General features: G+C 40.6%; 5 protein-coding genes across 9 annotated transcripts; 3 read left to right on the top strand and 2 right to left on the bottom strand.

Moving 5' to 3' along the window:
- The first annotated feature begins 5,866 nt into the window (after positions 1–5,866).
- LOC120741111 (beta-1,4-galactosyltransferase 1-like) lies at positions 5,867–9,387 on the top strand. Its single transcript, XM_040043779.1, has 2 exons — positions 5,867–6,463; positions 7,227–9,387. The coding sequence occupies exons 1-2, from the start codon at positions 6,050–6,052 to the stop codon at positions 7,890–7,892; spliced, it is 1,080 nt and encodes a 359-aa protein (XP_039899713.1). The 5' UTR covers positions 5,867–6,049; the 3' UTR covers positions 7,893–9,387.
- A 3,844-nt stretch (positions 9,388–13,231) lies between these two features.
- On the bottom strand, positions 13,232–18,169 carry amer2 (APC membrane recruitment protein 2). Its single transcript, XM_040043772.1, has one exon. It carries the CDS (start codon positions 17,990–17,992, stop codon positions 15,917–15,919), a length of 2,076 nt encoding a protein of 691 aa, XP_039899706.1. The 5' UTR covers positions 17,993–18,169; the 3' UTR covers positions 13,232–15,916.
- An 8,030-nt stretch (positions 18,170–26,199) lies between these two features.
- mtmr6 (myotubularin related protein 6) lies at positions 26,200–44,453 on the bottom strand. Its single transcript, XM_040043773.1, has 15 exons — positions 44,255–44,453; positions 41,947–42,078; positions 32,346–32,508; positions 32,049–32,206; positions 30,050–30,178; positions 28,978–29,112; positions 28,671–28,803; positions 28,434–28,543; positions 28,192–28,317; positions 28,056–28,105; positions 27,868–27,961; positions 27,676–27,782; positions 27,227–27,361; positions 27,007–27,133; positions 26,200–26,814 (listed from the first exon to the last, which is right to left on the bottom strand). Exons 1-15 carry the CDS (start codon positions 44,276–44,278, stop codon positions 26,458–26,460), a joined length of 1,980 nt encoding a protein of 659 aa, XP_039899707.1. The 5' UTR covers positions 44,279–44,453; the 3' UTR covers positions 26,200–26,457.
- Positions 44,454–46,902: 2,449 nt separating this feature from the next.
- nup58 (nucleoporin 58) lies at positions 46,903–59,409 on the top strand. 4 transcript variants are annotated; one of them, XM_040043775.1, is made up of 14 exons: positions 46,903–47,352; positions 47,904–48,064; positions 48,153–48,185; positions 48,298–48,576; positions 48,721–48,889; positions 49,021–49,086; positions 49,356–49,530; positions 49,899–49,978; positions 50,232–50,350; positions 50,569–50,651; positions 50,826–51,027; positions 56,435–56,518; positions 57,255–57,353; positions 57,804–59,409. In XM_040043775.1, exons 1-14 carry the CDS (start codon positions 47,273–47,275, stop codon positions 57,971–57,973), a joined length of 1,800 nt encoding a protein of 599 aa, XP_039899709.1. In that variant the 5' UTR covers positions 46,903–47,272; the 3' UTR covers positions 57,974–59,409. The 4 variants fall into 4 exon arrangements, with proteins under 4 accessions (XP_039899709.1, XP_039899710.1, XP_039899711.1 ...); XM_040043776.1 differs by lacking the exon at positions 56,435–56,518; XM_040043777.1 differs by lacking the exon at positions 57,255–57,353 and having other exon boundaries at positions 46,904–47,352.
- Positions 59,410–60,543: 1,134 nt separating this feature from the next.
- On the top strand, positions 60,544–69,776 carry ropn1l (rhophilin associated tail protein 1-like). 2 transcript variants are annotated; one of them, XM_040043781.1, is made up of 6 exons: positions 60,544–60,677; positions 61,092–61,224; positions 61,941–62,064; positions 62,870–63,031; positions 63,630–63,805; positions 67,278–69,776. In XM_040043781.1, exons 2-6 carry the CDS (start codon positions 61,094–61,096, stop codon positions 67,345–67,347), a joined length of 663 nt encoding a protein of 220 aa, XP_039899715.1. In that variant the 5' UTR covers positions 60,544–60,677; positions 61,092–61,093; the 3' UTR covers positions 67,348–69,776. The 2 variants fall into 2 exon arrangements, with proteins under 2 accessions (XP_039899715.1, XP_039899714.1); XM_040043780.1 differs by lacking the exon at positions 67,278–69,776 and adding an exon at positions 64,238–64,337 and having other exon boundaries at positions 60,546–60,677.
- Positions 69,777–70,474: the final 698 nt, after the last annotated feature.

Here is a 70,474-nt window from a genome sequence, read left to right as displayed (position 1 = left end):
GCACAACACATCAAACCTTGAAATCAGATGGACAACAGCAGAAGAAGACCGCATCTGGTGCCACTTCTGTTGGGCAAAATTAGGAAGATGAGGCCACAATTCACAAAGGCTCACCAATTTTTACTTATTTATTTTTTGTGATTTCTTTGACTACTCTGTTAGGTTCAGGATAACTTTTCACACCTCATATAGTAGGAAATGAAATACATAAATTACGTGTAGAAATGACTGAAAGATTAATAGGCTCTGTTTTGAGTTTTGTTCAAAAAAGAATGACTTCATATAGGGAAAAATATATATCACATGTGCAGGACACCTTAAACTAGTTTTTTTAATTAAGCAGCAAGGCAGAACAAAATCGGGGCTGTATCAAGACATGAGGACTAAACCCCAATTCAACCAGACCCAAAACTGATCCGGAATTAAAACAGGACTACAACAGTTCAAAATCAGGACTACTGAGGACTTAACCAAGACAGAACCAGAATCAGAACTATGATAGTAGCACTAAAAATCATCATAGACCTGCACTACACTTATTTTTTTAATTCTACCAAAGTACACTATTTAGATTGAGAAAAGTTTATATAATTATTTAGCCTTGTTGTGCAAACAAGCCTGCATAACTTAATAAATGTAGAATTTGAAAAATAGCAAACCTAAAAAGAAACACTAGGTACGAGATACATGAGGACCTATGATACGGTGATACTTTTGGTAAACAACCATTTGACTAACATGTGTGTCTCACCTGCTCTTGTTCATCTCTGTTCTGTCCTCATTCTCCTCTCTCTCCCTCTCTGTTCCTCTCTCTCCCTCTTTGTGCTGACAATCATCAAATATACAGTTGAAACCACATATTTATGTACTCTTCAGATCAAAACACAAACACTTTTTTTAATTGTAACATCAAATCAGACTAAATATTAATTTTTTTAGATTGATAAATATAAAAAACATATTTGTTAATTTTAAGAGTAAAGAGAGAAACTATCTGTATTTCTTAATTGCAAATGGCACCAAATTGTATTCAAAATTGAGCCACACTTATGGAGCTCCACAATTCTTTTCCTGGTGTTTTGGTTGACATCTCTTGATTTTCCCATTTCAAAGAAACAGGCTCTGTGTTTTGCCTTATATGCATCCACAGCTGTGCCACCAATTTACTCACATGGGCTCTACTAACCTATCAGAAGCTTCTTCAGCTCAGAATGGAATCGCCTGCAGTTTTCTTATTAATTAACAAACTTAGTGTATGTGTGCTCCTAAATTTGATGAAAGTGATAAAAAAAACAGAAAGCTCTGTCTCTCTTTATTCTGACATTTAACTAATTCAAAAGATATTTCAATATTTATCTAAAACAAAAGTTTACTCTAAATTGATGTTGTACAGTAAAAATGTTTTATGTTTTCTCCCTAAAGTGTAAATATCTGGTTACAAATGTGAATATCCTGCTGTGTACTCAAATCCCTCTTGTTTTGCATAGAAATCTACTGAACAACATACAAAGCATAATATATAAAATAACATTTACCTGAGTTTTTTCTTTGAAAGAACCCTCTAATGTCCATTCTTATATTTTAGTACATAACTGAAACCGATTTAGTCGGGGAGGGTAAGAACTGAAAATATGAAATATACACATGTAAGATAAGACTCTCTAAAAAAAATAGCATTTGTTCGGCTTTTCATTTCGCCATTTGTTGATTCACTTGAAGAGCAAGTAACGTAATATTGGTCAAGTGATCAGTTTGACATCAATCTTTTGTGATTCACCGTCATATTTACATTATTTGTACAGTATGAATGATTTGCTTTGGTACCTGGTCAAACTTAAGCTCTCCTAGTATGGCTGGCTCCGTTTCTCCAACAGCGCACTCACAGACAGCAGCTGCCCCGCCCCCTCGCTCAGTGGCTTAGTGCCTGAGCTCGGATCATACCAATATCAGGGGGATTCAGGCACAGTCGTAAATTCCCACAGTGTGCACTATGTGCTTCGAATATTGTGTGTACTTTTTGTTTTATACAGTTGTCAGCCAGGCATCTAGCTATGAAAAAATTACACTCCAAAAGACCCCGGGCTTCTGACAAAACAACCCGGGCTTAAGCCCAGTAAGCCACCCCCACGCTCTGCCCCTGCTGTTTACATTTATTGCATAAAGGTTTGTCAAAAATCACAAACAACAAAACTGGGCGAAAATATTGGAGGTTTTTGCCCATATCTGTCCACATCTGAAAATGTTGTTTAGTTGTATTAAAACAATCAACTGATTAAAAAAGAACCCTGCAAATACATTGTTTGCAATTGACCAATTGAATCGACCAGTAGGTGTTGGTGTTAAAGTATTAATTTGTTCATGGTGTTGACAAACTGATATTTTCTTCTTCGTCTTTTGGATCATTTTTGTGGAGCCCTCTGGTCGCCTTGCAGCTCCTATTTGTTTTTGCCACTGGCCTTTCGGTATTTGAATGCCTTTGTCATGCAAACAATCGCTTTTGTCAAACAAAATCAGCCCATCTACGTTGTCTTCTCACTGTTCACGGTTAAAATTGAAACAAAATGCTATAGACAAGCGATCATCAAGAATCGGAGTTCAAAAACATTTTTTCAAGAAGCACAAGGTATGAAAAACAACGACTTTTATTTAAAGAAAATCTTTTTATATTGAAGCTGCAACAGGAACAAAAACGAAGTTTAAAAAGTCAAAATAAGGAGGTTAGCAGTCTATGCCCCGCCCTCCTGCAGCTCTCTCCTCTCTGTTTTAAGCTCCTCCCACCAGATGAGCGGGAAGATCAGCACACATTTACGGTTTAATGGTCACTGCGGTGTTTTAGTTTCACAGGCAGTGTTGGTCAAGTTACTTGAAAAAAGTACTCAGTAACTAAATACTGATTACTTCCCCAAAAAAGTAATCCCGTTACCTTACTGATTACTTATTTTCAAAAGTAATTAATTACTTAGTTACTTAGTTACTTTTAAAAAACACGATTTACAACCTGAATAGGTGATAAAGCGATAGATCTTTCAGCCCAATTCTACTTTTTCTGCATAATCCATCATACAAAATGTAATCAAATGGAAAAGTCTATTTTTTTAACTTGTTTTATCAGTTTTAATCTTTTAACTTTATGCATCAAGTAAAAATGTAATTATATGCACCATTCTCTGACTTGAATAAATTAGTTTAACATTTAAACCTATTTTCTACACATTCCAGCACATAAAATAAAATATTTTTTGTGTTTAAACTCAGTCTTTCAAATAGATGCAAGTAAAACACAGCAGAAAATAAATAACATCAAAGACTAGCGGTCCTGTTGCTCTATTTTCACCCGTAAAGCAGGAGTAGGGTAGGCGGAGGTTTACCCTGGTGCAGGTGTGCTGCAGCGGTCAGTTGAAGAATCCGCGAGTTTCTCTGTGAATTTCCTATTACATTGTTGCGCACTTGGTGCATGTTTAGGGGGTTTTTTTCGCTGTAAAAAGAAGTTTTCTTCCCACGCACAACGGACACTAATGTTTTTGTCACTTTTTATGGAATCAAACTCAAAGTAAGGTCAGTACTTCCACGCTTTAAACGCTGCACGCTCATACTCTCTCCCGTACTGGATATATTATCCATTGTTGATCTGCACACAGCTGTTGTCACAAACGTCGCACTCGCTTACATCACTGTCATGAGACATTCTTGCAAAAAAAATCACGGTTTTAGTAACGCAGCGTTCCTACAGTAAAGTAACGGTAATCTAATTACCGTTTTTGCGATAGTAATCCCTTACTTTACGCGATACTTAAAAAAAGTAATCAGATTACAGTAACGCGTTACAAGTAACACGTTACTGCCCATCTCTGTTCACAGGATTGAAAAAGTCACTTTAGCAGGTTAAAGATGTGCCACCACATCTGCATTGATAGTTTTTATACTACTTTACACTGTTTATCAGTTTTGTTTTTGTTTTTTTAAAGATGTGGCTGCTCAGCGTTTCCACTCATAGGCTAGATCTTCTAAGCCCTAAAAACTCACTCCAGATGAGGCGCAAGAGTCCACTTCCCTCTCAGACCACTTCAATAACAATATGCTGAAAGGTTATAACCGATTCTTTGATGATGCCAGCTCCAGCTTCAACTGCTGAACTAGAACTGATTGCTAATTGTGCTGTTATTGTGAATCAAGTATCTGATTTCACTATGTGAAGCAAAAATTTTTCCCAAAGGTCTGTGGGCTTGTTTAAGACATGGCAGTTTCAAATCAGCTGACCAGAGAATGCCTACTGCAATGGAGGTCTGCTCACGTTTCAAAACAGTGCCTGTCTTTCCACTCAGCTGATTTTGAACTGGATTGAAACGTATTCTTCCAGTCTTTCAATGTTACTCTTCAATATACTGTCAGTGAGTGGGGTCACGGGGAGAGCATTCAGTTCATTTAACAAGTCAGGGCTCTGTTTTTATTCCATAACCTAGGAGAAACATGTAACATATGTCCTGTGTGTAACAGTAATGCATTAAACTTAAAATGTAGAAGGAATACTTCCAAAAGCTTACATTAAGGATGCGAAAGTTTGGCCATTTCTGTTCTGCATTTGGTAAAAGGAATGTAGAAAAAGAAAGCAACCAAATATCAAGATATTAGGGGGGTGGTGGGTTGGTTTGTTTTATTTATTTATTTACTTGTTTTTTTGGTGGTACAACTTGAGATTGAGCAACAATCACAGATCCTGATTCATTCTGATAGTAAGAAAGGGCAGTAAAACTCTCAGGCTTTTATCTTTAATAGTTTTTGACATGTTCATGTTCGATTATGGCGGTAGATTTCACAGTGCCAAAAAGCTGCCTGGAAGTGGGTGGATGGACCATTTCACACACACACAAAAAAAACATCTTTGAAATTATTTGATATATGAAAATGGTCATGTAGAAGTCGAGTAGAATGCTTGTGGTGATTTGAGATGGAAGGACGGAGCTGTGTTCTTGAGACAATCATCGGATCAGTTCAACACCGTGGCATTTCACCCGTTTGTGTTTTATTATTAGTCAGTTGGAATATTTTTATGCTTTCAGATGAGCATGGCCTCTGTTCACTATTTAAGTTGGTCCCATGACTTAAACACTGACTTCTTCTTTTTTGGGCAAGCTTTATTTTCCTATGTCAGTAAGTCTAAGTGTAAATATACAGTAGCTGGACTTTGTTCATGTTATCATTCAGAAAACAGGGAGCTGTGTGTACTAACAACGTCATTAAAAGCTGGTTTATTCTTTGCTGATAAAATCACAATCGTAAACATACATAACCTGCCAACAGTTCCAATATTACTTTGCTAAAGAGGACCCATCATTCATCTGCAAAGAGTTCCTGCTGCAAACAATATGAGACAGTGTTCCATGACTATTGTCACCAATTACATGGAAACAGTTTCTTAATTTCTGATGACAGTCATCTAGAGCATTGGATACTTATCAGCGACAATCCAGAGGATTACAGAAATTACCACATGTAGACAGATCTCAAATTTAAACACTATTATTCAAACCAGGAGAGGGCACACTTTAACAACTTTTCAGAGATTTCTTTTCCCCCAATATCACTATATCCGTATTTTCAAACAGAACTTACTTTTTTAATTAAACCTTTCCCACAATAATCACTAATTCTTGTCACTACATTACTTTGTTGGTCATCTGAAATTGCTTGGAGGTAAGATATACATTAAAGAAAGTGATGTTAGGAAAATGTACTAGTGCTCTCTTACTGAATTACTCAGAAAGCCAGGAAGTAATCTACTTTCACATTACAAACAAATTAGGTATGAAACAGTCAACAGAGTCTTGTACACTGGAGAAATTAGTCAAAAGATGTCATGTTTAATTAATAACCACAGGTGCGAGGCCTATCCTGATAAGGTGACGTGAACAAGGAAGTCGTACAGCAAAAATAAAAACCGGTTGGGTTGCTCTTTTGTTTGAAATACCTTTGACTTGCAAACATACAGATATGCTGGCAACTGAGCTGTAACAAGGGAGATTAGAGCCGCTGAGTATACTCAAAATAAAAGATGGCAGGAAACTTCAAAAGATTATTTAATTTTCTAGCACTTTTTTCTTTTGTTAGTGTCGTATGTTTTGTGCTGGTTTTATTCTACTCCAGAAGAAGCTTTGTGGTTATTGTTCCTGAGAAACATATTTTGACACTGGGAAACAAAACATTTTCAGGGATGGTAAAGGAGCAAGTCGCGACGCTGTTGGCGAAGAGGATAAAAGCCTCAAACAAAAGCAGTGAGATGGCACCGACACCATCTGCTGTCAGCTTAACTTTGGGCCCCTGCCCTGAAAACCCCCCAGATCTCATAGGTCCACTCCTCGTTGAGTTTGATTTCGGAAGGACTTGGGAACATGTGAGAAAGGAAGTCAGTCCTTTGCTTCAAAAAGGAGGAAGGTTCAAGCCAAAAGACTGTGTTGCAAAGCAGAAGGTAGGTGAATGACTTGAGAAGAAGAGAGGAAAGAAAGAAACCAGCAACTGATAGCGACTTGCATTTAAGGGGAAAAGTTTCCTTAAATTTACTATTTAAGTAAGGATTTATTTATTTGTTTGTGTATTTATTTTTACATGTTTTTGGCACTCTTTTTTCATAGTTTATTTTCAATACTTAAACAGGTGTAAATGATCAAATAAAACCTGATTTTACCCAACCAAAAGAGAAATTAGAGGTAATATATAGCGATAAAATGGTATCATATATATCATATAATGATTAACTCACTCACAGATTTCTTTATTTGGCTTCATTCGATTCAGTATCATTTGAAATAAACTCGGAAAAAACGTCATGCTTTTTTAAGCTTTTAAAGATAACACGTGACATACATGCTAATATTAAACATCGTCACATTTAAATAATGAGGTCTGTCATTGTATGAGCACAATTATCATGAGCTAAAAGCACACGCTTCAGAAAGCTACAAACATTCCATTTCAGACAATTCTTTCTACAGTTGGATCCCAGAGACACTAATATGGTCATTTCAAGCAAACACACCTGTGGTTTGCTCCCAGCCAAAAGAAAGCAGTCTTGAAGGGAAGGCAAACAGAGCTAGAGAGAGGATGAACTGTCACCTAGTATGAGATAATACTGAATCATGCGAAGCTACCCTAGAATCAATCAAATCAAATTATTGGTGAATCACGGGCTAATTTTTCAAATGTTAAAGTAAAAGTTATTGTCATGTCTTTAGGTGGCAATCATCATCCCATTCCGGAATCGGCACGAGCATTTGAAGCACTGGCTTTATTACTTGCATCCTATACTGAAGCGACAGCTTGTGGACTACGGAGTCTATGTCATCAACCAAGATGGAGAGGGAGTCTTCAATCGGGCTAAACTGATGAATGCAGGATATGTCGAAGCGCTCAAGGAATATGATTATGACTGCTTCCTCTTCTCTGACGTAGATCTGGTTCCCCTAAATGACCGTAACCTCTACAGATGTTTTGACAATCCACGACACTTGGCTATAGGCATGGACAAATTTAATTTCGGCTTACCCTATAAGACCTTCTTTGGCGGGGTCGCTTCATTGTACAAACATCAGTACTTGAAAATTAATGGGTTCCCAAACACCTACTGGGGTTGGGGTGGTGAGGACGATGATATCTACAAACGAATAGTCTTACGTGGAATGCAGGTTTCTCGACCTGACTTACTGACGGGCAGGTACAGGATGATCAAACATCAAAGAGACGCGCACAATGACCCAAATCCAAAGAATCCTGATAAACTGTTTCAAACACATTGGACCATGAATGCGGATGGCATCAATTCCCTCAAATACACAGTAAAGAACATTGAGAAGGATATCTTGTACACTTTTATCACTGTAGATATCGGCTCTCCTGAATGATCTGCCTGAATGCAATTTAACTCTCTTGGGTGGCCAGTGATTCATTGGTGTTTTGATCTCAGAACTGAACGAGTGACTTATGCTCTTAAAATCTCTGTGAATCCAATTTGCCCTAAAATAAATAATTAATTTAGGTATCCACTCCAACAAAAGGAAAATGTTGAAATTCTGAATATTCAAGCAACTCATTTTTTACATTTTTTTATTTGCTGCACTGGAACAAACAGGGAAATTCCAGTGCTTGTTTCTACTTTATTTTTTTTGAACTCTGCAAAGTATAAGCAATTATAAGTGATGATTTCATCTGTTTTGCAAACAGCAAATAACAAGAAGTATGATGTCTTCTGGCTGGATTTGATCAGCTGTTAAGTAACCTACCAGTTTAGATTAGATTGGATGAAACTTTATTAATCCCTCGGGTGGGTTCCTCCGGGAAATTTAGTTTCCAGTAGCACAGCACCAACAGAAGTTGCATGTTACAGATACAATAAGGGGAATGAGAGTAAGGATATAAGCATAAATATACCATATATATACATATACATATATTTTAAAAAGTGTGTTATAACTGTGCGCTATATCTAAGAGGTAGAAAGTAAAGTAACTAAAGGAAGGTGAAAAAAAGGTTTAAATTTAATGCTTAAGAACCTACCAACGAGCATGATAAATGGGACACTATGGACTGTATATTAGATATTCTTAGAGAAGATAAGAACATTAAAACTGCTGTCTCAGATGAATGAATGAATGAATGAGTGAGTTAATTCAGTTCAGTTCAAATCAATGTTATAGAGCACCCATTATATCATTTATATATATTTTTAATATGGGAGTATAAGTAGATTAATTCCAACACTGGCTTCGTTTTTAAGCCTCAGGAGTTGCCATTTGGCACCAACAGAGGAAGCCACGGCCGCTGTGTCTGCTCAATGTTTGTGCTAATAGTGTCTATTTAGAGCATTTGGATTTCAATTACTTCACAAGTGAGACTGTATACTATGGAGTTTATTTTCATCATAAAATGAAATGACAGATGGTAAAGTCAGAATTTCAATTCATAAACAACATAAAAGCATGGATCCATTTGACCTTGTGTCAACTTTTCAGGCAGCTAGTGGTGGTGTAATGGTGTGGGATATTTTCTTAGCACACTTAGGGACAAGAAAAACTTCGGCAATATTTTTTACATATTTTTTCTCTAATATTTTTATCGGGGAAAACAATTATCATTTAATCACAATAGCCTACCTGAGTGTTATAGCTGAGCACGTTCCTCCCATTTCCTAGAAAGATAGCACACCATGTCACACAGTTCAGATTCTGTCTAACCAGTTTTTTGAGCATGATAATGCATTTTCTGTACTCACATTCCTCGACAAGCACTAATTCAACAGAGCACCTTTGGCATGTGGTTGAACAGAAGATCTCCATCATTACTGTACAGCTGACAAATTTACTGCAACAATGTGTTGGTAAAGGTCATTATGGATGAAAACCATTCTTCCAGAAGCACATTTGTGAGGTCAGACACTGATGTTGGATGAGAAGGTCGGGCTAAGGGTCACTGATTCATCCCAAAGGTGTTCTACGTTGCTGAAGTCAGGACTTTGTGCAGGCCAGTCAAGTTCTTCCACAAAAAACTCATCCATGTCTTTATGCACCTTGCTTTATGCACCTTGCTTTGTGCACTGGTGCAGTGATGCTGGAACAGGAAGGGGCCATCCCCAAACTGTTCTTACAAATTTGGGAGCATGAAATTGTCCAAAATGTCTTGGTATACTGAAGCATCAAGTGTTCCTTTCACTGGAATAAAGGAGCCGAAACCCACACTATTACCATCCCTCCACCAAACTTGACTCTTGGCCAACAAGTACCGGTGTCCTGGCAACTGCCACACCCAGACTCGTCCTTAAGATTGCCAGGTGGAGAAGCGCGATTCGTCACTCCAGAGAACACGTCTTCACTGCTCTAGAGTCCAGTGACGACATGCTTTACATCACTGCTAAGGCTCAGATGCGGCTGCTTTCTATGCACTGTTGTTGAGCTAATCTGAAGGCCACATGAAATTTGGTCAGTAGTGACTGACTCTGCAGAAAGTTGGCGACCTCTGCACACTTTGTGCCTCAGCATCTGCTAACCCCACTATTTTACATGGCCTACTACTTCATGGCTGAGTTGCTGTTGTTCCCAATCACTTCAGTTTTGTTATATTATCACTAACTGTTGACTGTCGAATATTTATTAGTGAGGAAATTTCACGACTAGACTTGTTGTACAGTCTAGTCGTGAAGCCTGTCACAGAACTACACTGGAATTCACTGAACTTTTGAGAGCGACCCATCCTCTTAGAGATGTTTGTAGAAGCAGTCTATGTGTCTAGGTGATTTTATACACCTGCTCTTCACAAAATACCAATAATGCTTAAGTACAGCTATACATGTCTAGATATATCTATGGATTCACTATGTTAGACTGATTATTTTAATGTGGCCATCATATTGTATATTATATTATATATTATATTAATGCTTTTAGGGAAATTTATTTTGAGAATTGAGTTAGTATAAGATGGTAATCTCAGGAAAGTTTTAGCACAAACTCAGTTTAGTATAATTTTTAATTCAATATTGAGTAAAAATTTCAAATCTGTGTACTTTGTATTGCTGTGTCTGACCTTACATTTTAATATTCTCAATATTTATCTTGTGATTGATAATTAAATTTTGAATCATTTTGCTTCATGCCTGACACGGTCATATTCAGTTTGCAAGTTAATCACATTTTCCGTTTTATTATTTCAAAGCAGAATTTATCACTCTAGACAAGCACATGCTGTTTTTAGAAAGAACTTACTGGTGTCATAACCATGTGATGCTTAACATTGTTTGGTATCCAGGACTGTCTGGCGTCCTGAGGAATAAACTAGACTTACACATTCTGAAGGTTACAGCTGTACTAGCGTCATACTGTACTGGATCTTCTCGTCTTTACGGTGTACCAAACAGATGTGCCCATTTCAAGAGTCAAAATCTTTGCGCTTCATGAATTCTTAATAAAAGGAAGATTGCACAATTTTGCCCTGAGATGAACTGTAGTGTCAATCAAAAGGCAGACTGAAAAGTGAAGAGGGACAGAGGACAAAATGACACTAACACCTGTGAAGAGGCGAAAAATAGTAGTGAGAGGAGGCTTCACATGGGATGCAAAGTTGAAATCCAGTGATGCAAAGATGTGTTGTGTGCTGAAGGTCACACACAAATGTATTGCATTTCCATTTTTCTAAAGGCTTCACTTGGTGTTTTATTGTCTTTGTATGCATTTTTTACTGCAGCACTTCAACTCCAATCACATCTTTCACACACTGTGTCAGCACCCACCCCCCAAACAGACTCCCATCCTCCTTCCTGCCCAGCCCCCTCTTTTTATTGGTTGACCTAGTGGAGTTACTATGGGAACAACTGTGGAGAGGCTGCCATGCAGAATGTGGGGTACAGCTTTTGAATGGTGCTCTGTCGTACACACATGCACTCACACACATTTATCAAGGCCAGGAAAGCCTACCTACCATCAAGATGTTGTGTTTTTGTAAATACTAGTGGCCTTCATTTTTCTCTGTCTGTGCTAGAATTTTTTTTCTTTACCACCCAATAGGTAGTGTAGTCTTTCTTTTTCATTTTTTTTGTTATATTCAACTGGTAGTACTTTTACTTACAGTACTCTGACAGCAGTAAATGCTTATTTGTTATTTACTACAGCCCGTGCTAGAATATTTTGCCTACAAGCAAACTGTAGGTCTAAATCTATTAGAGCAAAACTACTGGTCATCCACTACCAGACCTTAAAGCAGATGGGCTACAGCAGACCAAAGCCACACCGGGTGCCACTCATATATGGAAAGAATTTTAGAGCTCATCAAAACTGGACAGTAGAAAATTAGGGGAAAAATTGCTGAATCATGATTTCTGCTGCAACATTTGGATGGTAGGGTCAGAATCTAGTGTAAACAAACTGAAAGCATGGATCCATCCTACCTTGTATCAACAGTTCAGGCTGCTGCTGGTGTTGTCTGAGATATTTGTATTGCACATTTTTATTGCATATTGGCTCCTAAGAACCAGCTGATTGTCATTTGAATGGCACAGCTTGTTGCTGACCATGTCTACTTTTTGTGATCACAGTGTACCCGTCATGTGATGGCTTCTTCCAGTTGGATAAGACACCATATCACGAAGCTCAAATCATCTCAAACTGGCTTCTTGAACAAGACAATGAGTTCATTGTACTCAAATGTCCGCCACAGTCACCAGAGCTCAATCCAATAGAGCACCTTTGGGATGTGGTGGAACAGGAGACTGGCATGGACTACTAGCAAGCTGTACCTAATGAAGTGGCCAGTGACAAGTGGATACTTGTGGCTGGTGATCATCAGAAGTTATACCAGCTAAATAAAAGCTTCATTTAAGAGCACTGAAGCTCTTCAAACCCATTCACATACTCACAATAAATCTTATTCTGCCACTTATTCTTTGCTTTTCACCATGAGTCCTTCCCTTGTTCTCTTCCTCACTGGTTTGAATAAGAACCCCATTGTTCATCAGAAACTCAGTGCTCTCTGTTGCACTCTTTTACCAGATTTATGGCCGAAAACAAATAAGCACAAACATGGCTCACACTGAGAACAACTGTCCACATCGAGCAGCCAAACAGCAGATTACTGATGAGATCAGCTGACACAGATATATACAAACACACACACACACACATGCAACATTAGGCACCATTCTTACTGTCAGCATCCCTGGCTTTGATGTGGTGGGCTGGTACAAGTGAGTGTTATGGTCTTACGTAAGGCTTTTACATAAACCTCGGAGTGTAGAGAGCTGGATAAAGAGGGAGGGGGAATTGCTGCACCATTACAAAGGGGATTCGCACTGCACCAAATCCTCCTCCTACTTCACATGGATAAACCACAACATATAAGCTTTTTCTAGCAACATGAGCCGTTCTTGAAAAAATGCAACTATACTTTTCATCTATTCAGGACACACACGGGTCTCATATCCACATGCATCAGTTGTCTCTCTTTGTCATCACCGTGCCTGTCTGTCTCCTTTCTTTCCCCAACAGAGACCAACAGTAGCTAGGGACACATCTGTCGGGCTTTCATGTCAGCAATCAATAGGACTTATTGATAACCTGTAATCCCCGACCCAGAATGACCTCTCCCTAAGTGCCGGACCACAACAATATCCAAAAACTAAAGCTACATTCTACTCAATGCATCACCTTTTCTCACTCAGGCTGATCCTTGGGGATTTAAGACAGCAGGACATGAGGGGTGGGATGAGAGAAGTGGAATTCAACCTCCATTTTATTTTTTCTCCAAACACAAAAAGGACATAACTCCTATGATGGTGTAAACGTGCTTACAAAGAGTCAGGGGCTCATCTATCAGCGCAAATACAGTTTTCTTTATTAAAAATGTAATGAGGTTTTCACAATATAAACAGATAGAAACATAAAGGAGGGGGCGGGGGGGAAATCTGCTTTTCATCAGAGCAAATGATCACATAAAGGCCCAGAAAAGAAAAGAGAAGTGTGTGCCTGCAAAAAATACATTGAGCTGAGTCTGGTGTTGGTGAGCCCATGATGGAAACACGGTGACCTCAGGAGTAAGAGTGTGTCCCAGTGCAACAGTTGTATCATGCCATGTCATACCTGGATGAAGCTAAGAAACAGTGACATGTTGGGTAGAGTGATGTCCTATATTTAAACAAAACCTGGTGGACATTGATTGCATAATGACCTGTCACCTTTCAGTTCTACAGAATCTGACTGTTAAAGGAATCCAAGTAAAATCTTGCCAACCAATAACATCAACCAAAAAAATACTTTACTTAAAAAACAAATCTTTTTCTCAATCAGCAATGAATAAAGGAAGCTAAAGGTCTAAAGCTAAAGAAAGGGAAAATGTGAACCGACATGATCACTTGCTGCTTCCCAGGTGACCTCTAGGGCGCCCTTTTATTTGGCTAGGAGAGTTCCTACTGCAGTCTCGGAATCAGGTTACTCCATGGTTGCCTACACTACACCATAGGGAGGCTGAAAAGATATCTGAACCCGGAGCAGTGTCATGGATCAATCATTAGACTCTAAATGAGATGAGATGGCTTAAAGAACGAGAATGACACTCAAGTGTCACTGATAGCTTCTGTGGGAATGATTACATTAAACTTGGCATATCCTATGAAAATTCTATGGAAATCCCTATAAGGGACCAACCTGCTCCCTTTTAACTGATTGCACTGAATCACTAACAAAGGCCTTCTAGGACTGCAACACACCCTCTTATTTCTAAAACAAGCGGCGTTTTGCAATGCAAGCCACAGGGGACTTAGAAAAGAGTCAAATCCAGTTTGTCTTGCCCCCACAAAAGAGGGACAAAGAGGATAGTAGAACACAGAAAACTATGTTCTCACAAATATCCATTACAATGTCAAGCTACATTCACATTCACTCGCAGCTGTGGTGGCTCGTGAAATTAGGCTATACATCGTTTTTTGTTTTGTTTTGTTTTGTTTTATTCATAGCCAGGAGAAGAAGGGGCGAGGTCGATCATTTAGCATTAGTTCCCAAATTTTGCTATGTATAATATCCTAGTTCTCTAAACTGGCACTTGTCATCCATCCACATTAGCCTATACAGTATGCTAACAGAGAGTAACAGAAAGAAGACAAGGCAGAGTGTTAGAAAGCTGGTGCTGTCACAGTTAAGGATCCGTGCAGTATGATTGCGGAAAGGGAAAGTCTATAAAAACAGTACGAAATCCAGTGAAGAAGAAAGTACTAGCTAGAAAAAATGTGTTTGTGCATGTGTTCGTAGAGAAGAAAGTTATCCAGTGTAGCTACAAATACAGTGCCAAAGGTTGAGCAGTGCGCATGTGTCAGATCCTTCAGCATTAGATGACGTTCCCTGACCTTTGTGCCTTGATATGTGGCACTACATGCAGAGAGCGAGAAGAAATGTGTATGTGTGTGTGTGTATGATTCTGCATGTGCGTGTGTGTGTGTGTGTGTTTGCAGACAACGAAGCCTTAGTGCAAGGGATCCCTCCAGGTTGATGTATTGCGATAGTTTTGCAGGTTTCCATTGGTATTTAAACATTTGTAAATCCCAGAGATTAAAATTCTGTGAATGTACCTCCAGTGAAGCAGCCGGGTGTGAGTGAGATCCAAGTACAAAGGCTGAAGCCAAAGTTAGTCCAAATGGATTTTAAAAAAAGAAATCCGCTAATCGATCTTAAAAAGTATGAGATGCAGTGTGACCTTCTGCAGGATAGCTTTGTAGCTGCAAAGTAGGTAATAAAAGCAGTTCAGAGTTCATGTATAGTTTTAAAACCAGTGTGCGGTCAGCAAAAGACCATGTTAAAAAAAAACATTTACAGCAACCAAAGGAAAAATGGAGGAAAACTGTTGGGACTTTTCCAAACTATGACAAAATCAAAAACTTTGGCTCTAAAATCAGAGAATTAGGAGGTACGTGTTACAGATTAGATAATAATAATAATAATAATAATAATAATAATAATAATAATAATAATAATAATGTTGATTAGATTAGGTCCTTACTATCAGATTGAGTTAAACAAATTGTGGAAATCTAAAAGAAAAACATAAAAGAAAAAAAGGTGCTCTGCTTTTGTTTTCTGTCAAAGTGGTGGTCGTATAGTTAACAGATTGTCAACAGTCAACCCCCAAAGGTTTAAGGAGGGTTGCAAAATGTTAACCTAGCTTTTTCAAGTTTCCTAGTGACTTTCTCAGGTGAACAAAGCACTTACTCTAATGTAGCTGTTCGTGAGCCAACACGCCTAAGGAATGAGAGATTTAAAGATTTGAGAGGAATTCCTAGGCCATTGACTGTACAGCTCAACATTTTTCTTTGTCTGGGGAAACATTTGGCTCTACGTAAGCTGCAGTGTAGCAATGTGCACTCCAGTCCAGCGGAAAATCACCCATGTGACAGAAGCTACTTCTTGTGGGCAGTCCCTCTGGCTGTGCCGCCAGATTTGTTTCCAGAACGACGAACTGGCACCTTGGATACTGGGATTCTGGTGCGAGCCGGAGGAGGCGGTTGCGTCTTTGGTGGAGTTGATTCAGCCTCTAGGACGGACGACAGGGCTGACTGGCTTGCAGAGTGAGGGGGTGTGGTTGGTTTGGTGCTTACCGGGATCTTGGATTCTCGAGGAAGGCTGGCGCTGCCTTTCATTGATCGGAAGGAGCAAGAGGAGGAGGAGGACGGCAGAGTTGCTTGGGAGATGGGGCTCGTTTTGTGTTCAGTGGACGGAGAGGGCGAGCTGTTTGGATCTTCATCTCCCTCCTGATCCTCTGCTTCTTCTTCAGGATCATTGTAGAGGTCATACAGGTGGTCTCCAGAGCAACTGTCACGTGATAGGGCCATATTCTGGTTATGCTGCAGCCCACTTTCGTCAGGTGTTGCTGTAGGTGTTGCTGACGGTGTGTCCCAGTATCCCTCGTCACTAAGCGGCTCTTTTTCACCTGGCGATGTAGGGTGACGACCATGTGCGTGAGGGAGAGGGGGTTTAGCTGCCCGGCTTCCCGCTCCACCAACTACTGGAATCTTACTGAGTCCCAGCGCCTTCACCTGTGGTACCTTTCTATCTGAACTCCTGGAAGCTGAGGGAAGGTAGCTGCTAGCAGGGTTGGTGCGAGGGGGATAAGTGGAAGTAGGGGTAGAGGAGGAAGGTTGATGCGATCGGGGCAATGCAGGGGAGTTGTCTCCTGTGGAAGGCAACATGTGCCAGAGTCCCTGCATGTCTGCATCGTCCACTCCTTCTGGACTTGCCATTTCTTCCCCTCCACCCATGTAGGCCACCACACCACTCCCGGGTGGGTGCTGTTGTGGTTGAGGTTGTGCCCTGGTCCGGGCAGGGAGGGAGGCAGGTGCAGAGTTTGGGGAGACAGAGAACATGGGCTGGGACATCTGAGAAGATAAAGGGGGTTTAGATGGGGAGATGCTACTGGTGATACCAACAACTCTCCCAATACCCACTCCCACGCTACCTCCTCCTCCCCCACTGCTACTGCTGCTGGTACCACTGCCCCCATTACCCACTGGGCCCTCTTCATCGGCATCAGCAATAATGTCACCACAGCCTGTGAGAGAATCAAAGCTCTTGAGGGACGTGACGTCAGTGAAGAGGAGGGAGCAGAGTCGGTCCACAGAGGGCTCTGATGGTGGGTCACCAGTACTGCAGCGATCCAAAGGGGGTGTAGCAAGGGAGGGGGTGAGACTGGAAATTGAGGCTTTGGCTTTTTGGATGGGTGGTCGCAGTGGTGAGTCAGTGGGCGTGTAGGGAAAGGGAGAGTCTGGCTCACCAGATGGCCCTGGCATGGCAACACAGTGTGGAGGTGTCATGGTAACACTCGTGGTGGGAGTCTCTAGTGCTTGGAGGTTAGGTCCTGCTTCTGCATCCTCACAGTCTGCTTGGTGGTTATGGGGAGGTGGTTCAAGGGTTAGAGTAATGTCCTTTACCTTTTCAGCATCAGCAGCTTCTCCATCCTTGTCCTTCTTCGCCTCCGCCTCTTCTCCATCACCCTCATTTGTTTTGTCTTTACGTCTCCATCGCATGCTGCTGAAAAACCCTTTCAGGCCCCTTCCTCTTCTGACAAGTCCTGCTCCTCCGTTTTCACTCGACCTAAAACTCCCGCGTCGGAGAAGAGAGAAGAAACTTAGTGATTTGCTCAGAGACCTCACCGGCCCCACCTCCAGGCCTGCAAGTCCCTCCCCTCTCTGTCCATCAGCGTCGTTATTAGAGCTTGTTAGTCCATCGTGGGTTTTGCTCCTCACAAGTTCCGCCGATGCCCCTGAGCTGTTTCCATTCAAAGAATTTCCATTGTCAGAATTCCCGTTGTTTCCGCTGTTTGTAGCCCCTTTGTTCCTGAAGGAAAAGAAGCTGGCCATTCCAGATCCAGTGCGCCGCTTCCCAAAGAGTTTGAAGGCAGCTTTGTTGATCTTCCCTGTAGGCTGAGGGTCACACTGAGGGGCCACAGGAGGCTCCACACACTCTGAGTGCACCTCCATTATCTAGTACTCTATTGCTCCCACTCTATCGTCTCCCTCGAGCTCTTTAGCTACCTTTTTATCCTCTCTCTTTCTGGCGCACATACATTCACCCTCTCTCTCTCTCTCTCTCTCTCCCTCCACCCTGCTGTCTGGTGCTCTTTCACTCCCACTCTGACTTGCTTTAACGCCTGCCTGCTGGTTTTCTCTGTCTGCCTCCCTCCCTCCCTCTTTCTCTTTCTCTCTCTCTCTAGCTCTCTCTCACACAGCCGCACACACAAACACACATGCTGCTCCTCACTGTATCCATGGCAACTGGGTGGGCTAAGCAGCTTTCGTCAACGTTGGCGGGGCGCCAGCGTCTCTCCTCCACTCCCTCCCCCAACCCCTTTTCCTCTTCTCTGCTTCCACCTTGCCTGTCACCGATGCACTGGTTGGTCTTTCATTTTAACTATTGAGTATTTCCGAAGCCCAAAATTCACCGCATCCATCAGTGTGTGTGTGCACCGTGTGTGCGTGTGTCCACATCTCTGTGTTTGTACAAACCCATTCCAGGGTAGCAATGAAGCAATACGCACCCACTGATCTGCTGATGCATTATAAAGGATTAGACATGAGTTCAATATGTTTATGAGGGCTTCCTTAATGGCAGCTCGGTTGAATAGCCAATTATTAGGACAGATCACTGGCTAATCTTTATACAGACTGTTTGTAGGACATGGACCACAGATGTGGGAAAACTGACAATGATGCTGCCCACTAAAAACAGAACTTTTGCATGTGTGGACATTAATTTCTGGGTATATCTTTCCTGTTAGTTAAGTCAGAGCTTTGGGTAAACAGTAGCTTTACATTGTAAATTGATCAGAATTAGCCTTCTCCCTTCACCCAGGCTTATTAGACTGGCTAAATTGGAGTGTGAGGGTGGAAAAAGTTCAAAGTAAATGAAACTAAGCATATCACAAGTGCGATTTGGTGGACTCAAAAACAAGACCTGCTGATCAACAGTATGAGCGGGCTTAGACCAGGATATGGATTTAGAAATGTCAGTGCAGTCATGCTTTTGTTATTTCAAGGGACACGGAGGTCTTAACCTCCCAGTCACAACCAATTTCTCATCCACAACTTAAATGACTTACAAGTGACTCTGCAAAAAGATTTAGGCCCCTCACAACTTACAAGTAGACAAACATACAAACACAAATAGCACAGCCTTCAATAGAGTTTGAGACACACACATATAAGCCATATGGCCTTGAGGCCTCTTCCATATGGACACACAGGGCCAGGTGTCTGAGCCCTGTGATGCCACATATAACTGTCATCACGTCATCCTCAGTTTCCTTGTGTTTGTGGTTTTGTGTCACCAATTATGCAGCCCACAGTACACTCTTTCTTTTCACATTAGTTATAGTTTTAGAGCATACCTTGGCAACCAGCAGAGTTTCTGCAGGCATGTAGAACAATTAACTGTTCACAAACTAGAAGGAAACCTTGTGGCAGCGGATCAACTTGCTGACTTTTGTTCATTGTTGTCGTGTCTTTACAAAGTGCATAAGTGTTCCAGTTTTATTATCAAAATGCATTTGTGCTAATAAGTAAAATTGTGAATGAATTAGGGTATTATACATTAAAATAAAAAAAATTATAATAATAAAGAGTGAAATCATTTTTATTCCACATCTCAGTTTGTTTGTTTGATTTTGGAGAATGGCAATCAGTTTGTATATCTGAACAAATTACATAATCACCATTTACCGTAGATCCACCCAGTTCTCCTTTTTTCTGAGTGCAATCCACTGGGGGTGCTCCCAACCCCCCATGAATCTCCCTGTTATCCCGACCCACTTACAAATCTTCCTTCCCTTCCCTCCCCTTCTCCTTTTCTCTCCTCCTCCTCCACAGTGACTGTGAGCACAGGCTCTCCTCTTCCATCCCACTGCTATCAAACAATGTCTGCATTCATGAGCCCAATACACACAACCACAAATCTAGAGACATGCTCCCACCCACACAAACACTTTTTGAGGGCTTCCCCAGAGTGAAGCGTCGAAGCATATCATCCCTATGCTCCCCCCCACCAATAAGAAAGATAATATGTCCCCAAGAGTCAGCCAGCCAGCCTGTCTACTTGCCAGTCAGTCACCCACTATGCATGCTTTCAGGTACATCAGATGTTCAAGCAGAATGCCCTACAGCAGTGCTAGCAGGTCAGCTGGCTGCTGCGTGGACTTGAAGCTGAGTCTAAGCAGCAGATGGCAGGTGGATTGATGAGTGGAGACTGATGAGGGAGCTCAGTTATCGCATGATGAGACAAAGGATTTTGCTTAGCTCTTAGAGTGGCAGTGTACATTATTACAGTGCTTTAAACATCAGTAAATTATTGAAGCAAATGCACACATTACGACAATGTTACTATATTCCACAATGGAGACCATTAGACCATATCGGGCTTATCGAGCAGTTTGTATAACTGCATTTAAATGGAGGACATAGGAAAGCAATACACACCCACACACTCACATATATATGAGGCCATTTGTAAAAGCATGGGGCTTGTATGTAAGTGTAAAAGAACTTTTGTCCAGAGGCTTTTGTGGATATTGAACTGGTTTGGTTAGTTTGGTGCTTGGATAATGCAACATGTGCTCTCCTTGCAACCTAATTATTCTTTTCAGTTCACTTGTACTGGCTAAGGCAGATTCACACATGCAATACAAGAAGCCCACACCCTATTATCCCTCCTACTCCGTGCCCCCACCCTCTCTATAAAGGGTTCCCATTTCAGCCCCCTGAGCGAAGCTCAGCATTAAGTGGGACAGTTGGAGGACATTTTCTCTCTCTCATGTCTCTCACTGTTTTGTCTGTTAATATGGTTCCTCTTTTACGTCAGTGTGCTTCCACTGCACAGTGCCCACAAGTAGCAGCTGAATGTCTTTTTTTTTCATTCCTCTGTGAGGAAAGAGCCTCAGGATGCAAATACTTTTTTTTTCAAATGCCTAATTTGTCTTGCTAAGAAAAGAAAAACAGACTGTGTGTTGTTATGTGAAACTTGCATTGTGTGTACACCCTTTACCAGGCAGAAGTTGTGAAAAAGATGTAAATCATTTCAAGGAAATGCATATCTGTCAACAAAGCTAAAGAGTGCTTTAAATTTTGTAAAGAGTTTCAGTGTCTTCACATCAGGGTGTAAATAACCTAATTAATTAGAGCGTGTATCCTTATTATCCATCTTGAACTGTCTGATAGTGTCACAGTCATGTGTCACAGTCATGACATCATCTTCGTTCAGTCCACGTCAGTCTTTTTAAATCGGTCACATATTAAGACTTTTAATCTTGGTATGTGACCAATATAAAAAGAATGCAAAAGGTCATTACATTAAAACACATTATGCTATTTTAGGCTCCTGCTTTAACACCTTTTATTATTTTAGAAAGTCATCTATGGGATTCCTGCTTCAGTTTCACATATAGGAGAAAAAGAAACCAGAATATCCCCACAGAGTGTCTGAACTTTGCCTCACTTGAATAATAATAAGTCACGTATCTTATCAGTAATCTCACAAGAGTTTTATTATCTGCGGATCATAGAGGACACCAACAAAGAAGTAGCTCTGATGTGGTCATGACTGTAGGTTCACATAACAAACCACAATAGTTTTAGCTGTCAGTCAGACGTAGTACATATCAGTAACTACGGGAATCTTTTCAAATGTGAGAACAATACAATCAGCAATCTACCCATTTTCCTTTCAAGTACCACATCTGTGAAAACAGCACAACAGGATCCAAGCAAGAGGTTTAACAAAGACTAGTAACACACACAAGACACAGGTGTGGCTGATCGGGCTGATCATACATCAGTGGTTAGCTGCCTGGCACAGGAACACATACACACCACATAGTCTTTATCATCATTATTAGGGGTTCTATCGGTTAGATTGTGTCAGCACAGGGGGTCTTCCAGCTCTGGATTAAACTAAGCTACAGTGTGTGTCTGTGTGTGTGCATACACACATGTTCCTGTTTATGTGTTAATGAAAATTAAACCCCCAAGGATTACTGCTTGTGCTCTTTTGTTACTTTGGTAATCAACAGGGAGCAGTACTAAATGTTATTAAGCTGCCTAAACCCAGAGTGCTCAGACACTTTTACACTCAAAACACTGCAAAACCAAAGTGTTTCTGAAAACTTGTCTTTATCACACAGAGAAAGCAACCCAAAGTATATAAAAGTTATACATGTTCCCTGCAATGCAATCATGCAGTAATTATCAATTTTTCTGAATATGTCAGGGTCAAAATGTTTGTACATTAATTACTTTTTTGAGGCAAGTTATTCGACTGTTTGGAGTAAAAATGTTCCTTTTTTTCATTTAGACTCATTTATTCTGGGCCTCTAGTTGCCGTGGCTTGCTGAGATGACAGATCTGGAGGGGATTTTCATTACCGTTATAATTTATGCTGTCCTACTGTCAGAGGCTGAGGCTAAAGCCTGGTTATACCTCTGGCCACCACATACAACCAGTAGCAACTTTGCACAAACTCATAGAAATGGAGGTGCATCATATAAATGCTAAATGAATTGATTCTTATGCTCCTAGGACCTGGTGTCCACATCACATTTTGGGTTGTCTGGACCAAAATACTAATTTTTGCTCTACAAGGGCCTGATTACCACTTATGAGGACATTATACTGCCTGTTCTATCGAAATTAAAAACGAATGCCCTCTTATGAGGACCTCATTTTTCTCATAAACAAAAATCAGATAAAAGAAAAAAATCTGTTAATTCTTTGTTTTTACATTCATCAGGTCCCAATCAGCCCAATTAGCAAAGAGAAATTAAAAATGCATGCCATGAAGGAGTTTGGGTCTTAGGAGGTTAAATACTACATACCACTATCCAACTTTATCTTAACACTCAAATACCACATTCCCTTATTTCATTCAGTTTGACCCGAAATAAAACTTACCAGAAACGACTATCTAGAGCAGGGATGTCAAACTCTTTTTACATCGCAGGCTACATACAGCTTATTTTGATCTTTTGTTGGCTGCACCAGTGAAACTGCCCTTCCTGCCAGTGTGCAAATGTAATCCCAGAGATATCTTATATATATAAAAAATAACCTCTATTTCACCAGAAAGCAATCTATCAGTGCAAAAGAAAACTACAGAAATCTATAACTTAATTACTTCAGTGTAGCCATATGGGAGGTCTTTATCAATCAGAAAAGCTTTAAAAATTGTGAAAATACAATTAAAAGTCCAAAATTTCTGTTCCCTTTCACATTTTCCAAAGTCATCTAGTAGGCCAGACTGAAGTCTTTGCTGGGCCGATTCTGTCCCCCGGGGCCTTATGTTTGACACCCCTGGTCTGGAGTGTACTTCTACACTCTACAAATTATGACAAAAACATGATAAACATGATAAAAATGATTAAAAATGAAATGTAAAAACTTTCTGGGAGACATCAGTATCTGTCCAACCCCCATGTAAATAACACTGTCCGGCTAAGAGCTGTGTGGCACCACCACAGCCCACTGTAAAACATGCCTATTTCAAATGCATTCATCAAAATAATTACACAGAAATGTACAGTGGCTATATTGGAAAACTGAAAAAGGCCATAGAAGCTGTGTCATATGACAGAGAATGGCTGTAACAAATTACACAAGGGCATAAATAGCCAAGTGCTGTAGTCAATTTACAAATGCCGTTGCTATATTCTGGGCTGCCACTGCCTTGTTCGAAACACTGCACTTGTGTGTCAGCCTGATACATAAAAATAGATTCATGTCCTAACAGTAATACAATCATCAGAGATTTTAGTCACATGTTATATACAGGGCAATGGCACAAACCAATTTTCCACACAGACCAAAAAACAAAAAATGCACATACAACATGCATACATGTGCGCTCATGTATATAGCATATGCTCTGCCGATATGTAGACTATTTGGCCCTGATTGTAAGTACAGCATTTCCTCCTTGTCCAGTAAAGTGTTCTACCAGAATGGCGTGCAATAAGCTACTCATCTGAATGATTCAGAGCCCTGGGAGAGCCCTCGGCAGCTTGTCTCTGGAAGAGACTTCTCAATGTTTAATGTAAGGTAATATGCATAAGTAGGCTACAGGAAGACCATTATAACACGGGAGATAGAAAACTTAGAGCTAATTGTGGATTAACATGATTTACTGTTTATCCACATTCCAAAAAGGGACTGAGTCATATAAAAGCTCTGACGCTCTAATGCAGTGGGGTGGTTTTTGTTGTTGTTGCACTTTTTACTTGTTTAAACCATAAACAAGGTCCTTCTTTTACACATTCAAGTCATCAGTGGCGATTCATGGAAATAACTGGTCACCTTTAAGGTCTTTTTGAATAATCAGTTAGAAAATGTGAGCAAAAATTAAGAACACAAGAAAAGAGAGAATTAAAGTAGAAGATTAAGTCCCCTTTGTGTTTAGTTATCTTCATATAGAGGCACTTTACACATCAGTTATTGTGCCCTTTCTTCTTTCAGTTCATATATTATGGAGCTTTAGAGTAAAGTGGCACAGTGGGTTTACACATCACATCACGTTGCACTGCCAGCCTCTCTCTAGTCCAAGTTGTTACAGCTGAATAATGACTTTATTTGCTCATAGACACTGATTTGTCTAAGGGCCAGTGCTCACTTTGTCTAATTGGCTTCTGAAAGTAAACACAGACCTCAATTTATTGCTACATTTAGTCCCACGGCATCGGAGGGCTGTGGACTGAGTGGCGTTTAAGAAGGAACAAGTTCACTGCAAAAGCTACTAGTCTGAATTCCATAAAGAATTTAGAAGCAAGCTGGCTGGATGTAACACAGCAGGATGAAAAGAGCTTGCAGGGCAGACAAATACACACATGAACTCTGTGTAACTTCATTTAAACCAAGTTTTACATCTTGCTCTTGTGCAGCAAACTGATTGGGTTGGGCATTTGCTTGTATGCTAAATCTAATCCAAGATCAAATCCTTTCTGAGCTCCAATAATGATTATTCAGGAACTAATATAGAATATGTTCTTGAAAAAAAAAAAAAAAAAAAAAATCGTAATGACTCATGGCAAAACAAGCTGAGCCTAAAAAAATTGTGCTGAATTGCCACAACTCCAGTGAATCTAACCCAAAACAAATCAAAGTCGAACAACATCCAGCCCCAAGGACATTTTTTCTGATGAATAAATAAATAATTCCACATCATTTTATTTAGATTCATCACAGAAACTAAACTTGCCAGATGCAGGAAGTTCTTTTTACTTATGCTATGTCATGGTTTTTGTTGAGCTTCAAAACCTCTCAAGCAGAAAGATCACAGTTAGGGAATTTAACAGTATTTAGCTATCCAAACCCACAGAACTTAACCTTGCATGCACGCGGTGTTTTTTATGTGCCGGTGACCTTTAATCAAGGTCAGCTGTCATAAATAATAAGTCACTGACATGGCAGATACAACCAGTAGGATTTGGGAATCAGCATCAGCAAGCATTAGTAAGAAAGATCACCCGATTGATGCGAGAAGAGAAATAGGATTAAAGAGGCTTCATTGTCCTAGAGTTCTTCCTGTATTTATGTAAACATACTCAAATTCAAGGTTGGTATTTGCCCCACACATGATTCATCATCTGTTTCCCAACCAAAGTGCAGAAGCACCAAGAAGAGCAACAAATTATAGCAGTCTAGTTAAGGCGGAAATGCACAGGTGACATATACGTCCGTGTTAAATTTACTCTGTAGGTAGGTCATAATGAAAAATCCCTCTGAAACCTTCTGGTGTTGCCAACGACATAACCTGATGTGCATTTCCTTGGAAATGACGTCAACAAACTGTCTATTCTGTCAGCAAACACTTTCAAACAAATGTTTTTTTCTCTACACTGATTTTATTTATTTTTTAAATCGCTCAGACCAGAGGAATGTCAGCTCACCAACATGATCAGATTAGGCTGGATTTCAGCCTTTGGATGAAATGAAACATTTCATGAGCCAAAACTGGGATTTTCTGCATTTTCGTGTGAAGAATATCAAGGCCATGTATTTCAAAAATGCACAACGTGACTGTACAAATTACAAGACACGACATTTTTTTCTTTGTTTTTTGATTCATTTATTTTTCTTACCCGATTCATTAATTTTTTATAGTGCTTTTTCAACATTCATTAATAAAAAAAAAGAAAACAAGCTTTTTTTTCCCCACTGTAAGTGCAGTATATGACATAATAATGAGGCTTTCCATAGAGATTTTAGACTATACAGACACACAACTTCATCCATTCAGCCCATTCAGGACCAATGCGTAAATCGGCACATAATCCACACAGAGCAACAGCTTCCCACTCTCTCTCACACACCCACACAGACACACACACACACACACACACAGTTTCAGTATGCTCTCTTACTTAGTTGCTCATGTCCCTCAGTCTCTCACAATCCCTGTTTTTTTGGTTTTAGCAGGTCATACGTGCTACACCAAACTCCAGGCTGACAACAGCTGGCTCTTCTTTGACCAGATCACTGTTATACGTCCCTTCCAGTTCTCCATAACTCTGCTTCCTGCTCTCGGTGCCACTGCTGCCCTCTACTGTCCGCTCTGTATCTGTGCTCTCAGTGGCCTCCTCACCCACCTCCTCCTGCTCATCCTCTTCCTCGTGACGCTGCACTTCTTTGTGGTTGATGGGCGCTCCCAGAATGAGGGAGTCGGGACGTGGCGGGAGGCTGTGGGAGTTGGAGAGCTGATCTCTTGTGGGAGGAGGTGCGGGGGGGTCGGATGTTGCAACCGGGACTACACCAAGCTGCTGCAGCCTCTGAATGATACGACAGTTAAGTATATAAAACAACATATCCCAAATATAAAGTGCATCTAAATACTCAAATACAAATACTATACTGTAAATACTAAATACTATATTAAAAATACTCATGCAGTCATTTAAATACTCAAAATTAAGATCAAGCTTAAAACTTAGGAATATGACAATATGCAATAATGTGCTCACAGATTCCAGTGCTTGCAGCGTGCTCTCTGCCTTACGACTGTTCTCCTTCAGAGTCAAAATGGTTTTCAGGATAGACTGACGAGGGTGCATGGATCGGTCAAACTGATGGTACATACTCCTCCAGAACCTGGTGATCACAATGTTACACATGTAGATAAGATCCTTTAGGGTTTACTTCTAGATATAAGCAGCAACCAAAAGGGGAGCAAGCTGTACTGACTTGAAATGATAAGGCAGGGTGGAGGGCTCGAGCACAGGATGTGCTTCGGAGTACGCAGGGCTGTAGAACGGATTCAGGTGGTTTCGTTTTTCACTCATTAGAAATGCCCACAGGGAGTGAGTCCGCTCTCTTAGTCTGCAACCCAGAACAGCAGTTAGACACATGGGAGCATATCGACATAGTCCAATGGTTGGTTCACACACACACATACAGAAGCTCACAATATAGTAATTAATCTATTTGTCTTCTACTAAAAAGAAGGATTACACATTATATGTCTTTTATCACTTCTGGTTATCTGCAAACTCAGTGACAACAAATCCAGGTGTGGCTTTCTTGACGCACAGATCTTTTAAAGAGATTGTCTTGACAGACTGATAGATTTCACAGTTGACATTAGAAAGTATTTCAACTGTCAACAGTTACATAAATCTTTGTTTTTGACTTACTGCAACTCTTCTCTCTGCCTCTGATTGTTACCAAGGAAGTTTCCATATTGACAGGAGTGAACATGTTCGTGGATCTGCAGCAGGAACCACTCGCTGAACTCAAACGCCTAAACGGAGAGGTGTGGATAAATAAAAGCAAAAAAGCCATAGAAATAAATATAAATCTCACGTAGCTCGCACTCTCCCACTCACCTGTGGGAACTGCTCAGTCAGCTGCCAGACGCACTCGAGGAATTGAGTGAAAATAGGAGACACTTCTTTTGGATCCCCGTCCAGTTGGTCACACCTGAGAGCATACAATCCACGTATAGAATAATATGAACTTGCGACTGTGAACTGGAGCAAATGCAGTGCTTCACATTTTCCAGTTGAAACCTCACCTGTCTGCAAACTTGTGACCGAAAGAGATCCAGTCTTTCTCTATCAGTACCTAGAAGAAAAACAAAGAGTGAAGAGTAGAGAACATGGAGCATCTGAGTATCTGCATGTTCAACATCACGCGTCTGTGGCTGGTACCATAAAGCCTTTAATAGTACGATAGTAAGGGTCCATGAGCAGCGCCCCTAGGGCGCAGACCTGGGCGGTTCTGTCCCATCCATCTGAGCAGTGAACCAAAACACTGGCTCCTTCAACTGTCACCGCCTGGGATTAAGAGAACAGACAGATGGCACAGAAATATGGTTTTTAAAACAACAATGACTTTTTTTATCAGCTTCCACCAGAATACAGTTAAAGAAGTATAACCAGAAAACATTTACCCTGGTGAGAAAGACAGCAGCATCTACTATCGCCTTGATATGCCGAAGCCAGCCACTACTCTCTAGTCCCACCAGGTAGTCACTCATGGAAAGTGACCGAGTCCCAGTCACTAAGAGATCAAAGGAATTTAAGATTAACTGTGCACTGACCGACATTCATTAAAAAAAAAAAAAAAGCCTTTTTGTAAACATCTTTTCTTTCTTTTTTTAAAATCCTGTCTGTAGCAGATGTTTAACCTTCTAGCAACTTCTGCAGGCTGCTCCGCATCACGTGGATGTTTTCAATGCCAACAAACTGGAAGCGGATGTTGGAGTAGTTGTCCTCATTCTCGTAGCCTTTACCTGCTGCTCTGTTAGCGAGCGCGTTCAGCTGCAGGACAGGAAAAAAAAAAAAAAAACAAAACACAACACATTTGAGCTCTGAACTCTGTTTTCAAAAGTACATTCATTTAGTGCTGAACCCATTTACACATACAAGAAATTTTTAAAAGTTAATGAACAACGCTTGCTATTCTGAGAAACTGCCTGGCCGTCACCACCTTACCTTCGGCCTGGTATCCATGACATAAAGAAATCGGCTGTTGTGATTGGCTTTGCTGATGGCCTGCAGCATGCTCTCATCCTCGAGGCATCGTGCACTGAACCCAGAGAGAGGCTGACTACAACGACACACTGCTGCCTGTCAGGGTAAAGAGAGTACATTGGTAAAAACGAGAAGTTATTAAAAAAAAATCTAAATATAACCTTAAAACCAGGACACCTGAGCCTGTGCTACTTCCTTCTAATGGTTGGCTATAATGGAACAACTACATGAGTCTCATAAACTTTTTTGGTTAACCTAACACCATAAATGTAACTACTTAGATGTTAATGCCATTGAGTAGTTACATTGTTTCCCTAAAAGTCAGGTGTTTCTAGTTGACACAAGAAGATTCCCAAGAATGTTAGGTCATTAACTTCTCATCCCATCTAAATGTTGTTTAACCTGAAAATCACAATTCAAAATATGCTGCACATTTGGGTGTGGGAGTTCTTTCCCTCGCTTGCTTTGGAAGCAAGGTTTGTTCATCAGCGATGCTGACGTTTTGTTTGAGAAAATTAAAGAAAGAAAAAAAAAGTGCAGCTATTCCATCAAATTTCACAGACCCTTGGTTACTAATCGTTTCTGTAATGTGGTGATGTTTCTTCTAATGCCAGCGAAAGGTCAAAATTTCCATCCATACACAAACAAACCAAAAAAAAAAAAAAAAATCTAATGAGCAGATGTCATGCAAATTTGTTAAGCGGAGTACAAATCCTTTCCGTGTTAGACATTTTATGAGCTTTGCTGTAAATCCACCTTTGGCCAAGCAACTCAACTTTGCACGTGTTAATATATAATCCCACTGGTTCATTCCCATGATATTTGCACTTCGATATAACCGAGAGAGTTGACCCTATTTTCAATTTAAGCAATCCCATTTCCATTTTGCTTGTACTGCCTTAGGAATATTAAGATTTGGACTTTGATTTTGCTCAATAACTACTCAATAACTTGCTAACCAAGGAGAGCTAAATAAAGAAACTGGACCAAAGACAAATATTGGCGTATGTAAATGATCACAGTTTTAATGTACCTTCTTCTCTTGGTAGAAATAAGTGAGGACAGGAAAGCGTCCTTTGCTTCTGAACTTGGAGCTCCCCACAATGATAGGCTTACTGGCGGTGACAGGAACATAGAGGTCCCGTGGATATGTCTCACACACCTGAAAAAAGTCACAAACAAAATCCATTAACTAAAATAAGAATTAAAAATGTACTAATGTCCATGTTCAGACAGCAGTACCTTGTGAATGCCTCGTGCTACTATGTTACAATCTATAAAGGCACATGATATACAGTCTGCCTGTGAGCAGGGATCTGCTCTTCTTCTTTACAGACAAATTCTTACTTTTGACTCAAAGACTCTGTAGTCCATCACACTAAGGCTGGAGCTAACTAACAGTGAAGCTCCAGCACCCTCTTCTGGACCACAGCGCACAGTGTTTAAGATGTGGTAACGTCGAACTGGTTTCTGTGATATAATCAGGGGTGCACATAAGTGGTCCGCAGGTGCGCATTCGCTGTCAAAATAAAAGACGAGCACCAGATAAGAAGTTGCAACGAGAGTTCGCGTCCATATAAAAAGCACTGTTTTTGTCCGCTAGAGTGGGATTTTCACGGCATATTCTGCACCACATCTCTGTGCGTTCATCATTTGTTTGAAGCCAGCTCACCTCCTGCAACCACTTTTCCGAGAACACGCGCTTCTTTTGCGGTTCGGACTCCTTCTGACATTTCTTTGGAGGTGGAGGAACACCAAAGTAATTGCTTAAAGGAGCTTGCTTCTTCGACAGCTTTTAGAGTTCTAAACTTATGTCTGTCCTCCTCAAGAAAATCTTATGGACGCAAACGCGCGTTGCAACTTCTTATCTGGTGCGCGTCTTTTATTTTGACAGCTAATGCGCACCTGCGGACCCCTTATGTGCACCCCTGGATATAATGTTAACAGGCTGTCATTAAACCCAAATAATGACAGCCTGTGTGATATCACTTGAATGCCAGCTGAATCCAGACTGTACCACTGTGACGGTGCTGTCCACAACCACACAACTGAAATACTCTGGTAATATTCATCTGTTTAAATCAGATACAGAGTAAGCTTTCATACGCCCACCTCATTTTCACATTAACTTCGTTTGCAATTAAGTTATTTGACAATCAATTAGTTTAATTATTCGTATTAAAACATAATTTGTTTTAATACATTATGACACTAAGCTAAAGACTAAACAATGTTGCACATTTTAGGTTTACATGATTTTGTCAGTGACTTGTACAAGCTGCAGTAATTCTTTTTTTCTGTTTTCATCTGCTGCTCCAGCCTATCCCTGTTTAAGCAACAGAGGAAGCTGAAGGTGGAGCTGGTTTAAGTGCAGAGGCCAGCCTAATGGACTTTGCCATCTGCTGTGACCACATGGCGGGAATGTTTTTTATCCATTTAAATAAATTCAGTTATTGTCCCAGTGGTTTCCTCTTTTGTGTTTACTCAGTCGCTACAGAGGTCGAGCTGTCTCTGATTTGGGCCAGTGAGTTTGTTGAATTATGATATTAATTTTTAAATGATTTCTGAGTAGAGATCTGTTCAGTTTACCTCTTTTAGGGGCCCACTTATTTCTTAAAATAACTTATTTTCACAATTACGTATTTTTGATATTATATCTGTGCCTGTGAGCCGTTGGCTGCTTGGCTCCTGATCTTACGGTAATTGGATTATTCCTAAAGGAAACATTTGGGTATTTGCTATTATAACAGTTCAGATGAAATACATTCAGCCTCCACATTAACTCTTGCAGCTGTGTGGTTTGAGTTTGGAGTTACATCCCTTTCTGAGTATGTTCTTCTGGCACTTTTAAAGCCATAATGCAGACATGCAATGACCAATACACAGAAATACTATAAGTCAACTTATAGTAAATAATATATCAATACTATCACAAATACTACTACTATCACAGTGATGGTACCAATGTTTAGAATCTTTAAATAAATACAGTTTATAGTGGGCAGAGGACTTTGTTGGATTTTACTACCTACCTTGTAGTCCCTGTTCACATCAGTGAGCTGCCATTGGTCACAGGGGACGCCCATCCTCTCAAACTCCGCCCCCAAGTCGATGAGCTGCCATCCTTCCTCTCGCTGCTGGTCATTTTGTTTGGGGTTGTAGGAGAAAGCATAAAGCTCTTCATAGCATACTGCGCAGAGAAGAAAAACAGAGAGAAACCCATTAAACACAGACAGATGAGAAAGCACTATTTAATATGTCAATGTATCTCTGTTTAGGCATTAAGTGGATAGGAGAAATGCCCAAAGCGAATAGAACGCGAAGCTGACCTGGCCGTAGAAGACGAAGCAGTGAGCTGTAGACGTCGTGGCAGTCTCTTTCTCTCTGTATAACAAAATGAACCACCCTGAAGTTGCGACACTGAATTACCAGTGGACAGCCGGAGGTGGTCAGGGACAGCTTCTCCACAGAGGCTATATGATGGTGCAAAATCTGCAGACAAGGAAAGAGGAGGCAAAAAGAAGACGTGAAAAGAGAGGCTGGTGATTTACAGTGGCTGGGTCGATATACACTAATTTAAACAAAGTACACTATCCAACAATGACATTAGCGTATTGTTAATAAAGCCTGGTGCTGTTTTTATATTTTACAAAACATACACATATACTAGGGGTGCAACGATACACAAAATTCACGGTTCGGTTCGATACTTTGGTGTCACGGTTCGATATTTTTTCGATACAAAAAAAATGTTCATGCCTTTTTAATTTGTCATTTATTAAAATTATAAATATATATTTTAACTCAAAAGTACAGTTTTTAAATTTAATGTTGCTGAAACAAAAGTAATTAAAAAAATAAATATATCTCAGGGCTCTCAAAATTTCAAAATCCCTGGTAGCCCTTCGGGCAGGGACTCTTCAGTTTTTGGTAGCCCAAAATAAATGTAAGTAACCCGAATAAAAAAAGAGAGCAATTTTTTGATTGATGTTTTGTTTCCTGTTTTGTTTCCTTTACAATATTATACATTAAAGTATAATATTGTAAAGGAAACAAAACATTAATCAAAAAATTGTTGAAAAACAAATTACAACACTGTATAAAAATTACAATCATCAACTCAAATACTTGGTTCTAATTGAACAGAAAGTTCTATGAACTTGTAAGAACTGTGTAGGACATGAATCAGTCTGTGTCAGATCCTGAATTTGAAATTTCCGCTGAAGTCACGGGTAAGAGACAAGTGGAACCAAGATCTAGGACATTTGCTTTTTGAAGTTTGCAAAGACTGCTCAATTTTGCCAGTGGTAGTTCACTCTTTGCAACATAGTACACTGTTCTAAACAGATTTTTCAGGTTTATTTTTAGTATGTTATTTGCAATTGGTGTTTGTTCTGGGAAAGATATTGCAGACTGAGCAATAATGCATTTCTTGCATTTCTCATGGGTTCTAATGGGGGCATTTCTTAAAATGACTGGTCCCAGTAACAAAGGCGCTTGTCGACTCAGAAATCGAGAGAAAACCAACAACACACCCGGCAGAACATTATGTTATTTGCACACGGGTGCACATAAGTGGTCCGCATGTGCGCATTCGCTGTCAAAATAAAAGAAGCGCACCAGATAAGAAGTTGCAGCGCGCATTTGCGTCCATATAAAAAGCACTGTTTTTGTCCGCTAGAGTGGGATTTTCATGGCACATTCTGCACCACATCTCTGTGCGTTCATCATTTGTTTGAAGCCAGCTCACCTCCTGCAACCACTTTTCCGAGAATACGCGCTTCTTTTGTGGTTCGGACTCCTTCTGACATTTCTTTGGAGGTGGAGGAACACCAAAGTAATTGCTTAAAGGAGCTTCTTCGACATCTTTAAGAGTTTTAAACAAATGTCTGTCCTCCTCCAGAAAATCTTATGTAGGCAAACACGCGTTGCAACTTCATATCTTGTGGGCGTTTTGTTTTTTTTTTGACAGCGAATGCGCACCTGCGGACCACTTATGTGCAGCCCCGGTTATATAGCTCGTCATATTGCAGCCACAGAAATTCTTTTGTCCATGAAACCATAAAGCTGCACTTTCTTTTTGCCTTATAGTCTGATTTGTCATAACTTTTCCGTTTTGTGGTAAGCTTTTCTTTGGCTGTCACTTCTTCACCCTGACCTGTCTTATTTGGCTCAGCAGAACTAAAATATATATCCTGCTGCTTTTACACACACACACACACACACACACACACACACACACATAACGGTCAGAGATTCTCTGCCCGATCAACCTCTCACATGTTTAAGCTTGCTGCGGGAGATTTCACTTGTCATGTTTGCATAGTAAGCTAACGATTGATAAGACGATGTCAGAGGAATTGGTGCGCAAATTATCATCACTCACCAATCAGTGCTGTCGCTCTCTATACACAGTTCATGCGATTGCAAAGTGAAAGCAAAAAACAAGCGCAAATTCAAACGCGATTTCAATATGTCACATATTGACAGTGGCTCACCGATGCCAATGACATAATTACCCAGCTACATTTCCAAAAGAATGCAAAAGCATTGACATATATTTTTCCTTCCTACAATAGCCCGACGGGCAGGCAGAGATAGATTTTGGTAGCCCGACTGGGGTTGCAAAATCGCTAGCCTGACATCCTGGGGATAGCGATTTTGCAAGCCCTGTATCTGATTGAGGAATCACTCATCTTTGGAAAAGAGAGTTTATTACAGAGAAATGTCTCTTTCCAAAATAAAAGCTATACTATACGCTTCTTCTGGGCTATATTCTCAGCAGCATATTGTAGCGGGTCAGGGCTGTTCGGGGTTCTGTTTGTACAGTTATGTTTTGTTTATGTTGCCATAGTGACGGGTGACACCCTCTCGCTGCGACGGCGTGTCCTTCCGGGGTCAGAGGGCGCCCTGTGTGTTGTTGTTGCTGTGCGGTTGCCTCGCTGAGCAGTTAGCTAGCGGCAGTGTTCTTCTGCAGATGTCAATAAACGGCTGTGCTCCCTGGCTAGCTCACGGGAAGCAAGACCAAACGACACCCCCGTCTCCTCGTTGTCTGAGCTCGCCACATTGGTGTCAGAAGTGGGATGATGGTGGCACCCCATGTTCTGACCCGAGTGACTTTTCCCCCGCCGGTCGTGACCGGGCGGTGCGCCAAAAGAAGGCACCTGGAAATTTGCAAAGTGAAAGCAAAAAACAAGCGCAAATTCAAACGCGATTTCAATATGTCACATATTGACAGTGGCTCACCGATGCCAATGACATAATTACCCAGCTACATTTCCGAAAGAATGCAAAAGCATTGACATATATTTTTCCTTCCTACAATAGCCCAACGGGCAGGGCAGAGATAGATTTTGGTAGCCCGACTGGAAAAATCGCTAGCCCCGGGACATCGGGCTAGCGATTTTGCAAGCCCTGTGTTACAGGCATGGCCCTTTAAGGATGAAGCCTGATGGGAAATGTATTCGGGATGTGTGTAGCGGGACTGCTTGGTGTGTGTGTGAAGAGAGAGAGCGGAGAAGGGGAAAAAGTAACGGTTAGCTACAGAAGAGACGAAAAGAAAATAAATAAAAGGAATATAATAACTCCCTCGACAGCCAGAGTTGTGTCGGCGATGCTCGCTGTGAGTAAACTGTTTCAGCCCACTGTACGCGGTGTTCGTGCCTTAGAGAAGAAATAAAGTTCGGTGAAGCAGTTTCCTAAGCCTCCTTCGATCTTTTTGCTAGCGGAGTTGACCTGTATAGTAAGCTGTTGCCGGCTACGAGTCAGTTACGGAACCTTCAAGTAACTGCCAGATGTTTCCTTACTACAGTTCGGGGCCGCGGATCTGGCGCGGTAACACCTGTATCTGATTGAGGAATCACTCATCTTTGGAAAAGAGAGTTTATTACAGAGAAATGGCTCTTTCCAAAATAAAAGCTATACTATACGCTTCTTCTGGGCTATATTCTCAGCAACATATTGTAGCGGGTCAGGGCTGTTCGGGGTTCTGTTTGTACAGTTATGTTTTGTTTATGTTGCCATAGTGACGGGTGACGCCCTCTCGCTGCGACGGTGTGTCCTTCCGGGGTCAGAGGGCGCCCTGTGTGGTGTTGTTGCTGTGCGGTTGCCGCGCTGAGCAGTTAGCTAGCGGCAGTGTTCTTCTGCAGATGTCAATAAACGGCTGTGCTCCCTGGCTAGCTCACGGGAAGCAAGACCAAACGACACCTCCGTCTCCTCGTTGTCTGAGCTCGCCACATTGGTGTCAGAAGTGGGATGATGGTGGCACCCCATGTTCTGACCCGAGTGACTTTTCCCCCGCCGGTCGTGACCGGCCGGTGCGCCAAAAGAAGGCACCTGGACATTTGCAGGACTTTGTGTGGGGTAATGGGGTCGTCGGGGACGACCGACCCCTTAGGTGGGGGCTATGTAGCGGGTCAGGGCTGTTCGGGGTTCTGTTTGTACAGTTATGTTTTGTTTATGTTGCCATAGTGACGGGTGACGCCCTCTCGCTGCGACGGTGTGTCCTTCCGGGGTCAGAGGGCGCCCTGTGTGTTGTTGTTGTTGCTGTGCGGTTGCCGCGCTGAGCAGGGGCCCGTTCTTCGTACCTCGCTAAGTAAGTTAGCTGGATTTGATTGTTGACGATTTCGCGTGATCTTGGATCGTTCGGTTCCCCGAAGCTCATCCGGGACTTGCTGCCATAGCAACAGAGCCGTAAGCATAAACCTGCTCGGGAGCAGGTTTACTTTATGTAAACAGGATTAGATCGCGGCCACGCAGGTATGTCCGCTTCATGTATACGAAAGCAACAGCGATATTCCACCACTGTTTCACCATAAATAAATATTATCAATGTAACTAAAGATAATGCAGCACTTGATCCATTTATTGATTTCACACAGATACATACAGGTCATTTCCTAAAAAAGGGAAATGTACTATTAACATTCTATTACATGTATGTGATTATTACAGATGTAATTCATATTTCAGAGTAGTAATTGCAAATTACTTCGTGTAATCAAGATGAGAGACCACGGCTATAAAAGCGAAGGTGGATTTGGGAAGCCTGTCGCAGCCATGTCCTGTCCGTTTACGCGAGCAGCCCATTGCGGGAGGTGCAAGATTGATAAGGAGAGTTTTCAGAATCCAGCGTATATTGCGGGATAGACAGTGTGCTCATTGAGAGATATCGATTTTCCCGTGAGGGTATTATTCACTTAACCAACTTGTTGACGAGGGGGTGCAGGACCACCACCTGTCTTTTTGTGCTCTGCCCTTTTCTTGGTTGCTGTTATGAACAAACAAACAGATTATTTCAGGGTCTCTTTCCAAGAGACGAAAAGCAATATAAGTGATAAATATTACCATTCTGTAGAATATTCCTATATTTCACTTTTACTTGTTCCCATGTTCTAGTGGGTCCTGTTGTGGCTCTAATGTGAAAGGGGATATAATATAACATAATAAAATATAATGTAATATAATATTGGATAATATAGTGTAATATAATAAATTTACCCTACCGCCTACTGGTGTTGGCCAGAGGGGCCGATGGCGCGATATGGCAGCCTGGCTTCTGTCAGTCTGCCCCAGGGCAGCTGTAGCTACAACTGTAGCTGCCTCCACCAGTGTGTGAATGTGAGAGTGACTGAATAGTGGCATTGTAAAGCGCTTTGGGTGCCTTGAAAAGCGCTATATCAATCCACTCCATTATTATTGTTATTATTAAATTACTTACGAGTTTAATTTGTCAGCAACTTTCTGCCAGCCCTCTCTCCTTGCTTTTGCAGCCTTTGCAGTGTTCCCTTGCGTTCTGATTGAACTCTGAAACTCCTGAAATCCCTCACTCAGGAGTTCTTGCTCTGCTGCCGAAAAATACCGAGCGCGCTCCTTCGACATTTTCGCCGACCAATCAGAGGGTTGCCGATCAATGTTTCTACTATCGATGCGTAGCCCCTTTTACGACACCCAGTGATCTCACATTACTTCATCCAGCTGTACTGATCGTCAACAGCAGGTGTGTTCGGGGAACCGGATTAGCGAGCTCACGGTTAGCGCGATGGTTTGGTCTTGGATGTGTCATTTGATCTTGGATGTAGTAAGCGACGTACGAAGAACGGGCCCCAGTTAGCTAGCGGCAGTGTTCTTCTGCAGATGTCAATAAACGGCTGTGCTTCCTGGCTAGCTCACGGGAAGCAAGACCAAACGACACCTCCGTCTCCTCCTTGTCTGAGCTCGCCACAATATTAAACATATCAGGTCCCCATAAGGAGAATCATGTGCTAACGGCTGTCTAAATGACTCGGGTAAAGTTTGTAGCATGCATGCTTGTTGTTTTTGTCTGCTTCCACTTGTCTTTGCACTAGGATGATGTCGGCGTAAATGTGCAGTCATATTCGTTGTGTTCCCACTAGTGCTGTCAGCGTTAATCTCGTTGAAATGACGTTAACACCACAACACGGCAAATCTCCGTTAATGAGCCACCCCTGCGTGGGGCTGGACGGCCAACACGTTAACGAGCTAACTGCGCTAACACACTAGTTCCCACCCATGTAATTGAGCATTGCGTGGCACATCCAACATACTGTTTTACTTTAGTCCATGACGCGCTTACCTTCAGGGTCATACGTCACATCAAAACCAAAATAATTCCAAACGCCAGATCTGAATGAGGGTGGGGGAGGTTCAATTTGCCATGTTGCAAGGAGAGCTTAACTTCTGTCTCACTAGCTTGCCCTGCGCTCTTCCTTCTGACAATGCTGTCTGTGTTGAACGTTCAGTGGATCTGCGCTCGACAGTGCAGCCTAGGCGGAGTGGTCGAACGCAGATTCACTGAGCGCTCAACACAGACAGCATGTCAGAAGGAAAGTTGATAAAATAAATTACAAATTTTGTATTGTTCGATACATATGCGTACCGAACCGAAAGCACTGTATCGAACGGTTCAATATCGATACGAGTATCGTTGCACCCCTAACATATACTAATATATTTTGTGTGTGTTATACAAATGTTTTTCTTCAACTCTAGGACTCATTGTATATGCACACTTTAAAAAACACGTATGTCAAAATTAAAGCCTTACTCTTTAGGAACCTCAGTTTAGAGAATAGTTTCATATTTAAAGAGGCTCAATGAACTACTAAAGACTTGCAAAGTTTAAATGAAGATCAGTTGGTATTAAAGGGACCAAAGTGCCAAGAAATATCCCTTACAATATTACACCACCAGCCTAAGTACTGATAAAAGGCAGGATGGATTCATGCTTTCATGTCATTTCCATCAAATTCTGACTCTACCCTCTGAATGCTGCAGACTCATCAAATCTGCCAACATTTTTCAGTCTTCTGTTGTACAATTTTGGTGGCCTTGTGTGAATTGTAGCTTCAGTTATTTGTTCTTAGATGACAGGAGTAGTACCCAGTGTGGTCTTCTGCTGCCGTGGCTTTAAAGTCGCATGTTGTGCATTCAGAGATGCACGGCTTGGTTGTAACAAGCGGTTATTTGAGCTACTGTTGCCTTCCTATCAGCTCAAAGCAGCCTGGCCATTCCTCTGGGATCTCTGGCATCAACAAAGCATTTTCTCCCAGAAAACTGCTACTCACTGGATATTTTCTCTTTTTCTGACCATTTTCTGTAAACCCTAGAGATGGCTTTGAGGAGAAATCCCAGTAGATCAGCAGTTTCTGAAATACTCAGACCGGTCCATCTGGCAACATCAACCACATTCATTGTCAGTTAAATCACTTTTCTTCCTCATTCTGAACTTCAGCAGCCCACCTTGACAATCCTACATGCCAAAATGCACTGAGCTGCTGCCTTGTGATTAGCTGGCTAGACATTTGCATTAATGAACACCTGAACACGAGTGGACAGTGAGAGTGTTATCTGCAATATGAAAAATGAAAACAATGAAGAACAGATAAGATTTGGAATATTAAAGGGATCTAGTTGGGGGGGGGGGGGGGGGAATCGGGTTCAAGAGCATGCATTTAAACAGAAGAGTGCTATAAAAAGCTCAGCTCAGTCATGAATTATTTTAATATCAGCCAGAAGTATAGAGGGCAAGAGAGTCAGATGCCACACATCACCATATTCATGAGTGCATTTTGAGTATCACAACCAAGAGAAATCATAAAGATGCACATGGATCAGCATTGATAATGACTAGTGGGACACACACGCATGTGCACATACACACACAGGCTAATTGCTGATCTCACCAGCTGTTGAGAAAGGCAGTAACTCACATGCTGTTTAATATTTTATGATACACACAAACACCACAAACGGTTACTTTGAAATTACTCTACAGCACACACAGCGCTGAGCCAGACACACATAGGGAAGTAATGCACATAAAACAGGAAGGATGGTGGGAAAGAGGTCACGGCCCAGGTTCTGCTGCACAAGGCATGTAGGCCAGTCACTAAATACTTAGTGCTTAAAAAAAACAAAACAAAACAGGATTCATACAGTGCAACACTATTGTGCACACTCAGAAGTAATACCATTCCAGCAAGTATGTATATGCCAATTGTACAATGTAAAACCAACTAAACAGGGCTAGTTGATGCTATGAAGTCATTCTGACAAATCACAACTCAATATGGGAAATAAAATCTTGCAAGTCATGTGTTGAAATCCTGAGCTCTAAACGGTTGCAGCTAATTTCTCAATATTAAATAGCCTCTTGTCTTCAGCGCCTGCTCTAGGCTCATTGCAACACGCGCCCATAATTCTCGCATAACCCAACACCACCACTTTGCCGCTACTGCAGCACAAATAAGTCCATCAGCAAACCAGAATGCTGCTGCTAGATGTTACTAACCTAGTTCTTACAGTGCACTGACAGCGATCCTCTTTCGGCAGGAAGAAAAACACACACAGACAAATACTACGTGTGCACATTTTGAAACTCTATCTCTTCCTCTTACCACACATTAACTTTCATAATCTTTCTCTCCTTCCCAAATCGCATGCAAACAAACTGTCTGGTTGCAGGCTTCCCTGTAGTGGTCACATTAATGGTTCTTTATGTGGCAGAACTTCCAGTTTCTGTATGTTTTGCCCTTCATTTGCATATATTCCTCTGGTTTTGATTTGAGAGCTCAAAACATATGCCACCCAGGTCTTGGCATCTACAGGAATCGCTTTGCCACCAGCCAATGGCAATATTGCACTGCACCGGTTCCTTCAGTGATGGAGTTGTTATGGCCCCAGGCCTTCATGCGGGTTTGCTCTGCATATGTGTGGTTTTTGGGTTCCATGAGTTGCCTGGGTGGAGATTCAGGAGATGCTATTTAAGACCCTACCTCTCTAGGTCTTGCCGGTCTCCACTCCTGTTGGTGCTTTACTCCAGTCCTGTGATGGTGCCTGTGCTGTCTTCATGCCTCTGCATCCTCGTTTGGTTCTTTCGTTGGGTTATCTTAACTTGCTTTTTCCTTGCACACCAGGTCTCATACACTTGCCAGCTCATCCATGCACCACTTTACACTGCTGATACTGACTTCGACTCACCTAATTTATTATTATGTCACACACATACAGGTTATAACAATTGGGGCCTCGTTCAGGATTTGAACCCCAGCAAGAATCATACACCTAAACACAAAACCTAGAAAAGGGGGGTTTTAAACCACACACACAGAACAAACCTGCACAAAGGCTAGGAGCTGTAACAGAAGTGTATTAAAAACATTTGCAGGGTAATAAATATTCATTAGTAGACTAAAAACAGGCCCAAATTGTCTAAAGAGCACACTTGGTTTGCGTGAAACTGCACCATCAATTTATAGAAAACTGGCAACAGGAGGTAAAAGTTCTGTGAGCACTTGCTATCCTCCAGTTATGCCTCTGCACAACAGTGTATTCGCAGAGGTGACATCCATATGCAAGCACTGTGAAACCTGCATTAATGGGCAGCATAGTTGGCACAAAACTACTCACCCAGACCTCCTGTCCAGCAGAGGCCGAGTTGTTAGAGTTGCTCTCCACAAAGATGAGATGCGTGGCTGTGAGGTACAGAGTGCCATGAACGGATTTGTTGCTGAAGCGATCCAACAGCCGCACCTGCTCCACCTGCAAAAACAGATGCACATAGTGGTAATATCTAAATAATCAGGAGCACCCTTCGCTTCTCTTGCTGGATACACTGAGACTACAAGAGATGGCATCTTGCGAGCAGGGTTGACACCTGACAGAAAAATTACTGGCACCAGTTCTGGCTAGCACACCAATTAATCCTGGCCACCTGGTCCTCACTATCAGCTGCCAGTTTAATTTTAATAAGTGCAGTCACAAGTGACATTTGCTGCCACTGCCTTAATAAACAAACCACCTGCCTCTTAATTAAACAGACTTATCTAGCTTAAAGTCAAACACAGTTCATTTTGTTTTGACTTCCTTCTCAAAAATTTATACTCAGTAGCTGCAACAGTGAAAGTGTAGCAACTGATTGCACTAATACCACAAACGCCCAAACAGAATAGCAGATATAATGAGTAATATATTTACTCAAGTCACGAGTTTTCACACAGGAAGAAGGCTTAGGTCTAATAGCTATAACAGGTTTTAAAAAAAAAACTTTAATGTGCTTCTGGTTTACATCCTAGAAAAAATAAATAAATGAATAAAACCAGTTTTATACAGCACAATCTTTTTAAAGATCTTTATGAGACTGATGTTACAACAATATAAAACAAACAAATAATATCACCATTGGACTTTGCTCTGCACTGTTGCATCTATTTTATTGCCTTCTGCATCACAGAGGCAAGACATATCAAAATAAAAGCTCCTGTCACCTTCACTCTATAGCCAAAGTACATTTGGAAAGTCACTGATTTTTGGACTGTGCAGTGCTGTTAGCACTAGCTGTCCGAATCCATGATTCATCACATTAGCTGTTTCCGGTTGACTCAGACATCCTCCACTTTGTTTCCGTTCGCTGAGATATGAGGATCAAACCTCTCTCGGTCGCTCAGCAACCTGCGGGTCGCTGGTTCCTGCGGGTCGCTCTGTCATAAGTCAGCTTCTTGGAACATACAGGAAGTCAGTTGTTTTTGTGTGTGTGCCCACATGCGTGTGCTTGAGAGCAGGTTAGAGAGAAAGGGAAGACAGAGGGAGGACAGAGACCTCATACCATCTTATAGGGAAGTTAATGTTCGGATTTGTGTTTCATCCTGTTACATGCCTATGCAACTTAAACTACCCTGATTGCTACAACAAGCAGCTTGTTTTCTTTGTTCGTTTTAAACACTATAACAGCAAATAATAATCTCCTCCGACTTTTAAACCAGACAAACCACTGAGAGGTGTGGAGAAAAATGGGGAACACCCATTCTGCATGGGTGTTCCCCGTCTGTCTACATGCCAGATCTCAGCATTTCTTTTTTTTTCCCACTGACAAATAGCACAATTGTCATTGAACCTCAAGAATCGTGTGATACTGCTTCCTAATATGATCAAAAACAGAGACGTTAGATAAAATTAAGCACACCGAGCCACCATATGGCAGACTAAAAGGAATTATGAAGATTATGAAGTATGTACTAGGACTGTTGGCTGTTGTTGGTTGTTTTTGAGTGGCTGTAGATCAGATTTGAAAGGATCAATGATTTAAGGGTTAAAAGGATCAGCTCTTGCATATACTGCTGTACACACACACAGCAGTATATTTTCTAGCAGTACAGGCCTGGCAGGGCTAAACTCGTACTGCAGCACTCCTCGAGTCTTGCCTTTTTCAGCTGGTTGCTTTCCTTTAAATCTGGTCTATTGAGAGTGATTTAGCCCAGGCAGTGAGCTCACTGTTTTGGCGTTTTACGCTTATGATAAAACTGCGATCGCCCAATTTGACGTACAGTCCAAGTCAGCCCTGCGAGTCTGTGCTGGATATGGCCCGGCTTTTCCTTGCTTCTTCAATCATACTGAATTCAGTGGCTGTACTGACAGTGGATATCTGTCGCAATAAATAGCAGAGCGTGCAAGTAGTAAAATTAGATAGAGGAAGCCGATCTTCCTGATGAACGGGAAAAACAAACGACTCATTGATGCTCGCCACGTCTGCTGACATTTGGAGTCGTTGGCGACACCTGCTAGCCGTTACGCTATAACGTCGATTCACACAAATTCACTCTGAACACTGATGGCCAGAAAACGGAGCCTGACTCGAGCCTTCCAACAAAATCGCAAACAGACAAGGCCCAGCTGCCGACTGTATCCCATCCATTTGCAATTAGCAAGAAACGTTAGCTACCTTTGGCGTTCGGATATGCTCCATTTTCCCCCCCGGGTCGAAACAGCTGTCAGCGACTACAAAGCTTCAAACGACACCTTCCGGATTGAAATGAATCATTGATGATGTGAAAGCTTCGACTCCTGCACAAGACGCCTTCACTTTTTCGGGGGCATACGATATGTGTTTATTGTCAATTATTTTCACTCCATCCGCGTAAAGCTTGCGCAAAGTACGTCGGCACTTGAGGTGGGGGTTTTCAAAATAAAAGCGGGATCAAATTCAACTTTTAACTCCTTTACTGTTTTGGGTTGTAGGGCAGAGTTTGTAAGCAATTTGAAGTTATCAGAATTATCCATCCATCCATTCGCTTCCGCTTATCCTTTTCAGGGTCGCGGGGGGCACTGGAGCCTATCCCAGCTGTCATAGGGCGAGAGGCAGGGTACACCCTGGACAGGTCGCCAGTCTGTCGCAGGGCCAACACACAGGGACAACCATTCGCACTCACATTCATACCTAGTGACAATTTGGATTATCCAATTAATCTATCCCCACAAGCTGCATGTCTTTGGACGGTGGGAGGAAGCCGGAGTACCCGGAGGGAACCCACGCAAACTCGGGGAGAACATGTAAACTCCACACAGAAAGACCCCGGCCTGATGTTGGAATTGAACTCAGGACCTTCTTGCTGTGCGGCAACAGTGCTAACCACCGTGCCACCGTGCTGCCTGTTAGCAGAATTAAAACAACCGAAATACTTAAACTATATGTGAAAAACGCTTTAGTTAATTAAAAAAACAATAATAGATTTTTGAAATAAATAAAACGACCTGAAATGAACTTGGAAAATAATAAAATGAGCCATTGATGGACAGGTTTACTGGGACTCTGAATGTCTGTATGTCATAATATCTACACTGATTTTTTTCTAAATCCTTCCTGTAGTGTATATTTTCTAAAAACAATAATACTTCAAAAGATTAAAACTAAACATTTTCCAAACAATAAAAACTGAACTGAAACCATCAAACCTACTTTGGGAACTAGCTGAAACTAACTGAATGAAAAGCAAAGTTAAAATGAAATCAAGATAAAAGATAACAAAAAACTTACAACCTATAATAATTATTGGCATGATTACTTGTCAAAGTAAAGCAAATATACTTACAAAGTGTGCTCTTCTCTGGAGAGATTGGGTCGCCATTTGACTACCTAAATGCTTAGGGATCACCACAGCGGATCATCTCCCCTGCATGCCCCCTTCACTATATCTACAAACCCCCTCTGAAGTTTTTCCTCTTTCCTTGTCCCTCTCAGCTCTATGGTAAATGGCCTGCATTTGTATAGCGCTTTACTCAGTCCCTAAGGACCCCAAAGCGCTTTACACTACATTCAGTCATTCACACACTGGCGATGGCAAGCTACATTGTAGCCACAGCTGCCCTGGGGCGCACTGACAGAGGCAAGGCTGCCGGACACTGGCCCTCTGACCACCACCAGTAGGCAAACATGGGGTTAGTATCTTGCCCAAGGATATTTGGCAGCCTGGGATTGAACCACTAACCTTCTGATTAGTGGCTGACCTGCTCTGCCACCTGAGCTACAGCCACCTCTATAGTCAACATCATTTCACCAGTAGATACAGCATCCCTCCTCTGCACATGTTCAGACTATCTCATCTCTAAATCTGTCCATTGTTTCGGATGGGTGACCTCAGGTAAACTCATCCAACTTCATTATCATTCCTCTGTTCCTTGCAGCTTTATGGTTCCAAATGTCTCCCTCTGACTCTCACAGTTTCTGTCTTGTTTCTTCTGATTTCCATTCCTCTTCTCTCCAGATCACATCTTCTCTCCATGTCGCTAGGCTCCATCTTGCCTACCACACACCTCACCACTGTCTTGCTGTCCTAACAAATGTACGGCACCAGCCTCACATACTTCCCTGCCACTGCTGACTTCCTCATGCAAGTGCCACAGTTCCTCTTGGCACCCTCTAAAAAAGGATGAAATTCAGGACTGTGCACAGGTTACATCTAGCAAATATCAAAGTGAGAGCAAAACAAACAAAAAAGAACCCAAACATAATGTCAAAAGATCTGAATAAATCTCTGCTGAAACATGTATTAATATTTTTATATGCTGTTTTATAATAAGAAATGTAGAATGTAGAATAGTTAATTTGTTAATTGATATTAATATTGATAAAATATACTTTTCAGAGTTTGCAAAAGATGGTCTGCAACATTTCTGGGTCAAAAAAAGGTGGAACAATGCAATAAATGTCGGAAAAACTCAGATAACACATTTGCAACATATTTATTTTCATAATTTTTTAGGTTTATTAGGTTACCAAAAACTATTAATGATACAAACCTGTGAACCATTCATCCGCCCCGGGTTCAGAATAATGGAACTGTTGCTCGTTTATCAGGTAAGTAACAGATTATTTAAACTCACAGAGACAATGACAATTTTGAAACAGCATTGTGCAACCAGTTATACTCAGCTTTGCAAATACATTAGTGTACTCTGAGCTGTTCTTCGTTGTTATTATAGTCTGTAGCTGCTTCTTTTATTTTGAAAGAAACACCGGATTCAACATACATCCGCTGCTCAGAACTGCCAGACTTAACCCCATGCGCATGCGTGACACATCACGAGACGCAAAATCTGAGGGGATGACGGTTAATGTAGTTGAAAGAAAGGAAATCCACTACCCAAAATGCACTAGCATTTAGGATATACCAGGCGGGGAATAAGAAAAGTGACACCATGCGTGAATGCACTCTGCGATAATTGTCAGGTTTAAGAAATAGAAGCAGAGGAACAGGTTGTGTAAACATAACAGGTGGCAACTGAATATTTTGGGATTTAGTGAGAGAGCTGATGAGTTCAAGTATGTTTTGGTGAAGACGGGACCGCGGATTCGGCCCTCACGCGGGCGTCTAAGCTAACTGTCGTGTTAGCTGTGATGTTTTCAGAAGTGAGCTAAGCCCACATAACCGATTGGTGTTGACACCGTGCCTTTTAAAAGAAAATGTCTAGCTTTAACTTTGGTTCGGGAACTCTTGGGTCCACCAACACAGGTGGAGGATTCGCATTTGGGGCCGCAACCAGGTAACGACAAATTTTAGATAGCCCACTTAGCTAACGCTAGCATAACCAGAGGTATCTTGGCGTTAGCAGATACGGCTTGCGAGTTTCAAAGTCAGTGCTGGCTGGGTACGTTGTTTTCCCGAGCTATTCAGCAGTGTCGGGTTATAGATGAGCATTTTAATTAGATACATTTGTAAACTCTGTTATTTGAAACTTTGCACATGCACGCACTGCAGAGTGAACTCTTGCAAATTGCGGGCTGCCAAGAGAAGTCTTTGAAGTGACAATTAAGCTATAGTAGTTGTAGTTACTTTTTATTTTTTAAGAGGGAAATTAGTTCATTACTGGTAATAATGTGATTGGGATTACCATCCATCTGTAAAGCACTTATCACCATTGAGGTTTTCTATATAGAAATTTAAGACCCTGTGTATTTTCTTCGACAAAATCCTAGTTGTTAATCTGTGTGTACTGTAACCATAACACAATGTCAATCTTTTATTCGTTTGAAACTTGGCAGATATTGTAGAAGAATGTATGGGCCTAAACAGATTACTTTTTTTCTTCGAAAGTGCTCCTGCGGCCAATACCGGTGGCTTTTCTTTTGGTACACCTTTGGGTACAGCAAGTGCAACCCCCAGTACCAGCACCAGCACCCCGTCTCTTGGCCTAGGAGGCAGTCTTTTTGCTCAGAAACCTGCTGGAGGATTCTCCTTCAATACACCTGCCTCAAGTAAGAATGCAAAATAATAAAGAAATAAAAGTAATTGTGATATTTCTGCCAGCTGCCCATCTTATGTTGGGACCTTGTGTTATTTCAGGTGCTGCTGCGCCCACTACAGGCCTCACATTAGGTATGTTTGGGGTTCTCTGGGGTATTTTTAAGTTGAAGAGCTTCTGAACAACAGGTAATAATTGTGTTTGTTTGTTTGTTTTTTTTTTTAATAAACAATTACTTTCTCTCAGGTGCCCCAGCCAATACAGCTGCCACCACTGGCTTTAGCTTGGCTTTCAACAAGCCCACAGCCTCAGCTACGCCGTTCTCCCTCACAGCTACTAGCACCTCTTCGACAGCCGCTGCTGGGACAGGCTTGACGTTTGGCTCTGTCCTGACCTCCACTGCTCCACAGCAGCCTACAGCCACTGGCTTTGCCCTCGGTCTCGGCGGAGCTACGACCACCACCACGGCAGCCTTAACAGGTCCATCACTAGGCAGCAGTCTCTTCTCCAGCACTGTGCCTACAGGTGAGAGGCAAACTGTCAGCTTTACAGAGCTGATGTGTTAAATACATGGCCAAGTGGGAGTACAGTGAATGCTTTGAATTACAGAGTGTTCGTTTTAATTAGTTGTCACAGTTCTATAAACTGTATGACTATTTCTTGCCGCAGGTCTGAGTCAGACTACTCTTGGTGCAGGAGGCGGGTTATCGTTCTGTTCTCTGCTGGCAACCTCGACAGCGTCATCAGCAGCTCCTGCTCCGAGTATCGGCCTGGGTGGAGTCGACTTCAGCACTTCCTCTGAGAATAAGAGCGACACATCATCTGGAGCCAATGCGCAGTACGTCCTGCTGACCAACACGGTCCTTTACTGTCTTATGGAATATGTCTAATGTCTCACTCTGCTGTTAATGTTTAGCACCGACTATCCTTTCTGTTCTAATGATGAAAAACACTTTTTCTCACCCTCAGGGACAGCAAAGCTCTAAAAGATGAGAACCTGCCCCCAGTTATTTGTCAGGATGTTGAAAATTTTCAGTAAGTATCGTTGTGTGATTTATTTATTTTTTTAATTTTTTTTTTTTTTTGAAATCGGGTGTTTAATAGGTTGAATGCAGCAGTATGACCCAACCCAAATTTTATCTGGTGAGGTCTCTAGGAGTCCCCATTCTGTGTAAAATCCCAGATGCATACATATAGTTTGAGTAGTAGCACTTTGAAAGCATATTTTGATAGTTTGCCATATCTATCAGAGAGCTTTTATGTCATCTACAAGTGATTTCCTTCTTTTCTTAATTCTTTTGCAGAAAATTTGTGAAAGAGCAAAAACAAGTTCAGGAGGATATAAGCAGAATGTCATCAAAAGCCATTTCTAAAGTCCAAGATGACATCAAGAGCCTCAAACAGCTTCTGTCCGTCAGCGCCAGCGGTCTGCAGCGCCAAGCTTTGGCCATCGACAAACTGAAACTGGAGACGGCACAGGTAAAAACGGTGTACTTATGTTGACACAGGTGTCTATTTCTGATGCACATTATTTGTCATTAGAAAGTCAGTAAATCAGAAACTTGCATTCCAAACTTCTAGTAGATACACAATATATAGTGTATGCAGTGTTGCAAAATATATAAGTCAGGAAGTTCAGTATCAGTGTTCATTTCCCAAAACATCTGTAGAGGTACCTAAGATAAACAGAATTATTTTAAATTGGACTTCAGATGAACTTAATATGTGGATTAACCTTTCCTGTTCCTTATACCTCACAAACTAAAAATATGAAAAAGTTTCCCTTGGAAATCTCAAAGATTTTTTTTTTCTAGATGTTTGACTTTCCTCTTTCCTTTGTTGCTAAGGAGTTGAAAAATGCTGACATAGCACTTCGTACACAAAAGACCCCCCCTGGACTTCAGCACGAGAATACGGCTCCATCAGAGTAAGTAAGCTATTGGATGAAAGTCAGAAAGTAAATCCAAGGTCAATGTGTGCTATTGCAGTCCTTTAGTTCTCATAGACTCTGTTTCAAACGACTCTATTTCATTTTAATATCATAGGACAGCAATAAAAAAATACACTTGGCCAGTGGATGTTTTTGTCAAAAAGCTTCTCTTAATAGTTGATTCAAAAGGTTAATAATGAACATTGCTTAATGTACTGAGATTTAAAATATGTGTCCCTTTTGTGTGTAGTTATTTCCATAGCCTGGTAGAGCAATTCGAGGTGCAGCTCCAGCAGTACCGGCAGCAGATAGAGGAGCTGGAGAACCACCTGACAACCCAAAGCAGCGGCTCTCACATCACTCCTCAGGGTGAGAACACATTTGTCTGGCTGTTAACGTAATTCTGTTCATGTTAAAGTTCGGTTTGATCACAGTGTTACATGTTTCATTAACAAACAGGCTACAGATGTGTTTGCATTCAAGATGAAGAGAAAAAAGACAGTTCTTTTCTTTTCTGTAACCCACCCCGTTTTATTAAAATACATCAAATATTTATGCAGACATTTTTTTTATGCTTTTGTTTACAGATCTGACCTTGGCCATGCAGAAGTTGTATCAAACATTTGTCGCACAGGCCGCCCAGCTCCAGTCTGTCCATGAGAATGTCAAGGTCAGTTTATTCCCTCCTGCTTTTACATATGTTAATAATAATAATAATAATAATAAAAAGATCCTCATTCACATTGCTTGAAATGTAATGTGTAATAATGTATAGGACTGGGTGACGAGGCAGTTGTAGCGTTTTCATTTAACGTGTCTTTCTCTCTGGTGTCTTGTGGTATAGATTTTGAAGCATCAGTACCTCTCCTACCGCAGAGCCTTCCTGGAAGACTCCACGGATGTGTTTGAGTCCAAACGGGTGTCTAACAGGAAATGGCAGAGCACGCCGCGAGTCACTACTGGGCCTGCTCCGTTCTCCAGTGTGCCCAATGCTGCAGCTGTGGCCATGGCAGCCACATTGACCCAGCAACAGCAGCCAACTCCAGGTCTGACTGCCTACAAGTTCTAGCAAGTTTCTCCTTTGTTAGGAGACTGAAGGAGAGGAAGGAGAATCAATAATAAAAGCAAGTTGTGGAGAAGACAGGATCAGTGTGCTTTTAACATATTTTGGTAGCAAATAACTCAAAAGGTGAGAGAGGATGATTAAAAGTACAAAAGTAACAGCAGCCTTATCTGGTGTTAAGGTATCTGTGCTTTCTGTAGTGAATGAAAAGAGGCTAGAAAGGAAGAAATGAGAGAAATCTGCTTAACTTTAACAGGAGACATTTGTGCTGCCTTACCGTCTTGTCTTTGACTCTCAGTACAAGGGTTGGAAACATTTATTTTATGCACCTTACAATTCAAGAGTGAGGACATTAAATAGATGGCCCCAGTGCAAAATGAAGACCAAATCCCTTCTGTTAATTTCTCTCCTCCTCCGTGTGCCCTCTCTAATGGGATACCAGAGCAGCTTTATGGCTGACATCACTGGGGAAATTGCACAGTGGTGGAAAAAGTCGAGCAATCTCATTTTGAATCTGGAAACTTCTAAACCTCAGTTTTGGGTTTTGTTTTGTTTTAGCAATGCTAAAAGTGAGCCTAGTACTCAGTTGAGGTTGTTGTGTAATGAAGTTAGGATAATTAATGCACTTGCTGTGAATTTTGTGGTTTCTGAATGATTAGTCCAGGTAGTGGTGCATCTTTAGATTTTTGTCACGTCAGTCTGGGCGTTGAGTTGGTGTACGTCTATGGCAATGTAGCCCCAGCTATCTTAAATCCGAATGATATCTCAGACGTGTGGGAAACACCAGTTAATCTGACACCGAATCAACGTGCTCCTCTCTGAATATACAGGGTAGTAAAATAAGAAGAGAATATATTAAAGTTGTCATCCCCACCGTTCCTTCAAGCACACAGCTTCTGTTGCCCAAGGTCTTACAAGTAAAAAGTCTAGTTTAGACACAGATATTCACTTTAGAGAAACCATTCTCTAAATAACCTTAACCGCCTGACATTTACAGTTTGACTGTCATGCTGATTGTCAAGTTCTTTCTACTCTTTGGCAGTAACAAAAAAATTACTATTAAGTACGTTGTATTAAGCATAAATACACAGATTAAACATCGTGTTTAATCGGAAATTGATTTGGCATTTTGTAGGAGCTTATATCCTAAAATATCTAAATGAGCCTCTTATACTGAGCAGTCAAGGACTCAAATTCAGTTTTGTTAAACTACAGCCAACATAACCTTAAGAATATTTACTGCAACATCTCTGAGATGTTCAACACTTTAGCCATTTGGTTTGAGTTGTAAGCCATTTTTTACTGGCACATCAGGGTACCTGCATACAACTAACACACTAAGCTATATATTAGCATGCTTTTGCTGTCTCTTTATTGACGTAACTTCAAAGGTTTTAAAACAATTGTTATGAGGTTGATGGGATGTAAAGGCAGGTTGGTTTAAAAATGTTAGTTTGATCTCTACTCATTTGACAAAGCTCATGAGATGTGCTTTGACTGTTATCAGATCTGCTGCCCACCAGATGTTTGCTAATTTTTCCATTTTTAATGAATATTTCACATACTTTTGAACACTTATTTGGGTATGCAGATGGAGTTGTACATTAACACCTAAACTAATTAACTATGTGCCAAGTAGGTATGGGACTATTTAACTAATCCATTCCTTAGCCACTGTTTACTGAAAAAGAAAAAATAACAACAACTTAACACACAAGCCACAATAGTTATTATTGTGTGGTAGAAGTGCACACCACCTCGGTGCCTGCTTAAGATTTTTTTTTAAATTTAATTAAAAATCAGATAATTTTTTTTGATCACTTGTTCATTTTATCCATTTGTGCTCTGGGTATGCTAGCTATCCAACAAGGCTGTAGTATATGAGGTTAACATGGGTCGGGTTTGTAAATTATTTTTGGCTTGGGTAATTGATTGCTTTATTTAGCAAAACTCCCACCTTTTCTGCTAAGCCTAATTGCAGGCTAGTATATTTATTTATATATTTATTTTTTCTGCTTAAAGGTGACCTGTTTAGATTCATTTAGTTGTTGCATATTAAACATGTTGAAAGTTTCAAAATGAGTTTAGTGTACAAGTAATCCCAGCAAACCAAACACTCAGCCTTCAGAACTCTAAATGCAAGTTTTCTAATATTTTTTTCTTAACTCATGGCACTGTTTGGATTGCATTTATATAGCGCTTTTCTAGGCACCCAAAGCGCTTTACAATTCCACCATTCATTCACTCTCACATTCACACACTGAATAACAAAGGATTATCATTAATATGGTTATAGTAGCCCCACCCACCTGCTTTTCACAGCTTTTTTTTTTTGCAAGGGGCAGCCAATCAGAAGAAAGTTGACTGAAGAGAGAGGAGCTAAAACAGGTTTGTTTCAGTCAGTGGATGAACTGAGGGGACGTGAGTCATGCAAATCTAAGTAGAGCTCGAAATATAATAGGTCAGCGTTAAACTTGGGTCATTATTGAAATGTCATGTTGGAGGGTGATCAGTATCACAGCATTTAAAGATGCAGTGGGCTGGAGTGGGTTTTTTTTTTTTTTTTTTTTTTTTTTTTTTTTTTTGGTAGATTCACATCAGACCTGTACACATGCCAGATGAGAATGGGCCTACACTGTTCAGATTTCTGTCTCCATGGACATTGGGTTAAGGTACCAAAAGACTCAGGACTGAAAATAACTCTGAAATGTACTTTTTTCTAGTGGAACTAAGGCTGAGAACGGTGAAAAGCCCCAGTCACTTACTGGCCTAAATGAAGCAGTGTTCTCAGTGTGTTTGTGTTGTGAACAAGGAGCTGAGGTTGGTCTTTTATGTGGACAGATCATTTGGATAATGAATTGTCAGCAGTGACAGTAAGTGTGTGCATTATCTCACTGTTCAATACCTTGATATATTTGGCTGGTTTGGTTTTAATAAAGGCCATACCACTGTAACTTGATGAAAGTGATTTCACTTAAGGGCTACTGTCAGTGCAACAGGGCTGGATCATTTCACATAGAGTTCATTTCAGAGAAAATGTGGAGCTAAAGAGCTGTTCACAAGTTGTGATTTCAGGTATTTTATCCAAGGCGATGGTATGTTGTACAGACATTTGCTTCTCAATTCTGTAAAAAGTCTACTTTTCTTGTTGGTTTAACTGTTTGGTAGTTCAGAAGAGAACAATTTGTTGCTGCTCACACTGGTCCATAAGTACCAGTGAGATACATTAGTGCCAAAAGAAACTGGTCTGTATGGCCACATTGTGTGTCTTGATTGTACAGGGGAGTTTATTTTCCCACCATTTTTCTCATCTGAGGATACAGCGTTGCTTGTTGTAGATAGCGCTGCGAGCTCAGCAGTATTGGCACTCAGAGGAATAAAGATTGGAAAACTGCCGTTGAACATGTCGCGATACAAACAGGAATTCATTGAACCCACTTCCAGTAATCATCGGCATACTGCTGCTGATTACGGTGGTGTATGGGTAAAAATAACAACCTAAATGATTAATTGCTAATGAAAACACTGCTGCTTTTGGACAGTCAGTCCTCTTATCAAACGCTAGGTTTTTGTTTGTTTTTGTAGGATTTAATGGAAGTCCTTTAAATGGAAGTCCACACTCATCCAGAATTTGACATTCTGTGCAGTTTTGCTCACACTTTAAAATATCGTCTTCCACACCTCTATAGTCTCACTTGGCACAATAATGACTATTAAATAATGTAATAATTATTGGTCTGTCAAAGTTGTTTTGACTTTGAAGGTAATTGTGGATATTAAGCCACTTTAATACTCTCTAGTAGGTATCTTCTCACTGTCAGTAACGTGTATGCAAATGCTGTATTTTCATGAGTGCTAATATAACAGCTGTTCCCATTTACCTCTTCTTTTTTCCTTTTATAAAAGAAGTGAAGGAATTAATGTGACTTTTTATTTATTTATTTTTTAAATGGTAGGTAGATTACCAGTGTCACAATTTGCCTACATGAACCTGGGATGCTCAGTAATGAATCTGAATTATACCTTTTGGTATCTTTGTTTTTCTGTGTGTTAAGCTTGAGCACAACAGTTCACAATAATGGGCCTGATTAGTTGACTGTTTGAATGTTGCTATTATCTCCAAAACATTTCCATATTCTTTGTCATTTATAGTGTTTAGTATTTTGTTTGTTTGTTTTTCCCCCTGCTAGTGGCGTTCAGGAGGCATGACTATTACAGGGTGTTTTGGAACCAGTAGAATTTACTGTTAGTTATCTGAAATTAGACTAAAAAAAATCAATCTCTTGCAGGTTTTAGCTTGTCATCTCTCTCTAAAGTCAGACTTGAACCAACAAAGACGGATTTGTAGCTTGTAGTAATTCACAATGGAGCTTTTGTTTTCAAAAATCAGTGTAAAATTATTTAAACGAACGTAACAAAGGTCCTTCAGTTTATGTTGGACGCATGACTCAAAACTTGACCACACTGTCTTTCACAGGCAAACTGTACCAAATCACTGATTTTCTTTGTTTTGACCAGTTTACACTGAAAGGCAGCCATGAATGCCGTTTTCACATTTCTTATCTAATTCTCCAGTGCTTTTACCTGTAACCGTGTGTTTTAATCTTATATATCCAATGCCTGTTGATACAGTATATTTAATCTATGGATATGTTGTGCCTTTTAAAGCTATATTCAGTAATTGTGTGATGCATTTTTAAAAAATTATTTTTAATTTTAGGTATGCTAGTTCATTCACTCTCAGAAATCTTGAATTTGGAAACTTGTCAAATGCAGTAGCACTTAGCAATTAACAGCCAATTTTTGTTCCAAACTGTTTGTTTGTGTTTTATGTAAGTGGAATTGCATATTTAATTGAAAATAAATTGGTTTTTAAACAAAGAAACGCTTGTCCTTGTTTCTTTTTCACTGAACTTGTTTTAAGAATGTAGACTAATTGAAAACCTCCCAAATTTGATAAGATAAAAGAGAACGCTTAAAGAAAACAAGACAAGTTTCTGAGTGAAAGAACTAGCAGTGCTTCCTTTTTCCCTCCCAGCTTGCCAGCAGTGATAAATGCACTGCTGATTAGCTGGAATATTATAGTTGAAAGCCTTTATAGCAGGATGGTACATATTCATATGTACTTTGTGAAAGCCTGATCCGTTGCCTAATTATTGTCATTATATTTCAGCTCATGTGAGGTTGCAGTTAATTAGATGCTGTAGTCTTTTGATGCCCCTGTCGGCGCAGTCATTAGATCAGATTATCATATTTTATTTGAATCAACTGCAGGAATTGTTTCTAAAGCTAAAATAAAGCTGTCAGCGTGACAGCAGTGCAGTTTACTTTGTGTTTTTTGTCTCACACAAAAGAAGAGTAAAAGCCTGTGCTCTCTCTTTGTGCCTTAGGGACCCAGGCACCTCTGGGGGCAGGGTTTGGAAACCCCTTTGTCTCAGCATTGGGCACTAGCTTGGGCTCTTCTACCCTGGGAGGTATTACCTCTGCTTTTTTTTTTTTTTTTTTTTTTTTTTTAAATGAATATTCCCTGTTTTCTCATGTGTTTTGTTTTTTGCTAGACCCCTGCATACATTCCCCCTAATGTTACCTGGTGGTTAAATCAAAGTGGCTTTTTAAAGAAAATGTATTTGAGTTTGGTTGTATGACAGACTAAGCAGCTGGTGTGTATGTGTCTGACAGAGTGGTGCAGTCAGAGCTTAGCTGTTTCTCTTTTCCGCTCTGCCTTTTGCGAGGAGTCAAGTGCGTTCACACCACACACAAAAACTGCAATCCTATCGTACAGTTGTTACCTGGTAAACAGTTTCACTCAGCTGTCACGGCGAAACGCTGTGGTGTTAAAATACGGGCATGTCAAATTGCAAATCCACTTGAGAGTGTGGAAGCAAGTGGTCTGAGCGCACTCAAAAGTATTGTCTGTTTTCTCGTAGTTTGGGTATTCGGTGAAATCTGCCGTTTTTCTTCCTTTGGCCTTTGCTTTGCAGTGTAGTGCACTGTGAGTCCTGTTTGATTCTGCAGTATTCGGTCAGAAGTTAAGCCAAGTGTGGTGCTCTGTGGATTAGTTTATGACTTTTTTTTTTTTTTTTTCCTTTTTGCTTGCTTTTGTCTGCTAATGCCTGCCAGTGTGTAACTCCTGAGGCGCTTCTTGTTTTTGTATCTAGTCTAGGCTGTGTGCTTAGACCAGTCTGACTTCCATGTCACTCTCTCCCACAGGTTTTGGTGGTGGGCCAGGATTTGGTGGGGTGGGGACTGGGGGGTCTTCTTTTGCCTTCTCTTCCACCAGTAAGCCCACAGGAGGCAGTCTGAGTGCAGGTACAATACATGCTGTAAATATAGCACCTTAACACCTGGGCCACCAAACATGATGGCAACAAAGAATAAAGGCTCAGCTCGCTAAGTGTATAAAGTTTGGAAAGGGTCTAAGCTGTAACTGTGTCTCATTAGTGTAATATAAATGGCACTGCAACAAGTTTAGTATATCCATATTTTAAAGTTATAATGAACGTCCCAGCAGTGGGTAAATACAGTTATATGTGTATGTGTGTATATATGTTTGTTTGTGTGTGTGTGTGTTGGCACTTTAGAATCTTGGGGGTTTTAAGCTAGGATGGCAAAATCCTTATAAAAAACCTCTGAATTTCATTTGAACTTCCTTTTTCTGACACCAGATTTTCTAAATCCTCATGTTATTCATGTTTCATCTTTTTGTTTTTCTCGTATTTGACTGTTTTTTGTTTTTTGTTCCTTGTCTTGCTTTACTAGGTTTTGGTAGCACCAACAGCTCAGGCTTCAACTTCAGCAACCCTGGCATCAACCCTTCTGCCGGCCTGACATTTGGCGTGTCTAACCCACCTCCTGGAGGCTTTGCCACAGCAGCACCCTTACTCCAGTTGAAGAAGCCCCCAGCTGGTAACAAAAGGGGCAAGAGATAGAAACGGGAAATGATAGACGCATGTTACTGAGCAGCTGACCAGCTATGGGTTTGTAGCAAGTACAGCTTGATCTCCCAAAAGCATAGAAGACGATGCTAAAATGACCATTACCCAACCAAAACGGAGGAAATACGCTATTCTGAATTGTCCAGTCTTCTACATGCATTTCTTTTTAATTTACCCACATTCACGTTTTCCTGTTGGATCCAACTCTGCAGAGGGATTAGACTACAGAAATTAGAGCAGAAGTACACGAGTGACTCTGTTTTTAGCAGTGATTACTTTTGCCTTTGGTAAAGAAGGGAGGACCCAAATCAATACAGTAGGCAGCGGCATGTAAAGACAGGATAAAATAGCATTTATATCATTTTAAGCATGGATTTAGCTCATTTGCATTGCTTCAGAATGTTTTTCTTTCTGCACTGTGGTGCTACAATGCTTTTGGGATTGTTGGCTCACTTGCAAATTGCTCAGTTACTGGTGAGAAATTGCTTAAGCCAGAACATTTTATAAGACAACGTTTTTTCCGTTTTTTTTTTTTTTTTAATGCTTTGAAATGGTTCTGCTGTGCTCCACAAACTGTCAATCACAGAAATGCACTCGAGCGCTTCCCAAATGATCACGTGGCCCAAGGTTCGTCCAGGAAACGATCAGATAAGATTTATGGAGCAATGTTTGTGGCAGAGTTCCCGTCTGAAGTATCAAAGGAGTGTAATATTACATCCTAGATAGTTTTATAGGCTCCGGAGCGTCCAGGGTTGTTGTTTTGTTTTGGTTTTTTTTTTTTTTTTGAGAAGCACAGTTTTATTTTTATATCAAGTAGAGAAAGATATGAGATTTGAGAGGTAAAAGTGGACTAGAACCTTGAGCTGGTCCATTATCTAGCTCATGTAACCTGTGTTTTTTTTGTTTTTTTTCTTTTGCTACTCCATCCTCATTAATTACTTTTAGACACATTATGGTTTTTGGTGTTTTGCCCCTGTGTACTGTTGCAAGAACTTGAGATTCGAAACTCTGTGCTCTTTGTATTACATGACTTCATTAGATGTTAAGTTGGTTGAATTTGAAAGGGATTTCATATGCATATTGTACCTGCTCAGTTTCTACATGTGCTAGAACAAATCTGCACTTTCCAGTGTATGTGACCTGACGGTGATTGTGTGAATGTGCATGTGTTTCTGTCACACAAGTATGAAATTGTCTCTCTGGTCTGATCATATTTCCTTTGAGTACTGGGGCTGGTCGGGGGTCAGATATTCTGCTTTTTTTTGTTTGTTTTTTAAATTGTCCATGTTGTTGTTATTATTTTCTAATCACAGTCTGTGGAATCCTGAATTTTCTAGAAGCTGTTTAATAATAAAATCTCCAATATGATGTTTTGCCTGTTTGTGGCATCACTTCAATAAATGTGTGTTGACACAGGAAAAACTCTGTCATCAATATGTTGTATGTCACATGCTTTGCAGCAGCTCTTCCTGCATCTGATATATTTTCAAGTCATCACACGAAGCTAAGTTAACCCAGACTGTTTGTGACAACATAATTGTACTATGAAGCTTTCAAGGCTGTAAGCCATGTAATGCCAAAGTTTGGGAAGTTGCCCTAAAATTAACGCTTTCACACTAACTTCTACTGTTCCTTTAAAAAAACAAGCACAGTCTAGGTTACAGATTCCTTATAATGTAGTCAGGACCTAAGAGGCCTTCTGAGGGTACATCAGTCTCTCTAAACTCAAAACTAATGTGTTTGTCCTTTTGCAGTGTTACTTTGGTCTTCCACTTTTCTATCTAAAGTTAAATTTTATCTTAATAAAAATATTAAAGCCAGTGACCAGTTTCAAAAGAAAGTTTATGTTTAAAGTTTTGAGACTGTAATAAAACCCATAAAGATTCCTCTAAACACATATCTGATTAAATGTATAGTTTATTCAATTTGACCGACAGGTTTTAGCATAACTAACATGAGGGAAAAGGTATTTTCCCAATGATCAGTTAGTCTTACTACAATAAACTTGGGTGAGGGAGCACAGTATGCTGTTTGAACACTGATCTCTGCTGAAAATGCCCTTTTGTATATCTGTGTAAATATTCCATTAAGAGTTCTAAATTATGATGAATGATTCATTTGTTCCTTACAGCAGGGGGGTGTCTAGAAGGGGAGCAAAGGGGCCTGCATCCTGAAATATGATAGGCTGCCCCATCAAAGTCACTGTATTAGAAATATTACTACAGTACTGTCTTATAGTGCCCCAAACCATTATACAGCATAGAACGGGCGACTGGTGCTACTGATTCTAGCTCTTATTTAAGTAAAAAGTTTTGAAAGTTGTGTTTTGTGCACCCGTTTTTTTTCACTGGAGGAATATTTCTGACTGAGTATTGAGATTTATGTCAGTGTTCTCCATGGGTGTCATGTTATTTTCGTCAGACAGATAACGCTGCCTCCACATGAACAGAATCAACTTTCTGGGATTTCCTTAGCTGGATGATTGAGCATGTACCAGGAACAGTGTTTTCAGCAGAGGGGGCGGTAGTGCTCTTCTCGTGGGGTTTCTAATACCACAGGAAGAAGAAGAAGAAGACGCCGTTGCTATGCGACGACGCTACAACACTCCCATGAACTGCTAGGCATAAATAATCATTACTTAGGCTAGCAACTCATATTTCAGGGGCGTCTTCCGGTGACTTTCTGTTCATCAGTCCAGGTAACAGGCTACAGTTTTTAAAGCAAGTACCATACAGTGGATTAATGTCGGTGAACATACTCTAATTATGTAGTTGAACAAAGGAGAGGGACAATTGGGAGAAAATGTTTGGTGGACTAGAAATTAGTATTAATTTATTAAGTTGAATCGGTAAAAAAAAACGGTACCAGATGAGAGTGTATATGCAAATTTTAAACTTACTTCTTTGAAACACACTGTATTCATAATCATATGTCTATATTCCTGTCAAACTCCCATGGCTAGCACAGAAAAATTTGAAGCACCAGAATGCAGTCTTTATATTAATGATGTTTTTTTTGTCAGTGCGGGTGATTTTTAGTGTAGTTTTTAATTTTCTATTGGATTCTATTTCTTTTCAACTAATTGGACATTATTGCATCGTTTATATTACAGCCATGCCTCTTCCAGACACATTCTACTGTGCCCAGCAAATCAACATCCCTCCCGAGCTGCCAGACATCCTTAAAGACTTTACTAAGGCAGCCATCCGAACACAGCCCAAGGATTTGTTGCAGTGGTCTACGGCGTAAGTCTTAATGTCTGTCAATGAAGGTTCAGGTTAAGAGTAGAGATATGTGTGATTGTGTTTTATTCCAGTTTAATTCTCACAAACAGGAGCATAAACCATGTCTCCAGGCTACATCACTGTAGGGAAAGGCAGGCCCCTTTCACCTGTGCGTGTCTTATCGTTGCATTGACTAGCTGTAATTAGATCCCAAGGGCTTTCATGTTAGTGCAGCAGTTAAACTATCTTACTGTCTCGAATAAAGAAAAACCATGCTAAAAGCACTCGATGATATGGAAATATTCAATTTATTTTCTTTTACCCTTTATTTCCTACCTCTAAGGACTCTCAGCATCCTCTTCTTTTTTATTGACCAATGTAGCTTGGCTTTGTTTATAGCAATAGACAATAAAGTGAGTCATACAGTGAAGCAAAAAAACAAATCGAGCGCCTCCTGGGTGATGAGATGTTTATGTTATTAAAGTAATACTTGGCTCTGTTCCCTTTCAGAGATCCTGAAAGTCAGTAAATGCATGGAAAGTTATAATTTTTCTTTTCTAATAATCAAGTGAAATATGCAACAGCATGCCTGGAAGACCTCTCACAAAGAAAAGCAAATGGTATATTTGAATGGTATACTTAGGAAGCTTGGGGGCAGATGAATTTCAGAGAATGGTGATGCTAAACACAGTGTTTAAGAATTCTTTGCTAATTATTATGACTGTGTCCTCTTCCAGATACTTCAGTGCTCTGTCTAAAGGAGAGTGTCTGCCTGTTAAGGACAGGCTGGAATTAAATGTTGCCACCCAGAAGACGGACACTGGGCTGACTCCAGGTCTTCTGAAGATCCTCCACAAACAGGTAGTTTCTCAACAGCAGGCTCGTAACCTGTAGAAGTAGTCGCACAAATAAAAATTTTATTCTCACTGTTGCTTTTGAAAGAAATAAATGCATTTACTTTATCACATATTTGCGTTTCGTCATTTACTGTTTTGCTTTTATGGGTATAATTATAACTTCCATTGAGTTTAATGTCCAACTTTGATTACTCTTCTATTCTTTTATGCGTGTTTTTATGTGTGTGTCTCCATATTGCAGTGATGTTTCCCGTGTGGGTCATTAAAGTTTCATATTGTTTTAAATCCATTTTATCTCACCTGGGCTGTTTACTGGCATCTCAGTGTGGCGGATTCATTAAAAGAAATGAATAATTAATATTTCCTTAAAAGCTAGCACTTAAGCGGCAGCATTAATCTTGTGAGAGTGCTGCTCTTTTGCTGTCTCGAGTTATTCATTTTGTAACATTTTAAACTGCATTGATAGTAGAAAGTCTGAAAGAAATCCAGAAAATCTGGATGCAAAACAAATGCAGATCTGTGCCATTATTTGAGAGATTATTATTAGTGTTTATATCCTGTTCAAATCTACTTTTTATTTGGATTACTGTGCATCAGTATTTGCGGTTATTTATGCCCTGGCTGTCCACATATAAAAGTCTAGAGAAAAAAGAGATTGTAAGTAAATAGAGCCACCAGATTCTCCATATCCAACCTTGTTGTTTATTTGTGGAAATAGGACTCATTTCAGATTTTATCTAGAAAGTGAATAACTAGAATTTTTCCCCCTAAAGTCTCCTAACCCCCCATTTTTTATCATCAAATCATAGCTGTCGCCCAAGACAACCTGTAGCAAAGAGGAACTGCAGGCGAAGTGGAAGGGCTTGTGTCTACCTGTGGCTCAGCTGGAGACCCTGCTGTCGCTGGGCAGCTTTGGCTCAGATATTGACTGGATGGAGTTTTTTGCCCTGGGCTGCAGCGCTCTTGGAGGGGTGAGTTGTTCACAATCCTGGCTATAAATGCAAATACAACTTTATATACTTCTTCCTTTGAGCCTTAAAAACCTGGTGCGAGGCCAAGCACAGCTGGAGATCCTCCAGCAGCACACTCTAGTCTCCAGGTGTTAATGTTAGATCCAGGAATTTGCAATGCAGTCTCCATCATCGGGGTCCCCTGGCTCCAAAAAAGAGTGACTGGATAAATCCTTTAGCAACTACTTGAATCTTCGCTTCGCTGTTAAGCCAATGATTTTTTTTTTGGCTTCACAGATTCAGATAGAGCAGTAGTGACAGATCAAAGAGAATTTATTTAAGCATGAAGAACTTTACAGAAGATAAGTTGGTGTCTAGGAAAGCAAATGCAGCTAAGCATTAACAGCATTATGTGCTCAGTGTTAGTAATTTGGGTAGAATTCTACTCCTGTTTTCAAGGCTCTTGAACACTTTAACCACACGAGGGCACTCTTATGCTACTTAGATTTAGCTGTCTGAGTTACAGTGTGTGCATGCAAGTATATTTGCAGAGTGTCTTGCTTAAATGGGATGCGACAGCAAACTAATTCTTTGTTTTTGTGGGAACACAAATCCTCAGACTCTTATCAGTTCGCTTAAATTTGCCTGCGAGATCCTAACAGAGGATGAGACGGGTGGTGCCGCAAAGATCCCGTTCGACACCTTTGTCAGGCTCTACACTTACCTGGCTCAGCTAGACGGGGACGTGCCACAGGAACGCATTGACAACTTCCTCGGCACTCTGCAGCCACAAGTGTAGGTGTCATTTTCTCCTCAGATGTATAGCTGTCAGTCACACCACAAGCAGAATGGGTGTAGTAGTGGAAAATTGAGCTATTTTGTATGCATAACTATTTTTTTTTTTCACACAGCGTAATTAGTTTCCCAGTTTGAATTATTTCTTCAGTCCGAGCTAAAAAAAAAGGTTTTTGTTTGTTTAAAAAAAATATTTTCCTCTTTTGTAATTCAGTCATAACTCTGGATGTGCTAAGCAGTATTTTAACTCTGTTGGCCCAACATTTCTGCCAGTCAGTGTCAGTTGGCTCAGAAGCACAGACAGTTTAAGCGCTAAGCCATTTCCCACTAGCCTCAGATAATGTTGTGAGATTGTGATGTTCAGTGTTGTGAAAATCCCTATGCTGCTGAGTGGAGCTGTTGCACTGATTCGCTGGTTTCTCTGCCCGACAGCAACAAGCAGAACGGCATGATTCAGGTTTCCAACTTCTACCCCAGCAGGAAGGGAGGGAAGCAGAGGCAGAAAGCAGTGGAAGAAAGAAGTTAGAAATAGGAATAAGGAAATGATGGTGCCCAATTAATAAATGGAGCAGCTAACGCTTCGTCAAGCACAGCTGTTTTTCCAAAAAGAAATTGGTCCCATTAATTGTTGGCATCAGCCACTGTGGCCGATTATTCATCAGTGTCCGGCTGAATCAAGCCGCTATTATGAGTCGGGTTGGATTTAATGAGCAGCAATAGAAGCACAAAGCTGCCGTGCTCAAACTGTCAGGTAGGGCGTGTGTGGATGCTTTTTATTTCCCATTCCCGCATGACTCGGCTAGTGAAGTTCATTTATCATGCACGCTGCCTATCAGCTCGCAGCCTCGCCACATTTGGCCTCTCTGCTCGCGTCTGCATTTCACCCAGCAGACCAAAAAAAAAGGAAGTCAAATAGATAAGCGCCTACGCCACAAGAGTGTGATTTTCAGCTTGCGTTAGAGACTTGTGTTATATTTACTCCTCTGTGCAGTACTGTAAACAAACACAGGCACATTTCAACACCAGTGACAGTGACAGTGTGAAAGGTCCAGAGGTCCAGAGATACAGTATGACTGTTATTAACATATTTGCCTCTCACACAAAACTGCTACGCTGGAGGTATTTCAACAGACAGCACAACAAACGGGATCAGAGAAAATTCCGTTTTCAGACACTTTTGGCATTTGGTCTCAGGGGTGGAGGATACACGCACACACGGATACTGTAGCTTACCCCTTCCAGGATTGCAACTGTGGTCAAGTCAAAGAAGACTGGAAGACAGATAGAGCCCCCGCTAACTCGATAACTGCAGGCTCTCCGCCCATATGACACAGCAGAGAAAGAATTTTGTCAGGGCTTCCAGCAGTGATCTTTTTGTGCAACGCCCACGTTAGAACTGAGTAAATGAGCGCGCTGAAAATAACTCGGTATTAACTGTAATCTGCTCATAATGCTTTTATATTTGGAAAGATTCCTATTTGTATTGATAGCTTTTATGTCTGGCTGAAGTCTGAAGCAGAGATAACTCTGGTATCAAAGATTTAGCGCACGATGCAGACAGCGCATAATTTGTCTTCATTAAATAACACAACATTCAGAAGCCATGCGTGAGGATGTGGATCGCCCAGCTGGAATTACAAGGTTAAACAGGACGAGATTTTTAGCTGTACTTATATTGTATTAAAAGAGGTATATAAATTGACAAGTAGAAAACATAAACACTGATTTGAACTTGGTTTCCTGTGGATCTTTTTTTTTCCCAGGAACCGATGAACCTCTTTTGATAAGGAAATCAGGAAGTTTTTGATTCTGTGCAGGGTTTTCTCATATACAGGAATTTGCGGCAACCCCACACGTTTTATGCATAGCCAGAGGAAATATAACAGTTCCTTTTTTAACTACTTATTAGGGATTCATTCACCATTACATAGTGGGCATTACTGTGTATCAGTTGCACAGAAATAATAAAAAACCCATTGATTTTTCAAAATACAGACTAGCCTTGACTGATCATTTTTTTATAAGGATTATAAAAACGGCCCATTTTGAAACCGGAAAAACCCTGCGGGGCTATAGTTTTTTTCTTTTTTCAAAAAAGTACATGTTTGTGAGCTGGTACTTTCCAGTGATCTAGGAATTACCCTTAGTGCTGTTACTGCTTACAATAAAACACTATGTTGAAAGCTCAGTTGTGTATTTATTCAGTCTGCAAGCACTATTGCTTGCATGAGTGTTAGGGGCTTCTATTTGAAAGCTTTTTGATCTAGTGAATTATTATGTCGTTGTTAATTGGATTTAGATACTCTGGTAATGTTGCTACAGTAAAACAGCAAAGTAGTAAAAACATGTCTTTCACCCTGTGCACATAATTCTTTGAGATTTACAAAATCCAAGCCTCATGACAGCAAATTACAAAGAGCAGCCTCCTGTTGACTTAAATCAAACTAAACCTGGCAAAGCTGGCAAACTGCATGTGTTTTGAGACACAACATGTTCTTGTTCTTTAGAAAAATGTCTGTCTTGTCAGTCACACCTGTCTTGGTTGACAGTTCTAGTAAAGTAAAAGTACAATCCACCAAGAATGCTGTGGCCTCAACACAGAGAAGCATTACTATCCTCCTCCTTATCATCATTAGTTTATTTATTTAAAACATGTTGAGGGAGAGCCATAGAGGTGCTGAGGCACACAGTAAGGTGCAGAAGTAAATTTATGGAGCAGCAAAAGAAGAATAGATTGTAAATCACTGTATATGTAAATACCTACTGTTTGATTGCAACACATTATATGCTCCTCACAAAGCATTCCTTGGATATCCTCAAATTTCTCTCCAATAAATTTCTTTTTAGGGGCATCTTGCACTATAATAGTCAGGCTTACAGTTACAGATGCTGTGTGCCCCCTTTGTTTTAGGATGTTAGAACATGGAAAAACATGATGTAATTGCAAAGATGTCAGTGGTTTAGGAATCTCAGCTTTAGGGTGGACCTTGTTGCGCAGCCTTTACTGTTTCTCCAACTTTTGCTCACAACATCACATCTCCAGGGACGTGACAAATGTTGCAGGGCAGTGCGAAGAAAAAAAAAGGCAGTAGAAGAGAGAGCAGACACAAAGGCTTCATTCTACAGTGACTCTGTTGTGTAAGAGATTTCGGGGTAAGGATAAGGGAAAACATATTTCTAGCTGTTTTCTGAAGTTGCAGAATTTATCGTTTTGTGAGCTGTATTGTTGAACTGGGTTGAGCTAGACTCCACTTTGGGAGCATGAGAGCATTGTTGGTTTGAAAGATTTATGGGTAGGTTTTATCAGTCGGTTAGTTTCAGTTTACTTCAAAAAGAAAATCTAGATAAGTAATCTGTGATGACTGGAGATGTTTGTATGAATTGTTTTGCTGTATATATATATATATATATGAATATATGAATGAAATGAATTTAATTGACATGTAACATATTTAATGCGTGTATATTACAGGGACCTGCAACATGGGATGATAAAGCCACTGGACTTTATCTACTGGGACGATGTGGCTTCAGCTCCATAACAAACGTTGCACACCGAAGCTGGAGGTTTAACAGTGGAGGTGGATTCGAATCCTAAAAGGATTGTGCATCATGTGCTGATATGTCAAAAATAAGGAAATGATCTGGAAATACTGTCTACATTGTAAATGCTAAAAACAGAAATATGGCTGAACTGTCTGTGATATCACCCTCACTTCTCTCATACGTCTGGGGTATACGCTCACCGCCATCTTTAAGATGGGATTGACAGGCACCTGTCAATCAAGCAAAGACCCGCAAAGCATTTTCTCTTTGAGCCTCATTATCTTCCTAATGGAACAGTGATCTTAAAATCCCCACTGTGACACATATCAGCAGGTGTGAATTTAATTATTGAGACTTAAACTCGTTCAAAAAAATACTGTAATTACTTTTTGCATTTTGAGAGAGGACCTCGGGGTGAGGGGTGGGGGTGCTTCATCAGATTCTGGGATTTATTGCAGCCATTATCATGCTGCCGTTGAAGGACCAGCATTTTATACAGCTTGATAAGTCCCTTGTACAGTAGCATTATCTACATGATTATGCACAACAGTCATTAGTTGCTCTGCAAGACGGCCAAAAAGAAAGTATCCCCTCTTTCACTTTGAAGATTTTATATATCAGGACTTCTTAAAAATTATCTGGTCCTTACCAGGTTCTAAAATGATTTAATGAGACGAAGGATGATCAACATCGCGTGAAATATTACACAGTTTCATTATTTGATTAATGAAAATCAATGTGTGTGAAAAACTAAGTAAACTGTATGATTCTGTAGCTGCTTGAAGTGATAGTTTTTTGTGTGACTTTATCAGTCTCTCACATCACTGTGAAGGGATTTTGCTGTTGTACTCCTTCCATTAATTGTGGTTTTCTTGCATTTATTTATGCACAGCTCTATTAAGGTCCCACCACAGTGTTTCAGTCAGGTTGAGGTCTGTTAATTGTATGCAGTTCACGTATCTCTTCCTGTCTACATAGACAGGAAGAGATAGAAATTTACATTTAACTATTACAACCTTCCTGGTCTTTGGGATATAACCTCGAGTTGTGTTCACTGACAAAGACGCATTCAGACTGATGGAAACATGCTGGCAATCTGTCTGCATTTATTAATTAGACAGCATAATCTCAGAGTGGTTGCAGTCTTTCAGGGTCAGACTGGGACTGTTTGCAGAAAGGTTGCCTCCTATCAGGTGAAATGAGTCCTCTGGGGTGAGTTGCCTGCTCTTGGAAAGATTACATCTATCTTGTTTTCCACTTGTGAATCATTTTCTTACTGCAGAATGATGGACCAGATTATTTGGAGATCACCCCACAACCAATCCATCAAGATGGCCATCAAGAATTGGTAATCTAAGGTCTTTGCTGATGTCTTTCCTCCTTAACACACACTTAAATGCTACAGACTAGTACTAACAGCTGCTGATGATCAGTTGATCAAGTGCATTGGATTAACAGCACCTTGCTGCTACTTACTGTCTTAATTCCAATATTATGTAAGGTTGCACTTGTTTGTAGTTTTTACACACACTGTTTTTGCCATACTGTTTATTAAATAAATAATAACCCAGTGTAATGCTTCATGTGTTGTTGCCTAGTGGAGGATGTATACTTGAATCCTTAAAACTGAAAGACGATTTTTAAAGATTTTTTTTAAATTAATCTATTTACAAGCCTGATTTTGTCTTTGGTCTGACATCATGCTACCAATACGTAACATTGATTGGTACAGCCTGTATTTGGGAGGGTTTTTTTTAAACACATGAATACACAGCACTTAATTAAGGGCCTCTAGTGATTGATTAAAATTAGCTAATTACCACTTGTAGACTATTGAATTTTTTTCCCCCTACTTAACATTCTACAAAAGCTTTTTCTCACCATGGATTTAAGTGTCGCCCTCAGCTTCTGAGTGCTGGTAGTGTTTTCTGCCCTGGCTTCATTAACTTATTAGGCAAGAATATCAAGAGGTTCTAATCAATCTATTAATAATCACCACATTAGGGTCAGTGCTATAAAGAGAAAAAAATTTTTTCCAACCTATTCTCAGACAGAAACAATCCTTTAAAAGCCTGTCATAAACACTTAATTTAAGTCACATTTTCAGTTCATTACACACATGCATGCACCTAACAGTTCAGTGCTTGTGCACATACAGGGCTCATAGTAGATCATTGTGAGGGACTCCTGCTATGTGCCAAAGAGGGGAGCATCGTGGGTGTTTTGGCTGCTTGAGGTTTTCAGGGGAAAAATGAATGACTGAAAGAGGAAAAGCATACAGGAGCCTGTCTAAACATACAAGCAACAGCAAGGTCATTTTATTTTCTTGCAGAAAAATTCAAGAAAACTCATCTTTCTTTCCTGGAAAGAAGAGTTTTCACATACAGTGGGATGCAAAGGTTTGGGCAACCTTGTTAATAGTCATTATTTTCCTGTATAAATCGTTGGTTGTTACAATAAAAAATGTCAGTTAAATATATCATATAGGAGACACACACAGTGATATTTGAGAAGTGAAATGAAGTTTATTGGATTTACAGAAAGTGTGCAATAATGTTTAAACAAAATCAGGCAGGTGCATAAATTTGGGCACCACAAAAAAGAAATGAAATCAATATTTAGTAGATCCGCCTTTTGCAGAAATTGCAGCCTCTAAACACTTCCTGTAGGTTGTAGGAGATGGCCATTCCAGAACGTTGTACTCTGCATGAATGCCTTAGTGGATTTTGAGCAGTGTTTCGGGTTGTTGTCTTGTTGAAATATCCAGCCCCGGCGCAGCTTCAGCTTTGTCCCTGATTCCTGGACATTGGTCTCCAGAATCTGCTGATACTGAGGGGAATCCATGTGTCCCTCAACTTTGACAAGATTCCCAGTCCCTGCACTGGCCACACAGCCCCACAGCATGATGGAACCACCACCATATTTTACTGTAGGTAGCAGATGTTTTTCTTGGAATGCTGTGTTCTTTTTCCTCCATGCATAACGCCCCTTGTTATGCCCAAATAACTCAATCGTAGTTTCGTCAGTCCACAGCACCTTATTCCAGAATGAAGCTGGCTTGTCCAAATGTGCTTTAACATACCTCAAGCGGCTCTGTTTGTGCTGTGGGCGGAGAAAGGGCTT

This window comes from Simochromis diagramma, unplaced genomic scaffold, assembly GCF_900408965.1.
Source record: "Simochromis diagramma unplaced genomic scaffold, fSimDia1.1 OVJJ01000602.1, whole genome shotgun sequence".
NCBI lineage: Eukaryota > Metazoa > Chordata > Actinopteri > Cichliformes > Cichlidae > Simochromis > Simochromis diagramma.
This window is presented reverse-complemented; position numbering and strand designations above follow the sequence as displayed.

What these genes read in the sequence shown, in the direction of transcription:
- LOC120741111 (XM_040043779.1), top strand. Translation starts at nt 6,050, where the DNA reads ATGGCAGGAAACTTCAAAAGATTATTTAATTTTCTAGCACTTTTTTCT. An exon ending in ACTGTGTTGCAAAGCAGAAG is followed by an intron (nt 6,464 to 7,226) that starts GTAGGTGAATGA and finishes TCATGTCTTTAG; the next exon opens with GTGGCAATCATCATCCCATT.
- amer2 (XM_040043772.1), bottom strand. Translation starts at nt 17,992, where the DNA reads ATGGAGGTGCACTCAGAGTGTGTGGAGCCTCCTGTGGCCCCTCAGTGT.
- mtmr6 (XM_040043773.1), bottom strand. Translation starts at nt 44,278, where the DNA reads ATGGAGCATATCCGAACGCCAAAG. An exon ending in GCTTCGTCTTCTACGGCCAG is followed by an intron (nt 32,207 to 32,345) that starts GTCAGCTTCGCG and finishes TTCTCTGCGCAG; the next exon opens with TATGCTATGAAGAGCTTTAT. An exon ending in GTACTATTAAAGGCTTTATG is followed by an intron (nt 28,106 to 28,191) that starts GTACCAGCCACA and finishes TTTTTCTTCTAG; the next exon opens with GTACTGATAGAGAAAGACTG.
- nup58 (XM_040043775.1), top strand. Translation starts at nt 47,273, where the DNA reads ATGTCTAGCTTTAACTTTGGTTCGGGAACTCTTGGGTCCACCAACACA. An exon ending in GCATTTGGGGCCGCAACCAG is followed by an intron (nt 47,353 to 47,903) that starts GTAACGACAAAT and finishes TTTCTTCGAAAG; the next exon opens with TGCTCCTGCGGCCAATACCG. An exon ending in CACTACAGGCCTCACATTAG is followed by an intron (nt 48,186 to 48,297) that starts GTATGTTTGGGG and finishes ACTTTCTCTCAG; the next exon opens with GTGCCCCAGCCAATACAGCT.
- ropn1l (XM_040043780.1), top strand. Translation starts at nt 61,094, where the DNA reads ATGCCTCTTCCAGACACATTCTACTGTGCCCAGCAAATCAACATCCCT. An exon ending in TTGTTGCAGTGGTCTACGGC is followed by an intron (nt 61,225 to 61,940) that starts GTAAGTCTTAAT and finishes GTCCTCTTCCAG; the next exon opens with ATACTTCAGTGCTCTGTCTA. An exon ending in TGAAGATCCTCCACAAACAG is followed by an intron (nt 62,065 to 62,869) that starts GTAGTTTCTCAA and finishes ATCAAATCATAG; the next exon opens with CTGTCGCCCAAGACAACCTG.